Here is a 70,401-nt window from a genome sequence, read left to right on the forward strand (position 1 = left end):
TGAAGGGTTGAAGTAATGATATAATGTTCCTGCAGGAAAGACTGAAACTATTATTATTATTATTATTATTATTATTATTATTATTATTATTATTATTATTATTATTATTATTATTATTATTTAACTGTCAGAGTCAAGTTCAATGAGTGAACGATAACTTACAAACATCAGACGCTCAGAGGAGAACTGACAGAGAGGTTTGTGAGGCTAATTTTAAAGAGAGGAGACTCTCAAGAAACTCAAAGACAACAAAACAAAACAAAAACAACAACAACAACATCAGTGACCTATTCTGCCTCAGAGAGCCAAAAACTAAACCAAGATCAAACCAACATTAATCTGTGACCTCCAGAGTCATATCCTCCTCATGTCTCATCCACAGAGACGCACTCGTCTCTCTGATTCAGCCTGTTTTTATCACACTGTATATAAAGATGGCTGGTGTCTCCACCTCTTCTCACTGTACCAAGATGAAGCCAAGATGGCGGTGCAGGGACACTGTAATGAAACGTTCTCTGAGTTAGTGTTTCTTGTCAGCGGTCAGTTGTTATTCGATGTTTCAGCTTTAAATCAAAATTAAACCTTCAAAAAAACATTAGGACAGAAATCAGATCGACGCCGGGAAGAGACATTTATCAGAGTTTCATCCAACAATCTGACTCGCTCTCTTTGCAGCGTCCGTGAGGAAGAGTACACGGACAAGGAGCCGGCTGGAAACGGCGAGAGTCGCCGAGCTGACGGCCAAGAGGACCCCAAAGGTTACCCGGACTCCAGCGTGAGGAGCCAAGACGGCTATGAAGAACGGAGCGAGCGCAACTACGACAGCCGCAGGGATTACGATGACCGCCGCAGCGATTACGATGATGGCCGCAGCGACTATACAGACCGCCGTGACAGGAGCGGTGACCGCCATGAGCGCTATGATGATGATCGCCGCTATGATGATGAGCGCCGCTATGAGGATGAGCGCCACACCGACGACCGCCGCACCGACGACCGCAGAGATCGCCAATATGATGATGACAGAGACCGTCGCTATGATGATGATGAAAGAGACCGCCGGTATGATGACCGCTATGATGAGCCCCACGATGACAGACCACCGGTCCCGCCTAACAACAAACCGAGGAGGGACTACGATGACTAAGACCGACGACCCGTCTCTCCACTGATCTCACCTCCTCCCCGTCTCTTTGACCATGTCACACGGCGCTCTCTGAAATGCTGTTCTGATGTCACTCAGGTCAGGTTTCTAAAACAAACAAGATATCTGGAAACACGTTAGCTCCTTCCAGATAACAGCTGACACTTACATTCAGCCGCCGCGGCAAGGATTCCCTTTGCTGTCAGATTGTGTCACATCAGATACTCCATGTGTCCTAATCTTAGCGTTTAGCCTCTCACTAGCTAAAGGTGATCTTAGCTAAAATGCTGCTGGATGCTAACGTCAGCTGACGTTAAAGTGTTCCTTTCCGTCAAAGAGCGCTTCAATGGTTCATGTTTGATCCTCTACGTTCATGGGATTCATTATCAGCAGCTGTAACTTTAGTTCTACTTCCCACCCTCACAATTAAACATGGCCGCCGTGTGAACATGATCAGTCGTCCAATGACAGCCGTTTACCTGGAAACGAAAAGGTGTGACCTCAGCGGCTCATTTTCTGCTTCCTTGTTGTGACATAATTAGCTTAAAGTGAAACCTACAGAAACACGAGGAGAGAGAGACGAGGTCTCTGTGAGGGATCGGCCAAAGCAGGGCGGGGATCCTGAAATGTCCATCTGACCCTTTGAAAACATGACCGGGGAGGGCGGGGCGGGGGGCAGGGTCAACAGGTGAACAGGTTTAAACGCTGATCAATCGTTATGTGTAATTCACAAATGACAAAGATCAGGTCAGACCGACATTTCAAAATCCCCAGATTATGACTAACACCATGTTTTGAAGACGTGCGTGTGTGTGCGTGTGCGTGTGCGTGTGCGTGTGTGTGTGTGTGTGTGTGTGTGTGTGTGTGTTTCTGCTGTTGGGTTTTGATGGTGGTAGTTTGTGATGTTAGCTTCGTGCTAACGAAAGGAGCTTCTTCTTTACATTACGCTGCGTTATTGTTGTTTCTATGAGGACGGTCTACTTTATATTCTTTATAGAAACGTAGACTTTAATCTTCTCTTTGGGTTTTAATCTTGTGTCATATCGCGTGTATAATACGACTTCTCCCCCTGATAATCGGGAACATCTCCGTACATCTCAGGGTTCGTTTTTTGCCAAAAAAAAAAAACCCAAGTAGATTTTATTCTTTATTTTAACCTCTCTCAGTATATATTCTGTTACAGCTTCATATGTTTTTATAATGTTTGTTTTATACAGAAAATGCAGATATGTTATCCAAGCTGTTGTTGTGTTAACTATCATTCAGGTTTGTAAAAAATGTTTTAAAGAATCATCTTCAGACGTTCATTCTGTATGTAAAATAAAGCTGATTAAATTAAAACATTAAACTGTGTTCAATCTTATATTTACTGTTTTTTTCTTAAAGCTTTAATTTTAATTTATCTATAAATATATCTTTAAGAATGTCCCTCCCATGTTTCAGACCTCACCCTCCTCTCTCCCTCCTTACTCCCTCGTCTCTCCTTCCTCACTCCCTCCTCTCTCCCACCTCACTCCCTCCCTCTCCACCATCCATTGTTTCAGCGCCTTGGCGCCCCCATCCTGCTGCGTGAAGTTACTACAAACAAGAATCGGATGTGGGGGAGTTTGGGTTTCAAAATAAAATGATAAGTTCTTGTCAGGTTCTCACCCCAGCTTCATCTTCAGTCGAAACTAAAACCCTGAACGTGTAGTTTTTCGGTTTTTACCAGAAAGCGAGCAGAGCAGCTTGGTGTACTGACTCACATTATGATATAAGTTCTCCCTCACAAGGAAACTATTCAAAGCCGAATAGACTAAATCTAAAACAGTCAGCTTTCAGAAACATGATGTGGATTTCACGTGCTTTTCAACTTTTCATGTCAACCATGTTAGACACCAAGTCCGTCAACTCTGCAAGTCTACCAAAACTGAAAGAAGCTCCAAAAACTCCATCTTAAAAATTTTAAAAGCAGGAACTCAGTATTTAGAAAACCACAGCACCACATGAAGGCTGTCCCAGTCCGGGCATTAAAAGACCAGTTTTAATCGTTTTCATTCAACCCTTCAGACATCACCAGGTTGAGTATCTGGCTCCAGTCTGTAGTGCGTGCTGTGCACAGACTGTATAAATAATGGACAGCAGCCATATTGGAAATGCGGAACTCAACCAGGCATAGGCTGTTTCCGAAACTGCCTACTATACTAGCAGTACGTACTGATTTGGCCAGAATTCAGTATGTAGTAAGTAGTATTTGAACAAGAGCAAAATCTGCAGTATGCCAAAACTCCCTGGATGTCTACTGATTCGGGAAAATTTCACAGCATGCATCGGACCAGTCTCCCTCGTGTACTGTTTCCCACAATTCACAGCGCTCAGTCCGCTTTTTCTTTTTCCTTCTTTCTTTACGGGAGGAAATCCGTTATTGGGGGCTGTGGAAGTTATCAAATTATATATAAACCACTTCCTAACTTTTTAAATCATAAGTGGATGTTAAAGAAGCAGTTTCTGTATCGGCTTCGCCATTGTTTACTTCCGCTCTCCAAAACCGGAAATCCAGTGACATCTGACCCAGCATACTGCAACACAGATCGAACAGAACAGTCATACTACATACTAAATTCAAACGCAGTATGTAGTAGGCATTACCTACTGCCGACTACATTAGTAAGTAGTATGTAGCAGGCCGTTTCAGAAATAGCCATAGTGTGACGTAAAGAGGCGGGGTTCGATCCTCCTAGCCAACAGCTCTGTGTTTCCACCTGTCAGTCAAGTCAGTCATGTCCTTATTTGGGCAAAAACTCATAATCTTAATATCTTCTGAACCTTTGTGTTAGAAAAAAAATCACCCCAGTAGTACAGTGTGTGCCGATAGAGAAATTAGCAACGTAGAGCCAAGACATGTTTTGAGCCAGGCTGTAAACATGTTTATTAATGCTGCAAAGATCGTCTTTTTTGAATTGGTGTGTATGTGGTTTCGGTGTGTCTGCAGCCAGCCTCAAGCTGATTCTTGATGAATTGCAGTTTATAACACTTCCACACGGGCTTCATATTTTGAGACTGGAGGTTGCCGTTTGGCTGTGCACCTTGTCCTCATATATTACCAACCACTACCTTAATATTGAAATGTATGCAGTGTGTCAGAGTTTATACAGATTGTGTGTAACAGACTTTTCTCTTTTCAAACAGCCCGACCTCTCTTTGACTTCTTTGAGTCCAGTTTGTATTTACAATCACAGTAATAGTTAAAAGTTTAATTTAAAGCTTCACTCCAGAAAAAACGAATTAAATCGCTTCCTGTGTCTAAAGAACACTTTTTATTTTTATCATGGGGCTTTTATTTTGAAATCCTGTACCGGATACGCTCGTGTAGTCGCGCTTGACGCAGGTTCCTCGGTGCTGTGTCCCGTTATCTGAGTCCACAGGAAACCTCAAACTCCTCCAGAGATGAGACGAAGGAGAAAACAGGACGACGTTTCCCTCCCGGGTCTGAAGAAGTCCACTTTGAGGACTCTGAGGATGATGAAGGGCTGGATCTTTATCCTTTTCCTGACAGGTAAGAGAGGAAGAAAAGAGAAAGATGGATCCCTCCGTGAATAGAGAGAGAGAGAGAGAGAGCAGGTTGTTAAACTCTCAGCAGCTTCTGTTCAAAACAACTCTCAGCTAAAGTTTCCATCCTCTCCTCTTTCATGAAGAACAGTTTAAAGTTAAAATCCTCAGGATGTGTGTTTCAGGGATCCTCTCTAACTTATTCATGTTTCTGTATCATGTTGGTTTCACTGCTCTTCAGTCATGTGTGAATAATAATCTGAAGCTTTGTGGATTAATCAGATTAACAAGATTCCTCAGTTTATTACCTCAAACAGTTTATACTTAAAATACCTTCAACTGTTATTTTTATAAAGTTTATAAAGAGGTTATAAAAACACTCAGAGTACTTCTCAAACTGTTGATTACAGAATCAATAAGGTGTTCTCTCAACACTGACTCTGCAGCTCTTTGGATTTATTGGTTTATATATAAAAGTTCTTAAAAGAAAGTAGAACATCTAACTGGATCAAACATTTAACATTTAATATTTTACATTTAAAATGTAGTTAACCTTTAACATTTAACGTTTAACATTTATTTAACATTTAACATGTATTTCACCTTTAATATTTAACATTTAATATTTAACATTTAAAATGTAGTTAACCATTTAACATTTATTCAACATTTAACATGTATTTCACATTTTATATTAAACATTTATGTAACATTTAATATTTATTTAAAATTTAATAATTAACAATTAACGTTTATTTAACATTTATTATTTAATTATTTAATATTTAGTATTTAACATTTATTTGACATTTTTTATTTAACATTTATCTAACATTTATTTAACTTGTAACATGTATTTAACATCAAACATTTAACGTTTAACATTTAACATTTATTTAACGTTTATTATTTAACATTTATTATTTAACATTTAACATTTTTTTAAGATTCAATATTTTTTTAATATTTAACATTTATTTAACATTTAATAATTAACATCTAACATTTATTTAACATTTACTTGTTTCTATCCTTTCAACAAGACGTTTACATTTCTCCCCTCTGACCTTATACAACCTGATGAGTGATATATGAAGATTGATTGATTGATTGATTGATTGAATGGTTGGTTGGTTGGTTGGTTGGTTGGTTGGTTGATTGATTGATTGATTGATTGGTTGATTGTGAGTGATATTTTGAAGTGTTTTATTGACCATAAGAGATAAGAGATGTATCTTTGAGCTGTAGCCCTGTGCACGGTGGTATCCGGTGTGATGGGATCTTTGTGGATTTTATGCAGAGGATTTAACATTTGAAGCCAGTTCTTCTTCTTAAATGAAACCAGGAAGGCACACTGAAACAGGCTACAGTACTCCCTCTTCTCCTCTTTCTCCTGCTCTCCTCTTCTCCTCTTCCTCTGGAAACTAATAAAGCCTGGATCACCCACAGACTGAGACCCCAGAGAGACAGACCTCCAGGCTTCTTATTGTTGGTAGAAGTCAGAGTAAAGTTCCCTCTGAGGAGTCCATGTTAGTCAGCTCTGATCCTCCTGACTGTAAATAAACTGTAGAAGCTTTACTAGTTTAAGACCTCACACTGACACCTTTAATACAAACACTCAGAGTCCGGCCATCCAGAGGCAGTCATCCTGAAACTAGCAGTGAGCCAAGTCCAGCAGCAGACCATCAGCAGACCGGATCAATGAGGGAATAATAATCCTGGACTCAGAGTGCCTGAGTCTGTCTCAGTCTCTCAAACCATGGACGTGTTTAATGACATGTTTAAAGTCGAGTTTAATGACATGTTTAATGACGAGTTTAATGACGTGTTGTATTTACTTGAGCTACGTGAAGGGAATGTGGAAGCTGAGAGTTTACTCTCCAGAGATTCACACGATGTAGAAACATGCCAACATGTTTGATTCTGTAAATCTATAAAGTATGACTGATTTACAGAATGTAGAGAGAACTCTCTCATCAGGTCTGAATGAAGTGAAGCGCCCTCCTCCCAGTGCTCAGCCTGTGTATGTGTGTGTGTATGTGGGTGTGTGTTGACTTCTCAGTGTGTGTTGGACTGCTCGAGCTCCTGGTCATCATGTGAGTCCTGCAGCTTCAGAGGCCTCCTGAACATCTGCAGCTGAGCTCACAGTCCGGTCTCTGAGGGTGCGGCTTTGTTCTCGTGTGTTTAAAAACAGAGTCTCTCTTCATTCAGCTGAGAGGAACTTTATGATGAGATGATTTAAAGAGAGTAAACAGGAGTAGGTGACTCATTCAGCCTAATGCAGGTATCTGAGTCACTGTTTGTGTCTGCTGGAGTAATCCTTAGATCCTCTCACTGCACGTCCCTGTTATTACCCAGACCTGCTCAGGTCCACAGATCACCGAGGTCCAGGACTGCAGTTTCAGTTTAAAGGGTTGTATTGTGCTTTTAAGTTTAAATGTTAGATGTAAGTTCTAAAGGTGTGCAGAGTTTAAGTCTGAGGTAAAGGTTTGCAGAGTCTCAGTCTGAGGTAAAGGTGTGTAGAGTCTCAGTCTGAGGTAAAGGTGTGCAGAGTGTCAGACTGAGGTGAAGGTGTGCAGTGTCAGACTGAGGTGAAGGTGTGCAGAGTCTCAGTCTGAGGTGAAGGTGTGCAGAGTCTCAGTCTGAGGTGAAGGTGTGCAGAGTCTCAGTCTGAGGTGAAGGTGTGCAGAGTCTCAGTCTGAGGTAAAGGTGTGCAGAGTCTCAGTCTGAGGTAAAGGTGTGCAGAGTCCCAGAATGCTGTGTTCTGTAATGCAGGGGGGCCTGAAAGAGACAGAGACAGAGACTGAAAGGGATTCAGAGCCTTTTTCAGCTGCACCATGTAAAGCATGAAATTACTTAACGAGCTTAACGAGCTCTTTGAAAAGTGAGTCTTTCTGTGCAGTGCTGGTTCCTTCCTCTCCTGATGGATGGATTGTTTGATCTTTAAAAGGTGTAAACTGTGGATCATTGTTCCTCACTGGTTCCCTGCTGCTGCTCTGACTGTTGAACAGCCAAACTTCTGTTTCTACCTCCTGTTGTTTGAGAACAGCAGCACCTCCTGAGCTCCACTTCATCTCCTCGTCCGGTCTAGTTCTCCGGCTCAGACGCTGGTCTCCCTCCAGAGTAATCCCTCAGAAACCACCTGAAATGAACTCCCGTCTCTGACCGGCTCTGCAGAGTTTCCTGTTGGAAGTTGAAGTCATTCTGACTGTGTTGATGATTAACCCTTCTTCATTTCACTCTTCACCGCTCCTCCTTAATTATCTCCTCCCCCTCCTCCTCAGGTGTCCTCCCTCCGGCTTGTTCAGGCGTCCATGTGTTTGTGAGAGACGAGAAGAGGTACGCCGTGCTGTTCCAGTCCGTGGTTCTTCCCTGTCAGTACAACAGCGTGTCCACTCAGACCCCCGTGGTGCAGTGGGTCTACAAGTCGTACTGTCGAGACCGCACACGGGATTCGTTCAATTTCCCAGACAGCCTGGGCGGAGGTCTGGGAGGAGGCGGGCTGACGGGTGGAGCGGGTGGAGCTGTCAGCGGGTACGAGACGGCGATGACGGCGAGCTACCTGGACTGTGCTGACAGCAGCCGGACGGTCCGGACCGTGGCCTCGGTCTCTGGCTCCTCCATCACTCTGTCAGAGTACTACAAGAACCGAGACATCTCCATTATCAACAGTGAGTGTGTGTTCCCTCTGTGAGGCCTTCACTGGCTGCAGGAAGAAGCAGCTTAATTGATTCTCATGTTCATATTTCTCCCTCCCCTCACCGGGCAGGTCTCATGGTCTGAGCGTTGACCCGCCTCACAGAGTCCTGATGAAACTCTCAAAGTGATTCTGCACACGTGAAATTTAGAGGTTTTACTGAAAGTTTCAGAGCTCTCAGAACAATCCGGTTACAGAACTCCAGAGCGCTTCAGTCCGGCATGAGAAGAGAGGAGTGTGTTAAAGACAGAGAGAGGCGGACTCTGAGACTGAAGCCTGGTGTGAACAGAAACACACTCAGACCTCATTCAGTAATTAAACTGGGATATTAAACCATCAAATGCAGGGGGACACAAGTCCACTCTGTAGACGGTCTGTAGATAGAAACAGGTCCACTCTGTAGACGGTCTGTAGATAGAAGCAGGTCCACTCTGTAGACGGTCTGTAGATAGAAACAGGTCCACTCTGTAGACAGTCTGTGGATAGAAACAGGTCCACTCTGTAGACGGTCAGTGGATAGAAACAGGTCCACTCTGTAGACGGTCTGTGGATAGAAACAGGTCCACTCTGTAGACGGTCTGTGGATAGAAACAGGTCCACTCTGTAGTAGGTCTGTTGATAGAAACAGGTCCACTCTGTAGGCGGTCTATAGATAGAAACAGGTCCACTCTGTAGACAGTCTGTGGATAGAAACAGGTCCACGCTGTAGACGGTCTGTAGCCTCAGAGGCAGATCCACTCTGTAGACGGTCTGTACACCTGAGAACACATGAACTCAGCAGCGCTCTGTTCTTCAGTGAATCTTTAGAGATCTTGAGCTATGATATTTCTCCTTCATGAGGAAAGTTTGAGGAACGTTGTCCTCCGTTAGAGAGGAAGGCTGCAGAGAGACGTGTGGAGCATGTTGGGCTGAACCAGCTCCTCTGTTGTTCTGTTTTTAAACTCAGTTAAGGTAAGAGACCTGATGACAAGTCACCTCTGCTTCCAGAGGATTAACCCAAAGTCAGTGTTCCCCTTCAGGCTGCCCGTCCTGCTGAGAGGAAGCTCTATTACTTTACAATCTAATCCAGATATTCCAGCTGATGCCTTCCTACTGAGCTCAGCATCCTCTGTGAAACTGTATTTACCGTGGTGTCCTTTCAGATGATCTAAGGGACGCTACTGTGCAGGAATGTGTCGTCCTGTGTGAGGACAGAGAGGCGGCCTTGTTTGCAGGCCTCAGATTTATGGAGCTCTAACTCAGGCTGAAGAATCAAGCTTCTCTTCAGCAGCCAGGAGCACGGACAAAAGAAATGGTTTTCATGCTGTCCTCTCATTCAGTCTTTCCCTCTGAGGTTTGCTTTTATTTATGACCCTGCAGACCTCTCTCCGTCCCACCGTCCACACGTCTCTAAGAGAGTTTGATGCGTTCTCTTTCTCTCCTCTCGAACCGCTCGCTGCAGCAGAGGGACAAACAGAGAAAGCTTTAAGTATGTTGCCTGTAGAGATGCCCAGTCATCCATACTCATGTAATCCTATTCAGGGTCAGAGGGGGTCTGGAGTCTGTCCCAGCATGCAGTGGGCGGGGGGGTACTGTAAATCACATGGCTAACAGATTAAACCTCCTCCTTCATTTTAAAGTTGGCAGCAGAGTCGGGTTAAGGAAGCACAAATTTAAAAAAAAGGGAGCTTTAAAGAGAGCACGCTGCGTGACGGAGTCTCTCCTCCTCCTTCCTCCACCAACAGGAAAAGGAAGTGAATTAAACGACACATTTCCTGTCTCCTATATTTACATGTCTGAGCTGCAGTGGAATCAGCAGCTCAGCGTCTCTTCATGGAGTCTCTGGAGCTACATGAGAAAGAAAGCTTCATGGAAAGACGTCCAATCTTCTTTTTTACATAATTATCACGTTTTAAAAATCATCACAAACATTCAAATAATGAAGGAACTGTCAGTGCACTATTATCCACACACGTCTGCGTCCTCTCGGCTGCTTCAGGTTCTGCTCTTTTGTACTCAGCGTACGTTGACCTCTGACCTTAGCCCCGAATCCCTGCGTACGATCCCCCGGTTCTCCTGAAGTCTGAAGCAGCAGATAAATGCTCATGGTTAGCATGGTGGCATCAGGGTGGCTTCATGGTTTTAGCTCAGAGTTGATGCTTTGATTTTAGAATATGCATGTTTCTACCACCTTCATCCCTCAGGCATCTCTCGCTCTGATGCTGATAGGTGGACCAACATCATGTAAATATGAAGGAACTCCTTTCCAGGGATTGATTGGTCATGATGTGAACAATCAGGTTGTTCCTGGTGTCTTGATGTTCAGAGTTAAATACTACTGTCATGGGTTTGACCAATCAGAATGGAGTATGAAACACAGATATGACACTTAGATGAGCTTCGTTTCTCCTTTGACCCTTCATTTCTCCTTTGACCTTTGACCCTGTGTTTGTCCTGCAGAGGCAGACCTGCGTGTGGGAGAGGTGCAGTGGGGCGACAGTGGCGTGTACATCTGTAAAGTGGTGATATCTGACGACTTGGAGGGTCAGAACGAAGCGTCCGTGGAGCTGCTGGTTCTCGGTAAGTTGACAGGTCTATGAAAGGGCTCTGGATTCTGTATCTCACCGGGTCCACTCTGAGAATATAATAATATAATATTCAGTGTATCAAACAACACACACACTGCAGAGAAGAGAGGGCTTTTTGAGCCTCTGTGTGTGTGTGTGTGTGTGTGTGTGTGTGTGTGTGTGTGTGTGTGTTGGACCTTTACATTGTCGTTGTACTCGTCTCCTCCAGTCTCAGGTGTAACCATGGGAACAGCTGAGAGGCATCGTGGCGTCGCTGCTCTGAGGCTGAACTTTTGTTCGACTGGCACTCAGAGATTAATGTGTGTCCAAACACACAAGTACACACACACACACACACACACACACACACACACACACACACACACACACACACACACACACACACACACACACACACACACACAATCTGAAGTACACACACACACTTACAGGAAAGTGTTGGCAAAGCCCTGCAGTCTCTGGTTCAAGTTAAATATGATCTGTAGAGTTTATAAGATATTACTTTATTGATCCCCGGGGGGAATTCTGTTGTTGCAGCAACACAGACATAAGTACAATCAAGAATACTTTTCAATAACTATATTAAAATAAGTAAAAATAAAATAGATAAATAGAATAATACAAATTTAAGATATTTACAAATGTTACAAACTGTTTAAATACTGGTAATAATTACAGGCAGTATTAAAATGGTTCAGTAGTGACAGGTACACATGGTGAGATTATGGTTGGTTATGACAGATTAAGCAATATAAAAGATAAATATGGTTATATATTATGACTGTAAGTTGTTGTAAAAAATAATAATATAATATAACAACGATAATGATATAATATACTGTAATATACAGGAATAAATAATATAATAATAATGTATAAAATATAAATATAATGTAAAGATGAGGTCACATGATGTCTCCCGGTCGGGTGAAGCTCATGTTAGGCGCTTGTAGCGTTTCCATAACAACAGTTGGGGCCCCGCTGAATGAGGGTGGGGGTCTTTTGTCTTCTCACAGCGGAGGGCTTCACAGCAGAAGAGACAGGGATGATATAATGATGTGGAGGAGGGACAGCAGAGCGCTGTGACACAAAGGATGGAGGGGGACATCCATGAGACGCTCTGCTGACGTGGAGCTCAGAAGAAACTGACCTTTACTCTGAAGTGTTCAAACCCAGAATCCAGCCGCTCTCTGCACCTGGCGGGTGTCTTGAGAACTCAGTCTCTCAGCAGTGTGTGGTCTGATAAGAAGCATTATCAGTATTGATCCTCAGAGATCATTTCAGGGTTTAGTTTTAGTCAAATCTGATTGAGATATTTAACAGATTTTAAAATGAGCCATCAGCAAACACACGACTCAGCGTCTCTTGAAGTGTCCTGATGAGACCTGAAGCTTGAGTCTCTCTCAGTTTCAGATTCTAAATGCAGTCGATGCTGGAGTCCGGGTCCTGGACTCCTATTACTCTGGATAGCTGAACCTCTGTAGAGATTCAGTGAATGTGTGTTTGTGTTATTTTTGCTCGGAGCTGTAAAGAGTCTGAATGAATGGATCCTCTCCTGATGTTAAAGGAAACATGGTGAGGATCCTCCTGAAGGATTGTAATGACACACACTCGATAACAGTTCTTAGACTGCAGGGTGTTTGGGTCTGTTATAAAATAAGGTCCTGTAATGAAATCTTAAACCAGGACTAAAGTCAGGAGTTCACTGAACAACACGTTAAACTTTGTTTAGAGGATTTATGATAACTTAAAAACGTGTGTGAGTGTCTGAGCTCGATCAGCACGCCTCCTCCCTCCCTTTACATTCATCTGTGAAAAAGGAGACCTCAAACACCACCTCCTTAAAAACCTCACAGGGGACAACCAGCAAACCCGACATATATGAAGGGAAATCCTGGATCAGAGCCGCCTGCAGGCACACTCATACAGGCTGCTAACACTAACGCTACAGGAGAGAGCTGTCTCCATGTGCTGGCCTCGTGTGGAGCTCTCCCCCCTCAAATTAGAAATAAGAGGAGGCAGACAGGACAGCAGGAAGATAGCAGGGACACCACCAGACAGGTGTTTTTTAAGGATGGGTTATTTATTGGGATAATCATGTCTTCAACCTCCAACATGATGAGACTCCAAACCTCTCTGAATCAAAAACATCTCCTTTATAAACTACAGAGGGAATTTAAAGATGACCAGCCGTCTTTGTATCAATGAACGGGCCCCGCTACTCAAGAGGAAAGAGAAATATGAAGTCCAAATTAAAACACATTGTAGTACATCTAATTCTTAAGTCATTTATCTCTCCTTCACTCGTAAGCTTTAACTCAGAGCGAGGACAGATGATTCGTGTTCAGATAGTGTTCAGATCGTCTCTGAAGGTCACAGTTTGATTGATTCTCCACATGAACAGATTATTCTTATAAACCTGATGAAGTTAGAATATAAAGAGTCAGCAGGGTGAAGCACCTCATGACATTAATAAAGTAAAACATATTTGTCTTATTATTCTAATATTAAACAATATTTATAGAAGAGTTTTAAATCTAAACGTCTCTTTCAGCTTCCAGACACGAAGCCCTCCGTGCGTCTGTGTCTGATATCTGATTTATTTCACACCTCAGGAGTGTGATGAAACAACCCGCTGAGGAACAGAAGCTTCTTCTTCTTCTGTGACGAGTTAAAGACGTCTCATCAGAGAAACATCTCGTCTGAAGAACAAGAGAAATAGTTCAGAGAACAGAGAGTTCCTGCTCCGTCTGTTGGCTCTCCACGTGAGGAATGTCCTGAATTCTGATTCTAACATTACTCAGCGCTCCTGGTGTTATCCAGAAAGATTCACGATCCCGTCCATCTCCTCGCCAGGAAAACAAAACCTTTGTAATCCGGAGACCCTCTGGAACATGAGCACGCTGTTTCTGATGCATGCTGCTGATCTGTCTCTTTTCTCTGCTTCTCGCTCTTCTGTCCTCCTCCTCTCTTCATGCATGCTGCTGCAATCAATCATGTGTACCAACGCCATCCCCTCTCCTGTCCTCCTCTGCTCTGTCTCTCTCCAGGTTTTTCTTGGGTGCCTGAGGATCTCCTGCCAGACTTTGATTTGAAGATTATGCCAGGTAGGGGCATAATGTATTCTCCCCCTAACCTGGCTCCCCCCTTTCACACTAACCTGACTAACCGCTCCTAGCCTGGGTGGAGGAACCGCTTAGAGGGAGGTTAGTCTCTGCGGGGGGGTTGTTTTCTTAGTATGTAAGATATGTAAGAGAAGTCTGATAAGATTCAGTGTTTTAAAACGTGTTCTAACAGAAGGAGGCCGAACATTTAGACTTTAATCACTGTGTTTAAACGTAGGGGGAATCACAGGACGACTAATATATCAGAGATATTCTGAAGCAGCTCACATCTAATAGTTTATTTCCTTTATTTGTATCTTCTCACTTCACGTTAAGCGTTTTTGAGTACTTAAAAAGGAACTATATAAGTCCTATTGATTATTATTATATATATTCTCTTCTTATTATTATTATTATTAAAGAAGAACAGTCTAAAGGAATGACACCTCAGAAGAAAGTCAGATTTATTCATCACGTCTGAACGCCGGATTACAGAGTCTACAGGTCAACTGTGTTGAACTGGTTTGCTGAGTGAAGCTAACACTAGCAGAGCTAGCACCCCCAACCTCCAGTCCTCCCTGCAGGTTAGCGTCCTCATGCCTGTGCCTGTGGATATAAGTCAGTTTAATGAGGCTCTTATATTCTGCCGTTTAAGACTGTGAAGATCACACTGGGACACAGTGTCAGGATGTTCTGGGGGGTCATGTGTAAGACCAAAGGCGGAGTGATGGTGGGATTTGATTTGATGCTGCTGCAGAGTTTCGATGTGTGAGAGGCAGCAGCCTTCGTACCACTTTATCTCCACTCTTAACATACTGACAAACGGCACTGCACTTTGATACGCCATCTGTCATCTGTGCTGGTTTACATCCGGGTAGCAGAGCATCACAGCTTTACAGCTTTACAACAGTCACCATTTACTGGAGGTACTGACTGACAGGTGGTTTAACTTAGACACAACATACGACAGCATCGTGGGCCTACAATAATACAAATATCAATAATTCATCTAACCAGGGGGTTATTCTGAAGACTTTCTGTTAGTGGACTGAATGCTCACATCTCTCTACCATACACATGACAATAGAAACACAATGCAGCGATTCTGTTTTGATGAATTGAAAGATAATCATATCTGATATCTGATTTACTGAAGGATTAAAAATGGCTGCTTGAAGCTCAGGATCAGGATTCATGTTATCGTTGCTGCTGTGAGAAAAGATGTTTGTATAGAGAGCTTTATATTTCACACTAAAACACTCACATCATCACAACAATATATTTCCATACTGATCATTCACCCCTCCCCTCATGTTGAATGTGTGCTCCTGTGCTAACGGCTAACACTCATGCTGTCTAATGCTTCCTCCTGTCCTTTAAGTAAACACAAACAGCAGAGCTGATGATCCCCATCAGACAGAGATCCGGCCTCCGCTCTTACTGAGCTGACTCTCTGTGCTGAAACAACCATTATGGTCATTATAGTTATTTATGTCTGTGGTTAGCATGTCACCCAGCATTATTCAGAGGAGGACGGGGGGGGGGTGCTTATGGTCACATTCCTGTAATACTCGCTCACATAGTTTAATCAAGTTTGTGTGAAACTGAATGAACCAAGAATCAAAACCAGGGAGAGCCTGATCCAGATAGGAGAGTCTGATCCTGTCAAGAGAGCCTGAACCAGACAGGACAAAAGAGCCTGATCCAGTCAGGAGAGCCTGATCCAGACAGGAGAGCCTGATACAGTCAGGAGAGCCTGATCCAGACAGGAGAGCCTGATCCAGTCAGGAGAGCCTGATCCAGTCAGGAGAGCCTGATCCAGACAGGAGAGCCTGATCCAGTCAGGAGAGCCTGATCCAGACAGGAAAGCCTAATACAGTCTGTAGGGAGGATACTGATGGCTTCTCATGATGTTCACACACACAGCGCTCTGAACTGTCCAAACGTAGTGTTTTCTACTACAGTCCTAGTGTGTGTGTGTGTGTGTGTGTGTGTGTGTGTGTGTGTGTGTCGGGGTGATAACGGTTGTAAATGAGATCCCATTACAAGTTCATTTGTTGTCACAGCCAAACTTTCAGTACCGAGCAAAGTAAACTGTCCCTTTCCTTCCTGCAGCAAAATCAGATTTCCTGTGAGTGTGTGTGTGTGTATGTGTGTGTGTGTGTGTGTGTGTGTGTGTGTGTGTGTGTGTGTGTGTGTGTGTGTGTGTGTGTGTGTGTGTGTGTGTGTGTGTGTGTGTGTGTGTGTGTGTGTGTGTGTGTGTGTGTGTGTGTGTGTGTGTGTGTGTGTGTGTAGAGAAGATGTTGTTCCCGGTTTTACATTGTTACAGATTTCCTTATCTTCCCTCTCCGTCCTTTCCCTCTGCTTTGTCCCTGTTAGACTGATAGATGTAGTTTATCTGTCCTGCTCTCTGAATCACTCCCTCCCTGCGTCGCTCCTCCAAACTCTGAGTAAAGTCATCTCTCTCTCTCTGTAGCTTGTGTTCTCTTAAAGATTAAATGTATTCTGATTGGCTGTTTCCTGTCAGAGACACATGTTTTCGGACAATGCAGCCGTCTCCTGAGAAGTGCTGCTCAAGTATCAGAGCGCATGTGTCTGTGTGTAGAGCTGAAATTATCTATATCTGCCAATACAGAAATGAATCTTTTATCGTCTTGATGTGATGTCAGTGTTTCTGTGCATCTCTAGTTTTGTTGATCTTATGAAGGTTTATTCAGATTGCATCTCTCTGCAAATCTTTGTTGAAGGCTACATTAGCGGCTTCTGCAAAACACATCTGAAGCTCAGACCAGAGAGTCCGCTTCAGGATTTACTGAGGGGTCGGGTTTTCACATGCACTGATTTTGATTTCCCCCAAGTGTTCGGGTGTAAAGCAAAGACTAGCTCAAGACAAGTCTGAGTGTAGAGTGATCTGATCATTGTCAGAGTGCTCTTGTGTCACGTGTTGTCACTTCTTCACATGAAGGTTTGTGTGTGTGTTTGTGTGTGTGTGTGTGTGTGTGTGTGTGTGTGTGTGTGTGTGTGTGTGTGTGTGTGTTTGTGTGTGTGTGTGTGTGTGTGTGTGTGTGTGTGTGTGTGTGTGTGTGTGTGTGTGTGTGTATTTCCAGAATGGGTGTTTGTGTCCGCGGTGGCTCTGGGCAGCGTCTTGTTCCTGCTGTTGGTCGGGGTTTGTTGGTGTCAGTGCTGTCCTCACTCCTGCTGCTGCTACGTCAGCTGCTGGTGCTGCCCTGACACATGCTGCTGCCCTCGACACTGTGAGTGTTCCCACACACACAAACACACACACACACAAACACACACACACACTGACAGACACTTTAAATGGGATGTTTTGTTTTCTCAGTATATGAAGCAGGTAAAGGTATAAAGACGGGCAGCTCCACCCCTCAGTTGCCTGCCTACCCTCCATACTTCGTCACTGGTGTCCCGACCATGGTTCCCATCGCGCCCCCGTCACTGGTGGACAAGATGTCTACCGTCACTGCGTCTGATGGCAGCCTACTCACAGCAGGTGAGCTTATCCTCTCTCTTTTTCCCCCTGAAGCTAATTAAACTCCACCCGTGAGTTTATCCTGACCATGCTAACCTCCTCTGTATCTCTGCATTAGAGCGGCTCAGAGGAACCTTAGAGGTAAACGTAGTTCATTTAACTTTGTCCTGTCAGGAGTTCATGTGGAGCTTCGTGCTGTTTGTTGTGTGACTGTTTGTTTCACCTGTTATAGTTAGAAACAGCATTATACCAAAGAGTCCTGAGTCCACACACAACACATGAACACAGACTGAAGTTCAGCATGCTGATGAGTGAGCTGTGTGTCTGCAGTGCCAATGCATGCTGTAGGGGTTCCCTACCGCGTGCCCACCCCTCAGGAGCAGGACTCTCTCAGGGTGCTTCAGTATGTAGAGAAGCAGCTGGCTCACTTCCACCCTGCCCGGTCCATCAGCCACCAGTGTAAGCTCCAGAAACCTACGCCGTGGACTCTCTCTCAGCATGTGCATCAGTAGTCTGCATGATCAATGCTCTCTCTTCTGCCTCTTGATTTCCTTCATCTTTATCGTTCTCATCTTCTCTCGCCGTCTCGTGTTGAACTCCTGCGGTTGAGATTTGCTCAGTAGCAGGTGTGCATGCCTACTAACCTAAAATCATACTCTACTCTTAAACTTCCCCTCACTCTGTGATGATATCCTGCTGAGCTCCCTGTCCTGCAGCCCTGGACTCTGAGATCCCTGTCCTGCAGCCCTGGACTCTGAGCTCCCTTTCTTGCAGCCCTGGACTCTGAGATCCCTGTCCTGCAGCCCTGGACTCTGAGCTCCCTGTCCTGCAGCCCTGGACTCTGAGCTCCCTCCTGCAGCCCTGGACTCTGAGATCCCTCTCCTGCAGCCCTGGACTCTGAGATCCCTCTCCTGCAGCCCTGGACTCTGAGGTCCCTCTCCTGCAGCCCTGGACTCTGATCCCTCTCCTGCAGCCCTGGACTCTGATCCCTCTCCTGCAGCCCTGGACTCTGATCCCTCTCCTGCAGCCCTGGACTCTGAGCTCCCTCTCCTGCAGCCCTGGACTCTGAGCTTCCTCTCCTGCTGTGTCTTTGTAGTTTTGATTTCTCTTAAATTCCTCTCGTCTTTAAAGGGTAGTTACGTATTATTGCTCAGTAGCAGGTGTGCATGCCTACTAACCTAAAATCATACTCTACTCTTAAACTTCCCCTCACTCTGTGATGATATCCTGCTGAGCTCCCTGTCCTGCAGCCCTGGACTCTGAGATCCCTGTCCTGCAGCCCTGGACTCTGAGATCCCTTTCCTGCAGCCCTGGACTCTGAGATCCCTGTCCTGCAGCCCTGGACTCTGAGCTCCCTGTCCTGCAGCCCTGGACTCTGAGCTCCCTCCTGCAGCCCTGGACTCTGAGATCCCTCTCCTGCAGCCCTGGACTCTGAGATCCCTCTCCTGCAGCCCTGGACTCTGATCCCTCTCCTGCAGCCCTGGACTCTGATCCCTCTCCTGCAGCCCTGGACTCTGAGCTCCCTCTCCTGCAGCCCTGGACTCTGAGCTTCCTCTCCTGCTGTGTCTTTGTAGTTTTGATTGCTCTTAAATTCCTCTCGTCTTTAAAGGGTAGTTACGTATTTCATGGTTCAGGTCTTTGTTGTAACCTCTCTTCCTCTCTCACCTGTCCAGCCTGTAACCTGTCCGAGCTGAGCTCCCTCCATGAAGGAGAAACGGGCTTCCGTCAAACATATCGAAGCGTCCAGAAGAAAGCTCTGCCGGCCATTCCTGACCACGACCCGGAGCCTGAACCTCAGCGTTACCATGAAAGCCGAAGTCCAGAGCTGCAGCGTTACCGGGACAATCCTCCTTCACCTCGACGATACCGTGACGACCCGCCAGACCCTCGCCACGGCCAGGACGAGCCCCTTCCTCCACGACGGTACAGTGACGACCCTCCTTCCTCCTCACAGTCACACAGAGCTGCAAGAAATCCGAGGAAGACTCACAGCGACGATGAGAACCACAAGAGGTACAGAGACTCAGTGTGAGTGTGTGCATGAAACAAGGACAAGGAATACAGCAGAGACTGGGTCAGATCCGACCAGGTCAGATCAGACCAGGTCAGGTCAGACAAATTCAGATCCGACCGGTTCAGATCAAACTGGGTCAGATCAGACCTCTAGAGTCTCTCTGTTGGTCTGAGTTGTTGCTGGACTCTGTGCCTGATGACACCTCAGTAGAAACCCTTCTTGAATGAGGACTCTGCGTTTCAGTGATTGTTGTTGTTTTAATGTTTCCTGAATGACGCAGAAAGGAGACGACTCGTTATGACTTGTTTAATTTAGTGCTTTAAACTCAGAAACTTCCAAACACAGAGATCTTTATTTGTTCATCTCATCCCTCTCTCCTCTCTCCCTCTCTCCTCTGTTGTCTCTCTCTCTTCCTCGTGTGTCCTCTTGCAGGTGGAACCCTCGATCAGAACATCTGCACAGGAAGTCGTACCGTCCTGAAGGACGGACAGGCTCACTGGATGAGCTGGAGGAGTTTGCTGCGTCGTACAAACAAAGAGGAACCAGAGAGACAGAGCGGAGAGAGGAGGAGAGAGCGCGGTACGACGTGGAGCTTCTTGAGTTCAGTCAGTATCCTTCGTACCGGGACTGTCCAGCTCAGCATTATCACAGTGATGACAACGAGCTGGAGGACAACAGTGACCGTGAAGACCACACCCGACGCAACAAGAAGAACAGACACACCATAAGCCCGCTGTCCTCACCCAAAAGGAGGAGGGGGACCTGGGACAGCGATCGTCCAGCTCCACCTCCTCCCAGAGTCAGTCCTCCATCCAGCTCCTCTCAGGAGAAGGACTATGACAGCACCTTCCTGAACAAGCTGTTGGATCGCAAAGCAAAGCTGCGAGGGGTCATCCAGGGGAAGAAGGGGGCCCGCGGTGAGGAGGATTCAGACTCGCCTTCGAAGAGCAGCTCCAAAAAGAGCAGCGGGGAATCCAGCCGCTCGCCAAGTAACAGGCTGGAGCTGGAATCACTGCCTGCTTACTCAGAGACGGAGCGCAGCAGGACCGACAGGCCGTCTCCCCGGCCTGCACACGCTCACTCCTCACCAGCTCCTGCACACGCTCACTCCTCTCCGGCTCCTGCACACGCTCACTCCTCTCCGGCTCCTGCACACGCTCACTCCTCTCCGGCTCCCGCACACGCTCACTCCTCTCCGGCTCTTGCACACACGCTCGCCCACAGAGAGGAACCTCGGGACAAGAGCCGCAAAGTGGTGAGTTACACAAAGCCTATCGACTGTTGAAACCATGAAGCTGATGTTGTATTTCCAACTTTTCAGAGACGTTCTCACTGAAGGGCGTTTCCTTAAAACCTTTGAGGAACTCAGAAGCTGAACCTGCATTTTTAGTGTAGGGAGGAAATTTGGGTTCTGTATGATCGTCATGGGGGAGAAGTCCTGACACCAGTTCAAGGACTTTTTCCTTAAAGTGTTGTCCCAGCATGCAGGGTACATTACAGGCACGGCTCTCCAAAAGCAGAATGATCTGGGCGTCTCTGTGTCCTCAGTTACCGCCAGGATCAGATGTTTCTACGATGTGATCGAGCTGAAATGCATTTCTTCTTTCACGTCCATGGAAACAAAGATCATCAGGATCTTCTCTTGTGTTGAGTTTTGGAAACATTGCGTTTGGAGCTCTTCTTCATCGTTCGTTGTGATGCACACAAAGACAGCAGATGGGGCTGTTGGCTTCAGTTAGTTCCTGTTGGTTCCTGTTGGTTCCTGACTGTAGTTCATGTGGTTCTTAAACTATTTGGCCCAAACATGTAAGATCTCTACCCGTTGGGAGGGCTGTATGATCCTGGATTACACAGCCATAATCCTCTTGTCCAGCATGAAGGAATTTAATTTTCCTGAAGATGTTTTTTTCAAACAGAGCAGAACTAACAGCTCGGTAAGAAGTCACGATGCGTGCCCAAAAACATGAAGCAGCATGTGAGCATGTGCAGCAAGCATGTGTTGTTGTTGTTGTTTGCATCTCAGTACAGTTTCTCAAACCCCTCTGACCTCTGACCTCTGACCTCGTCTTCAGTGCCCAAACTTCCTTCACTCAGAGATTAAGGTTGTCATGTGGTTTGGATTACTTTGATGGAGGTCCAAACTGAAAAAACAGAAAGTGTGTTTAAAACCTGTGACTCTGCATGCTCTGAGGAGTGTGTGGGTTTAAGTGTTGTTTTTGTTGTTGTTGTTTTTGTTGTTGCAGTAAGTGTTGTTGTTGTTGTACCTTCGACAGGTCAGGTTCAGATGCTACCACAGTGAAAGCTAGGTAGACTCACTTCACTCCCCTCTGTAACTCCAATAACCGTTTTCTCCACCCTGACCAACCTGGGACACAAACATCCAACATGCAGGATCAGATCCATGTTTCAGAGCGGCTCCATCAGATCCATGTTTCAGAGCGGCTCCATCAGATCCATGTTTCAGAGCTGCTCCATCAGATCCATGTTTCGGAGCGGCTCCATCAGATCCTCACTTTGTTGAAAGGAGACGTTGCGATGCGTTCTGTCCCAGGTTCCTCCTCACAGTGCTAACCTTGTTTGTCTAATATTGATCTTTATTCTCTCACTCAACTAAACAACATGTGCTCACATCTTTAAACCTCCTCTACCTCTTTTTTTAATCTCTTCCTGTTTCTGTCCCCCTCAGAGCACCCTCCTGAGCCGGGACTCCCTCATCGTCTGATGATCTGATGATCTGATGGTCTGCAGGCCGCAGACCGAGTGCTGACAGCAAGCTCCATGTGACGGAAACATGATGGACGTGTTTGGACTGTAAAACTGTGTAAAGTAGGACTGACCCTGGAGGAGAGCTGCTGAAGAAACACTCTGTGGACGCTTTAACTCTGGAGACTGTTACCGGAGTTCCTGCCGTGACGTCGCTCAGTGATGATGTCATCACGGTCTCTGTCACCGGCAGCCTCGTATCTCTCAGCTGGACTAACACTGAACTAACGCTGGCCGTGTGTGTGACCTGGACTGTCCCTCCCTGCAGGACGCCGTCCCTCTCGTCCCTTTAGAGAACGCTCCAGAGCGACCAGACGCGCTTCCAGAACAACGGCTCCATTCAGTTCCTCCAATGAGACTCACTGTCTGCATTAAAACGCAGCAGTTGTTGAGAGGAAGGTGAATGACTGCACCATCATTGTTAAGGACATATTGTAGCTTCCATTGTTTGACAATACACACACACACACACACACACACACACACACACCCACACACTGTGTCATTCAGCAACATATTCAGGGACTAACTCTGTCTGCTTTTACAAACTGCAGCTGGATCTATTAATAATCACTAAACGTTGATGTTCACCTAGAGGACAGAAACTCTCTGAGTGTTTGAACAACGGCTGAAGAGACTTTGAGAGAAAAGAAGCTTTAGCAGTTTTTAGTGATACGCTGTTTAGTGTTTAGAAATATGTGGCAATGTGCTATGTTCAGATTTTAGACGAACACGCTCCCCTGCTCGCCCCTCCTGTCGGTGGAGCTTCAGTGACCTTCAAGAAGAAGAAGCTGCTCTGATGCATGATCACTCTGATCCTCCATTTGTCAATTTTCCATCAAAGATGTCTTTCAGTATCAGATATTTGCTTCTTTGTCTCCGTCTCCGTCTTTGTCTTTGTCAGCCGGGGCTTTTCTTGTGGCCCCTCACTGAATATATAAACATGCATGTTTCTACTTTGTCCGTTACATGCTGCCGTAGAAACATGGCGATGCAAGATGGCGGCCTCTGAGGAAGGAGAGCTGCTCCTTAGTTGATATTAAAGACTCATTCAAATCTTTTTAACATTAACATGAGTTTACATGAATTCAAACATACTGATGAATACTATATTCCATATCTAGCTATTAAATGAGGCTGATTATTGTCCACTGTACCGTTAAATCCTGTTCATGTTTAACCCAGCAGAGTCCTGGTTCTAGAGCTCCTCTGTTTCAAACAACGATTCATGTCTGATCCTGGAGCAGGATTATGATAATCCTGCTCCAGGATCAGACATGAGGACAAAACTTTATATGAAAAGAGAACTAAAGAAAATAACGCCCCCTGCTGGTCAGAAGCTTTCCACTCTTGATGAGAGCCATATGGACTCAAAGTCTGACATAAACACAGAAACTAACATTATAAAGCAATCATTAATAAGACGCTGATCATCTCATTTCACTGTGTAGATCATGAAGAGACATCAGCTAAAAACTCCTTACGGTGCCTTTAATCCAGATAATACAAGTATTAGTTTCCTTTCAGCTCAGCAACTTGTCTCTGTGAAGAAGAGTCCGTTAACCCTTTCAGCTCAGCAGATTGTCTCTGTGAAGAAGAGTCCGTTAACCCTTTCAGCTCAGCAGTAGCAGCTCAATCATCCACATGATGCTGAGGTAGATACTGTGAGTCAAATAGCACTCAATGTAGCCCCTCTGCCCTTGTTCAACCTGTTTCCAGCTCACAGTTTCTCAACCTTTCTCAAGTCCTGCACTCAGAGTTCATTACGTGAACTGGATTGTTATAGAAGTGGTTGTAGTGTTGTTCCCTCCTCAGCATCAATCAGATATGTTTAATACAAGGTGGTGATCATAGCGGAGCATGCAGCAGTGAAAGAGGATGAACTCAGCGTGTCAGAGTGAAGAGGAGGAGTTTACTTTAAAGGTTAATGTGATGTTTTAAATCATGAAGAAGAACAGAAACATCAAACTGAAGACCTCTGACCCAGTTATCTGTTCGTCTCAGCGTTCACAGCATCCGTTCAGTTACTGTGACGCTCTTTAAACTCTGAACTGAGTCTCCCCCCGGTGTTCAGTGTTTAATGAAGGTTTGAACTAACTCTCTCTGTCTGTTAGTAAACACTGATCAGCTGTTAAAGGTAGCAAGTTAAAGCTGCAGTCTGAAACATGCTGATCATGAGAACTGTTTGTGGGGTGAGTTATGTTGTTGTTGTCTGTAAATATGTTTCCTCAGATCCTCAGTGACGGTGTACATAAGATCAAGTTTTAAAGCTGGGTTCTGTATTCAGACCTTTCTTATCTCTGCTGAGATTAACCTTCACCAGTCATCATCAGTCACATGACCACGACCTCAAAACGCCACACCTGAGTGTTTAACCATCAGTCTAACGCCACAATCCACCTGACGACACTAACACCACGTCTGCAACCCTTCACATCAACTGTTTCTACTCTGTGTTCTCTTCTGTCTGGTACTGACAAGCGTGTGTCTGTGTGTGTGTGTGTGTGTGTGTGTGTGTGAGATGACTCTTTACTTTTCTGTAAAGGAGTGGATGTGTAACGCAGTATGAGTCACGTCTTTGTTCATTGTTGGAGTCACAGGCTGCTCGTCTTTGTCACACAGCAGCTCCTCCTGCTCAGACACACATGTTCCTGCTCCTCGTTGTTTTTTGTCCTCCTCATAAATAAAGTGTTTGTTTATTAAAGATGGACGCACTGATTTTTTAAGGAGCAGGAACACAAAGACCTGAAGATGAACTGTGGATCCTCTCAACCTGAAGCTTCAGCAGGATTAATAAAAAGGTGTGATATCAGACGTCGTCCAATAAGAACATTTATTTAACTCCTGATTATAAAACTGTATCTGCGCTCTCTCTGTCTTTAAACTACATTTAATTCAGTTTTTTCTGAAGTTAAAGTGAATCCTGACTTTACTGGTTTCACTCCAGCTCTAAGTCTAATGCTGCTTACCTCTAACAGCATGAGCAGTCAGAGTTATACCTACATATTTATAAATATAAAATATGAATAAAATATAGAATATGAATATAATATTTAAATATTAATATAATATAAAGATATAATACATAGATATAATAAATAAATATTATATATAGATATAATACATAATTATAATATGTAAACGTAATATTTAAATATGTATGATATATAGATATATTTAAATATGAACATAAAATACAAATATGAACATAATATATAAATATAATATTTAAATATGAATATAAGTATAATATATAGATAAAATATATAAATATAATATAAAGATATAAAATATAAATCTAATATTTCAATATGAATATAACATACAAATAAAATATTTTAATATGAATATAATATATACATATAATACATAGATAAAATATATAAATACACATAAATATAATACTTAAATATTAATATAATATATAGATATTATATATGAATATATAAATATAGGACTTCTGGTGTCAACACTTTCATCCCTGATAAAACTTCTTATGTATTTTAGCCGTCCTGGTTAATCGTCTCCTACTGAGGTTTTAAAAACAGTATAACTGTGTCTCAACGTCTTTCTTTAGGTTATAAATAATCTGTTAATCCTTTAGTTCTTCCTCCAGACCAACAAAGGGAGAGAAATGGACAACAACAACAACGCCAGAGGACTTTCAGTTTCTCTTGTTTTACAGACTCCCTCTTCAGACTCTGTGATGATGATTTTATGAAAAACAGGAAGGGGTGTTATAATAACGCTCAGGGTCTCAGTCTCTCAGTGTCTCAGTCTCTCAGGGTCTCATTCGCTCATGGTCTCAGTCTCTCAGGGACTCAGTGTCTCAGGGTCTCGGTCTCTCAGGGTCTCAGCATCTCAGGGTCTCGGTCTCTCAGGATCTCGGCCTCTCAGGGTCTCAGTCTCTCAGACTCTCAGGGTCTCCGTCTCTTAGGGTCTCAGGGTCTCAGACTCTCAGGGTCTCGGTCTCAGTCTCTCAGTCTCTCAGTGTCTCAGTCTCTCAGTGTCTCGGGGTCTCAGTGTCTCGGGGTCTCAGTGTCTCAGTCTCTCAGTCTCTCAGGGTCTCAGGGTCTCAGTCTCTCAGGCTGCAGAGAGAGAGGGAGGTTGTTTGTCTTCATGCTCATGTTTGTGATGGGAGGATCTGCTGAGACAGGGACCGCTCACAGCTCGTCAGTATGTCAGGAATGTTGTTGAGCTACTCCCTTCTGAGTCTAACTGAAGCCTGAAGACATGAGCTCACTCTGCAGAAGAGAGTCAAACAGGAGGTTTAAATTAGATCCTCTTCCTGGATCAATGTGGGCGGGGCTTAAAGTGATGACTTCTGTGAGCCAATCAGCATCTCAAGATCTGATGACAAGTTCAAATGGGAATAAAAAACCCTGAATGAAGTGATTTATTCACAGGTTTAATGCTGTTAAAAGAAGAACTCACAAAGCTCTTGATTTATCTGAAGTTTATTTTTCAGTGAGCTCTTATTGCTCCAGGCTGATGAGCATCCATTCAAAGGCCGAGTGTGAGAGTAAATCTAACTCTGAGTTCAAGTTTAAAATACATCTGATTTAGACATTTGAATTTGCTCCTTATAATCTACCCCCTGTGGAGTGTGACCATGTGAGCGTGCACGTTAAGGCCTCTGCAGACAGACAGGATGTCAGAGAGAAAGAGGAGGAAACTCAGAGACAGTTTTGGCAGAGTTTCCAGAGGAGGTGAAAGCTGTGAGGGCTGCAGGTGCTGAGCGGGTTTGGCTCACACACAAAACATTTGAAACAATGTGAAGGAGAAGAGCTCCTCAGCACAACACTGAGGTGTTCACATTCACATGCAGGAGGAAGGAGATTTTACAAAGCTTTCCATCCTTCAGACTCAACAGCCTGTTTTTAGAGTTCAGAGTCAGAGCATCAGACTGAATCAAACTAACAGAGCTCTGTGTCAAGCTGCAGGCTGACACCTAGTGGTTATATTCAGAATTACATCTTAATGTCAAATGATGACTCAGTCACATGTATGTTCAGAGCATGGGTGAGTTAGTATGAGTGTTGTTACTATCAGACTCATTCACAACATTATAATAATATAATAATAATATTTGTATAAAGGAAACCTCTGTGTGTGTGTGTGTGTGTGTGTGTGTGTGTGTGTGTGTGTGTGTGTGTGTGTGTGTGTGTGTGTGTGTGTGTGTGTGTGTGTGTTTCTAAAGCGTGTTCCCTTCAGGGTGTTACAACAAACACATTTAGTGAACTTTACAGACTTCAGTCAACAAGCTGATGGAGTCTCGTTTAATCCTGAACTCACTTCAACACGTCACTGAGAGAAACCAGAGAGCTCTAAACCTTCAGATCCCTGTCAGGGTCTCAAATGACTCCACCTTTACCTCTTTACATTTCATCACCACGCAGGCAGGATATCTTAGAGCAGGGGTTCCCAAACCTTTCAGCCCGCGACCCCCAAAATATAGGTGCCAGGGACTTGCAACCCCCACTGTCCCTCAAAGTGATTTAATGTGGCTTCATTTAGCTGGTCTGCAGAAAATTAGCCTACCTAAAGAGCATGTGACTGTGTTTCCTGTGCTGTTATGAATTAACCTGCTGCTACTGATGCTGTTGATAATTAACTGTTCACTAACCCTAAACTTAGGAGTCATGTGGCAAAAGGAAAGACAGAAAACTCATTACATTTTCTATTTTCAAGGTTTTATTTCAAGTTTAGCTACTATTTTTGTCGATATTTTTTACTATAATGGGTAAAATGTACTACTAAAATAAAAAAAACATTCTGGAAGACATCTCACGACCCCCCCATTTGTGTCTTGTGACTCCCAGGGGGTCCCGACCCACACTTTGGGAACCCCTGTCTTGGAGCACAAACTGAGAGCGTGGAGTTATATGGATCCAAACAAACATAAAAACAAGAGAATGAATGAACAGAGGAGGTTTATGGTGGGTATTTTGGGGAGAATTGATTAGTGCTGTAATGTAACATAAGTGTGTAAGGTAAGATGAGTTGGTGATTGGGTATAGTGGGTGCAGAAGAGTTAATTGTTTCTCAGAGTTGGTTAGTCCAGAGGGAGGGGCTTGGCTTTAAAAGCCTCTGTCCACCATAGCTCTCAATGAGTAAGGTTGGTTTAACGCTGGAATTTTGTGTTAATTATTTTTTTCTTTTGCTTGTTCCTGAAGTTTTGGTTTTCACTTGTTTTTGCAAATAAAAACACGTTCAATGATTTTGTGAGCCATCATGTTTTTGCTTGTTGAAGGACCTTTTTTATGACAGTCTGAAGAGATATTTCCTGCTAATGATTAAAAACCCCAAATAAAACAGGTCAGTTTTAAGAAATATGAAAACGAAATATGCAAAGATAAAGATAACAATTAAAATAATAAGACATAAAATTGTAACTCATGTAAACACATTTTAAAAACAAATTTTCTGTCTGATTCATTGAAAGATTTATGAAACTGTAAATTATGTTATTGTTTTAAAGTTATTGAAGAGTATCTCAGAGTCATGTCACTAATTTAAGAGAAGTTAGAGAAATAAGAACGTTTTGCTACTTTAAGTGTTTCTACATTATTATTTATTATATAACCCAGAACATTCAATAAAACCATGACCTCAGGATTCACTACACACACATATTTACTGTAAACAACCAGTCTGAACTAAACAATAGATTTAGCATTCCCCCTGCCACTCACTGCTGTGTGGGGGGGGATTTTTGTGCACGTGCCTACGTCATGATGAGTGCACCTGTTTCGGGGCGTGGCCAGAGATGACTGAAGCAGTCTCAGGTAGAAACCGTCCAGGCAAACACACAGGACGCAACCATGGTCGGCAGCATTCATGAGTAACAGGTAGATTCAGGTAGAATAAGGTAGAATAAGGTGGAATAAGGTGGAATAAGGTAGAATAAGGTTTGCTGGTTCGTGTTTTAAGAGCTTCTGTCTTCATTAGAGGATCTTTGTTCCACACTCAGGTGTGTTACTCCGTCATCATGCGGAGTCTACCTGCGGCCGTCCTCCTGCTCTCTCTGCTCAAAGGTAACTTCATGGTTTTTTTTTTATAAATACAAGTCTTTAAAGAACTGTTTCATTTTTTTTTTATTTAAAGTTTTAAAAGTTTGATTTGAGTCTGCTAAATCGGAGGTATCGATCACGTGATCAGTCTATCTGACTCTGGGAGTTGTTCCTGACTTCAGGTAAACACCTGACTGTGATCCTCTCAGGTTTATGAACACAGAAACACAAAAACAGGTTTTATTTATCCTCTTTAGTCTGTGAGGCCTGTTCACATTCAGGGACACTTCAACTCATCAGGTTTCATTCCAGCTTCTCTCTCTGTCTGTGTGTGGGTGTGTGTATGTGTGTGTGTGTGTGTGTGTGTGTGTGCTCGGGAGTTTCACAGTAAGCTGTTTCCTGTCTTTGTCTGTGACTCTGGTTTTTCTGGTTCTTCCACTTTGAGCTGAGAGAAACTCCGTCCCTCATTCTTTCACTTTAACCAAACTCTAGATCCTGAAGCGTCTGTTTATGAGTCGCCTCAGACTACATGAGCTCCGTGTCTTAGATCTTGAAGCGTCTGTATCTGAGTCGTCTCAGACTACATGAGCTCCGTGTCTTAGATCTTGAAGCGTCTGTTTCTGAGTCGTCTCAGACCACATGAGCTCCGTGTCTTAGATCTTGAAGCGTCTGTTTCTGAGTCGTCTCAGACTACATGAGCTCCGTGTCTTAGATCTTGAAGCGTCTGTTTATGAGTCGTCTCAGACCACATAAGCTCCATGTCTTAGATCTTGAAGCGTCTGTTTCTGAGTCGTCTCAGACTACACAAACTCCATGTCTTAGATCTTGAAGCGATTGTTTCTGAGTTGTCTCAGACCACATGAGCTCCGTGTCTTAGATCTTGAAGCGTCTGTTTCTGTGTCGTCTAAGAATACATGAGCTCTGTGTCTTAGATCTTGAAGCGTCTGTTTCTGAGTCGTCTCAGACTACACAAACTCCATGTCTTAGATCTTGAAGCGTCTGTTTCTGTGTCGTCTAAGAACACGTGAGCTCCATGTCTTAGATCTTGAACCGTCTGTTTCTGAGTCGTCTCAGACTACACAAACTCCATGTCTTAGATCTTTAAGCGATTGTTTCTGAGTCGTCTCAGACCACATGAGCTCCGTGTCTTAGATCTTGAAGCATCTGTTCATAAGTCGTCTCAGACCACATGAGCTCCATGTCTTAGATCTTGAAGCGTCTGTTTCTGAGTCGTCTCAGACTACCTGAGCTCCATGTCTGCGATCTTGAAGCGTTTGTTTCTGAGTCGTCTCAGACTACATGAAAACAGTGTCTTAAATCTTGAAGCGATTGTTTCTGAGTCGTCTCAGACTACATAAGCTCTGTGTCTTCAGCTCACACACACTAACGTTGTCCTCTCTCCACAGCGTCGGTGTGTATTCAGGTGAATGTCCCTCAGCTGGAGCGCAGCACAGCTTTGTTTGCCTCTGTGGTCCTCCGCTGTGACTACTCCACCTCTGCAAACCTCCAAGATGTCCTAGTTACCTGGAGGTTCAAGTCCTTCTGCAAAGACCCCGTCCTGGAGTATTACTCCACAGGTAAGGCCCGAGAGCAGGGAGTTTATTATTTAATGTGAGGAGATGAAGTTGATTTATTATTAAATTAAAAAGGTGTGTGTCACCTGTGAGCTGATCAGCTGATCGGGACAGCGTCTTTGTTTTCATGAGGCTGACCTCAGATATGCCTCCAGAAACCTCAGAGCTCTTTAGTCTGAGTCAGGATCTCAGACATGTGAACTTTGACCTCTGTGTATTCTGAAGCTGACACCTTGTCCTCTGTGAGACTTCCTAAGAAGGGATCTCTCTTCTTAGATATTATTTGAACTTTTAGTCTAAATGAAACTTTCCTCTGACTCTGCAGCGTACCAGTCTGCCCTCCAGCTGGGTCAGGACCCGTCCAATGACTGTCCGGATCGTCAGCGGACAGTTCGCACCGTGATCCAGAAGAGAGGAAGCAGCGAGCCGACACTGGGGTCAGAGTACCGCGAACGAAGGATCACCATTCAGAACAGTGAGTCCATGAGAACATGAGCCAGATATCGGTCTTAGGGTTAAAGCAGCTCTGAGGGTGAAGATGAAGAGGTCTTCAGACTTCACTTTAAAGCTGTTTCCTCTCCGTACGAGGACACGATGTTTAAAAAGTGACTCCGGCTGAAAGATTTAAACTGTGTCTGAACAGGTGCTGACCTGGTGATCAATGAGGTGATGTGGTGGGACAACGGGGTTTACTTCTGCTCTGTGGACGCTGCAGGAGACACGACTGGAGACTCTGACAAAGAAATCAAACTCATCGTTTACCGTAAGAACATGGAGACTAAAGAAAGTTCTCTTGCTGGTTGTTGAGAAGCTTCACAAAATTTCACAAACGTCCTCTGTCCATGTTCGTGATCTAAATGTGTCACAGCTCTGACCTGACGTCCTGTGTTTCCTCCTCTCCTCCCTCAGACTGGCTGACTGTGTTGTTCATCGTGATCGGAGCCCTCCTCCTGATCCTGCTCTTCTGTATCTGCTGCTGTCAGTGCTGCCCTCACGTGTGCTGCTGCTACGTCCGCTGTCCCTGCTGCCCTCAGCAGTGCTGCTGTCCCGAAAAAGGTAGATGGAGAGAGACTCTCATAAAACTCTGAGACATCAGACGTGAGGAAGGGTCCTGAAAACTAAAGAAGCTCTGAGAGCTCTGAACTGAATTGAACTGTCTTTAAACTGCTCCCTGCTCCTCCAGGCCACACGGCATCCACAAGTTCCCTCTGAAACATGAGCGAAAGGTCGACAAAGTCTGAGCTCTGATTCTGTAAACTTAGTTCAGAAGTTCAGATTACCACGTTGGCCTTCAGTGATCTCACTAAAGTTGCTCAGTGTTGATTTTCAGCTTTGTCGGCTTTGACCTGAAGAACAGTGTGAGCCTCACATCACACACTGAGCTTTAAAGAGCTCAGAGACAGAGTCCACTGCTGCCACCTCCACGGCTCCACACTGACGACTCTTTAAACAGTCACTGATCCACAGTGTGATCCAGTCGATCTCCTGATCCACAGTGTGATCCAGCTGATCTCCTGATCCACAGTGTGGTCCAGCTGATCTCCTGATCCACAGTTTGGTCCAGCTGATCTCCTGATCCACAGTGTGATCTAGCTGATCTCCGGACTTAATGATTTAAAGATGGATGTGGAGGACCTGTTTAACCTCCTCTCTCTGAGGTGTTGGGAGAAGTTTCTCTTCTTTAAAATTCAAAGACTTCAAAACACGTCAGATGCCGTCCAAAGAGGCTGACTGCTCACCTGAACAACACTGCACTGATTGATCAATGAGATAAATATTGATCAATATGATAAATATTGATCAATATGATAAATATTGATCAATATGATCATTAACGTGTGTCCTGATCTTTCAGCCGTCATGCAGCATCGGATGATGAAGGAGGCTCAGAGAGCCATGGCTCCCTGGGGTGCAGGCCAGCCGATCTATGGACCAATGAGCCATGCCTCCTCACAGATGAACCCACTGCTCTATGCAGGTACACACACACACACACACACACACACACACACACACACACACACACACACACACACACACACACACACACACACACACACACACAAACTCACACACACACTCACACTCACTCACTCACTCACTCACTCACTCACTCACTCACTCACTCACTCTCTCTCTCTCTCAGACTCACCTTCCCTTGTCTTTCTCTCTCTCTTCAGGATCTGCGTCGGGTAAGAGCTTCCCGATGAAGCCCATGCCTCTTCCTCCTCCTCAGTCGTCAGCTTACAGCATGCCTCCTCCCAGTGTCCATGGCAACCACACACCTGCCAGCACCAATCAGATGCTTGATTACCTGGAGGGCCAGGTGAGAGGGATGGACATGGCCACCCCCTTGCTGCAGGTGTGTAATGAGTAAAGAGATTGTTTATTTGATCTGTTTGTCAACAGAACGTCTGAAGCTTGTTGATGTTTCTGTGGGAACTTAATCATTGATCAAACTCTGTTTCCTTAATGTTCTATTCAGTGTTTTCCTTGTTTCTTCTTCGTTTGAACTCTGACCTTTGTGTTGGTGTCCTCTTCCTGCAGTCTCAGCCTCTTCCACCGCAGCACATGCAGCCAATGCAGCCTATGCAGCCCATGCATCACATGCAGCACATCCCTCAACCCCAACACCTTCAGCAGATGCCTCCTCCGCAGAACATCCGCAGCAACATCCCTTTCTCCCCTGGCCCTCCCAGTATGATCTCTGCCCTGGACGAAGGCCCAACAGAGCGCCGTGTCATCACACTCCCACCAATCAGAGAGCCGCAGTCAAGCAGAATGCCCCCTGCCCCTCCGAAGACCCGCCCCCCTAGCTCCAGTGAGAGCAGCCGCAGTGGGTTCGGACGCCCTGATCGAGGAGCGGCTGCCAGGCGTTACCCCTCGCCCCCCCGGTCCAGAGGGATCCCCAGGAGCTACAGCGAGGAGTCGCTGGATGGGCGGAGTCGCAACGGGGCGAGAGGAGGAATGGATCGACCCCGGTCCAGGTCTAGGGATGATCTGTTTGACAGCAGGTCCAGAGGAAAGTATTCTCCCCCAGCAAGCCATCGCTCTCGAGGAGGGTCCTGGAGCTCTGATGATGAGGCCAGCAGCAGGAGAGATGGAAGGAGAGGAGGTGGAGGAAGAGGAGGAGGCGGAGGAGGAGGCTGGATCGACAAACCTCCCAGCTACGCTGAGTTCGAACCTGGACAGAAACCAGGAGCACGGAGGAACGATCGCTACTCCGTAAGACGCACGCAGCTTTAGTTAATAACCACATACACTCATGCACTTACAGTCAGACACACACACACACAGACAAACACACACACTAACAGCGTTATCAGTGATCTAAAGTTAGTGTGTCTTTCTCAGGACAAGAGTTATCGCAGTGGCACCAGCGTCGTCATCTGAACCCGTCCTGCTTTGAAACGCCCTGTGACCTCTGTGTCAGAGAACAGACTCAAACCGTCTCCTCTGGTGTCTTAACGTGAGTCCTGAAGGAGATCCTGTGTCGCTGCTTGGATGAATGAAAGCAGACTGAAGGATCATAAAGTTTGAGATGATTATAAATGTGAAAGTGTTCCTGAGGAGCAGGTCTTAAAGGTTGATGTGAAAGAGGAGAATATCGGGTCTTGATTTTTGATGCTCTGATTGAATTGAACAGAGACTACTGAGCAGCTGTGTGGGTTAACATCGCCCCCTGCTGGTTCATAATGTAATGTCTATGTTCTGTGGACAGATGTGAAACCCCTCCTCCCTGTATGTCGTGTAAAATAGTTTCTTGTTTAGCAGAAAGTTTATCTAATATTTGTTTAAGCCATAAAAACCTGAACAAGAGTATCAGGAAGTAACGCTCAGGGCCAGAGAGTAGAAGATATTTTATAAAGTCTGAAAGAACGTAAACCACGTTCTGAAATGAGAAACGAGTCTTAGCTTTTTAAAAGTTGTGAATAAGTTGTGTTGATGTCTGAAGGAAATGTGTGTGTGTTCAGACAGATTTAGAGTTTAAACCTTTTGTACATAAGATGTAATATTTATCCCGGCTCATTGTAAACACTGTAAATAAATAACCTACAGCATGTAAACATCAGGAACAAGATGTCAACAAAGTTACAGGACCAAAGGTTTTATGTTAAACTCTGTGTTCAGCTGGAGGAGTCTGTCAGGTTTATTCAGTCAGCCCTTTGCTTCTTCAGTATTTTATGACAGTTACTCACAAAGCAAAGAAGTGAAGTCATTGAGCCTCTAACTGGTTTTAAGGATTGTGAATGTCTCGTGTTTTAAACTGTACAGTCAGTGTGTGTTTTTAATAAACGTGTTACCTTTTGGATCTAAAATGTGTCGTCCTCATTTCTGTTTGGAATCTCACAGAAGAGATCAACACAGACAGGTGAGACAGGTGAATGTTTGTGTGGAGGTATTCCAGGCGAGAAAGTCTTTATTATTTCATTAAACCAGGGAAGGAGTTATCTGTGAATGCAGATCACGTCTCCCTTTGACATGTGATGTAAAAGTGCTTTGAGTGGTCAGAAGATGAGAGACAGAGATATATACGGTGGCCCTGAAGGACAAAACAAATTTACAAAAGATGAAACACTTTTACAAAGTTGGAGACAAATTTTGATTTTGGAAAACATTTTTACATTTTATAAAACTAAATTACATCAGCAAAACACTTACTTTTAAGAAAACAGTTTTACAAACAACAGAACACTTTTACCATTTCTGAAACAAATTAACATTTCATTTTTATGGAAAGGGTATGTACCAAACACAGGAAGTGATCCGGAAGTGATGGAGTGAGGGGTCACTTAGTTGGTTTTGATGGAGAGAAACAAACAGAGATGGGCATGGTTTACATATCAGGACATCCTCGGGTAACAGAGAGAGGTTTCAGACCTCAGATGTTAAAGCATCATGTCTCCGGAAAAGCTCCGTCATATCTCCGCAAAACCTTCATCATGTGTCAGAATTCAGATGAAACGGCCTCAGACCACACAGCCTCAGGCTAAACGGAGTCAGGCTAAAAGGAGTCAGACTTAACGGTATAAGTGTCTCATCTTTTGTAAATTTGTTTTCTTCAATGTAAATTTGTTTTGGGCTTGGTAAAAGTGTTTTGCTGATGTAATTTTGTTTTATAAAATGTAAAAATGTTTTCCAAAACGTACATTTTTCTCTGACTTTGTGAAAGTGTTTCATCTTTTGTAGATTTGGTTTGTCCTTCAGGGCCCCCGTAGATATAAGCACAAGTCCATGAACATTATTTGATACCTCTGCAACATAAATGCTGCAAAGAAAGAAAACCTAAAAGTGGTGCCTCAGAGGGGACGTGTTGATAATCTATACTTCCACAAAATCCAGGTCAACACTGAAGCAGAAACACTCCCATCAGGAAGGCCCTGACTCAGATTGGAACCCTCAACCCTTCTCCTGTGAGGCAGCTGTGCTAACCTTTATTATAATACATGCAACCCTACAGAGTTTAGTTACACCTTAATAGTCAGAGTAAATATAAGTGACGGAGAGGGTAGATCAATGCTATTCATTAGTGTGCAATATGAAAGTTTGTGTCCTGTTTGGCCACCATCTCAGAGTCTGGCTGATTACCTCTCTATAAAATTTAAACTCATGTTTATCCTCCATAAAGATATTATTATCTTCGGCTTGATGTACCTTAAACCAATGGTTCTCAAAGTGGGGTCCTGGGACCCCTGGGGGTCCGTGTACCATAGCATGGGGGCCCGTGAAATAATTAGAATACATTTCTAATAAATTATAAAATTGTGCTGTGTCATTACAAACAGCATATGGGCCTGTAGCCTACCATTGTTAGGATACCATTCAGTGTCTCGAAGGGATATGTGAGTCTTGCTACAGTTAATTTTCTGAAAGCTTAAAATCAATTACTTGAAAAATATAAATGCTGTCATGTTGAGTCCACAAGGTATGAAATGGCCCTCTGTTTTGAAGTATACAAGTGGTATTTACATGATTCAAATTTAAGTGTTATCTGTTTATCACTATGGAACAGCAGGGTTCCCACTCTTTTCCAGAGATCATTTTCCAGGACATTTCCAGGACATTTTCAATGATGATCAAGCTGGTATGACAGTTTAAATGTAGTTCCTAATTTAGTTCCTAAATAGTCTAATATGTTCCTCTCAGTGGAAGTCTACATTGAAAGATGTGCAGTCTATGGCTATCCATGAAATCATCTCTTAGATGCTTAAAAATTATGGCAAATTGATTATAGAACAATGCAACCACAGATGTACGTACAGCACTTCACTTTATTAGTGCAACCAAGTAACAATGATGGCCAACTCTCATCTCAGCTTTCTCTTTTCTCAAAAAATATATAATTAGCTAAGTAAGAAACAAAAGAGCCTGCAAAGGAATCTGGAAGCTGCCTTACTGAAATAAAATAATAACAATATTAATAATAATAATCAGAGGATCAGTGCATTGATTGACCTAAATAGAACTGAATGACAAAAATGGCCACAAATGTTGAATGGGGATGTGTTTTTTTTAACCGTGTCAGGTCGCACGCAGTTGTGTTGGAATAATTTTCCAGGACATTTTACTTTTTCTCCCATTTTCCAGGTGTTTTCCAGTACTGGAAAACTGGTCAACTGTTTTCCAGGTTTTCCAGGACGAGTGGGAACTCTGAACAGGTCTGAATTTTTTAGATTGATAAGTTTTACAATACAAATAGTTCCAAGGGCATCTAGAGTGCAAATGGTAGGGTTCCCTGGCTCCAAAAAGTCTGAGAACCCCTGCCTTAAACCCAGTCTAGTGATTTTAATGTGTTGTTCCTAACACTGATAAAGTTTCAGACTGTTCGAAAATCTGCAGTTTCTTAGTGAAAAGATGAGAGTCACATTAGTTTCATATTTCCCTTGCTGAAGATGTTCTATTTAAATAATATGAGAGTGATTCATTTTATTTTACTCAAGTTGAACAGTAAAGCAGTCTATTTTGACTAAACTGCGCCTGCGCTGTGCGGGCTTGTTAATGTCGCGCTCTTATGACGTCGCGCTGAGAGGAGGTGCGGGTTTGCCACGTCGGTCTCTGTGCAGCGCATTCACACTGTTGCTCCTGAAGCCCAGGGCTAACTTTTGAAGCCGTTCTGTGTTTTTGTCCGGACTGAGAGTGACCCCCCAGACCCGTCTGTACCGTCGTGGACAGTCTCCGGTCCGGTGCCGCCGTGGATGTTGAAGCTGGAAGGCGGAGAAATGCTCGGTGCTGTCTGGACTCGTCAGGCTGGAAGCCACACAACTGACTGATGCATCCTCGTTCAGTTCACCCCCCGTATGTTGTCGATGTTGTGTGAGTAACACTGTCTTTATGAAGCTTCTTAAACTACCACGCTTTGATTGTGTAGGTCGGCAGCTAGCTGAGAGCTCACAGGTGTGTGTGTGTGGACACCTCTGTGAGGAGTTTCCTCGGTGTGTCTCTCTGCATGGTGTCATGATTCAGACTGCTCTGAGTGCAAGTCTTCACAAGTCTGCAGGAAAAAAAGTCCAACAATGTGTTTCTGAAAAAAGAGTCAACACACACACACACACACACACACATAAACAGAGAAATACACTCTCCACAACACTTTATCTGACTTTATTACACTTTAAAATAACAACATGTATAAACTCCACAAAGTGACACAATATATGAATCCTTCACTACCACACACACACACACACACACACACACACACACACACACACACACACACACACACACACACACACACACACACACTCAAACACTTCCTGTTTTCACTTTTCTGTCTGTGTAAGTGTGTGTGAGTGTGTGTGCATCCCTCTCTCTGTGTATCTGTGTGTAAGTGTGTGTGTATCTCTGTTTGTGTGTGACCGTCTGTTTCCTGTTGTAGCTTTAATATTGTAGAATATTGGAAATACACTGGATACAGAGCACGCTGCATTACCATCTCCATCCTGTTTCATAAGCCAGAATGAAACACACACACACACACACACACACACACACACACACACACACACAGGTTGGATGAAACATGGTTCTGGTTCTGGTTTTAGCAGGGCGGGTCTCTGACCCTCTGATGATAGTTTATTGATTTATTGATTTTATTCTGACGATGTTGATGAGTCGACGTTTTTACAGACTGTCAGATGGTTTTTAATAAAGTTTCATTAACAGACATACTGACTTAGTCTGGACTCTGTGACTCTGATACCTGTGTGTTAATAGCATCTGGACTGATGCAGCGTGCAGGTCTGACTCAGTCTGGACTCGGTGTGATATATGTTTGTTAATAACATCTGGACTAATGCAGCGTGCAGGTCTGACTCAGTCTGGACTCTGACTCTGATACCTGCGTGCTTATAACATCTGGACTGATGCAGCGTGCAGGTCTGACTCAGTCTGGACTCTGTGACACTGGGACATGTGTGTTAATAACATCTGGACTGATGCAGCGTGCAGGTCTGACTCAGTCTGGACTCTGTGACTCTGGTACATGTGTGTTAAGAACATCTGGACTGATGCAGCATGCAGGTCTGACTCAGTCTGGACTCTTTGACTCTGATACCTGTGTGTTAATGACATCTGGACTGATGCAGCGTGCAGGTCTGACTCAGTCTGGACTCTTTGACTCTGATACCTGTTTGTTAATAACATCTGGACTGATGCAGCATGCAGGTCTGACTCAGTCTGGACTCTGTGACTCTGTGACTGATACTTGTGTGTTAATAACATCTGGACTGATGCAGCGTGCAGGTCTGACTCAGTCTGGACTCTGTGACTCTGATACCTGTGTGTTAATAACATCTGGACTGATGCAGCGTGCAGGTCTGACTCAGTCTGGACTCTGTGACTCTGGTACATGTGTGTTAAGAACATCTGGACTGATGCAGCATGCAGGTCTGACTCAGTCTGGACTCTTTGACTCTGATACCTGTGTGTTAATGACATCTGGACTGATGCAGCGTGCAGGTCTGACTCAGTCTGGACTCTTTGACTCTGATACCTGTTTGTTAATAACATCTGGACTGATGCAGCATGCAGGTCTGACTCAGTCTGGACTCTGTGACTCTGTGACTGATACTTGTGTGTTAATAACATCTGGACTGATGCAGCGTGCAGGTCTGACTCAGTCTGGACTCTGTGACTCTGATACCTGTGTGTTAATAACATCTGGACTGATGCAGCGTGCAGGTCTGACTCAGTCTGGACTCTGTGACTCTGAAACCTGTGTGTTAATAACATCTGGACTGATGCAGCATGCAGGTCTGACTCAGTCTGGACTCTTTGACTCTGATACCTGTGTGTTAATAACATCTGGACTGATGCAGCATGCAGGTCAGACTTAGTCTGGACTCTTTGACTCTGATACCTGTGTGTTAATAACATCTGGACTGATGCAGCATGCAGGTCCGACTTAGTCTGGACTCTTTGACTCTGATACCTGTGTGTTAATAACATCTGGAATGATGCAGCGTGCAGGTCTGACTCAGTCTGGACTCTGACTCTGATACCTGCGTGCTTATAACATCTGGACTGATCCAGCGTGCAGGTCTGACTCAGTCTGTACTCTGTGACTCTCTGATACCTGTGTGTTAATAACATCTGGACTGATCCAGCATGCAGGTCTGACTCAGTCTGGACTCTGTGACTCTCAGGTACCTGTGTGTTAATAGCAGCTGGTTTGACGAGGTCCAGCTGAGACCTGCATCTGTAATTAACGTCTATATTTGGTTCAGGTGTGTCAGAAGAGTTCATGCTGCTCACGGGAGAATCCAAACACAGGAACAAGGAACACGGAGGACGCAGATCTCTGCTGGTTCTCCCTGGACCACATGAGGAGTAGAGAGGAGCGTTCTCATCATGAGTTATGGATCCGGAATTAAAGTAGACCTGATCCGTTTGAACTTCTAGAAGGAGGAAAGAGATTGAGGAGGTTTCCTCCCATGTTGAAGTTTTAGCTGAGTATCACCTTCAGTAACAGAGCAGCAGTCTTCTGTTTAAAGAGACTTCAGACTCAGAGTGAGTCCCTCAGATACATGAAGGCTGTGAACAAGACCTGCTCCTCCATCCTCTCATGAAGACACACGGGGATCCTGTCATCGCTTCGGAAACTACACCCGGTGAATGTTTCTCTGACGGAGGAGGAAGCAGCAGCTCTGTTTGCTTTGTTAAGTAATTATTTGATTGTGTCCCAGGAGGCTGTGGGACGCTCCTCCTCTGGTAGGTCTGTTTTAATGAAGGCCTCTGGGTGATCGCTCCTCTCCTGTTTATGGATGTTTGTCACTAAATAAAGAAGAGGCAGATAAAAGAAGAAGAGGAGGGGGTTATGATCCCAGACTGTGTGAGGGAGCAGGAGACTCCTCCTCCTCAGTCAGTGATCTCAGTTTGTTTTTTAATGTGAGTGAAAGGAGGTAAAGGTCTGTGACAGACGCAGTGCTGGACGTTTGGACTCCTACGTCTCTCTGTAAACTCTGTTGTTGGTCATCCTGAGTTTGTTTGAAACATTAGGTTTGAGTGATGGTTGGAGAGGCTGCAGGGTGACAGAGCTGAACTCAGTGATGATCAGCATGAAGGAAACCTGTCTGTGTGATATGTCTGTGATCTACAACTCAACTTTATTTAAACAGCACATTTCATACAGACGAGCAGGCAGACCAAAGTGCTTCATAGAGAACAGACAGAAAACAACAGATGTTATAAAATAATAAAAGACGTGATCATAAACATAAAATAAATAAGAGAAGAACACAAAATTCAAACTCAGTTTCAGTTAAAAAAGATCAGATAAATATTAAAAAATAAATAGATAAATAAGATAAATCAATGTTATTAAAACAAAGATTATAATAATCATTATTATGCATTAAATCCTGAAATTTAAGTTCAAGTGTGAAGCCGGTTAAACATTAACACAAAGAAACACAGAGAGCTGTTGGAGGCAGGGAAACCCCTGACGTGTGTGTGATAACATGATACATATTTAAATATTGAAATGAATCGTTGGAGCTCTCACCTCAAACTAAAGATCAACATCATGGAGGAGGACAAAGCTCTGTCACTGAGGAAGTGTTCAACGACTGTTTGCTCTCCATCACATTTTAACTCACTGATCATAAAACTGGGGGTCTCACAGGTCTCTCTACCTATCGTCCTCTCTGTCTCTCTGCCTCTCTGCCTCTCTGCCTCTCTGCCTCCAGTCCTCTCTGCCTCTAGTCCTCTCTGCCTCTCTGTCTCTCGTCCTCTCTGCCTCTCTGTCTCCAGTCCTCTCTGCCTCTCTGCCTCTCTGCCTCTAGTCCTCTCTGCCTCTCTGTCTCTCGTCCTCTCTGCCTCTCGTCCTCTCTGCCTCTCTGCCTCCAGTCCTCTCTGCCTCTCTGCCTCTCTGCCTCCAGTCCTCTCTGCCTTTAGTCCTCTCTGCCTGTCTGTCTCTCTTCCTCTCTGTCTCTTCCTCTCTGTGTCTCTGCCTCTCTGCTTCTCTGTCTTTTATCCTCTCTTCCTCTCTGTCTCTTCCTCTCTGTGTCTCTGCCTCTCTGCTTCTCTGTCTTTTATCCTCTCTGCCTCTCTGTCTTTTATCCTCTCTGCCTCTCTGTCTCTCTCCTCTCATCCTATCTTCCTCTCTTCCTCTCTGCCTTTTATCCTCTCTGCCTCTCTGTCTCTCTCCTCTCATCCTCTCTTCCTCTCTGTCTTTTATCCTCTCTGCCTCTCTGTCTCTCTCCTCTCATCCTCTCTTCCTCTCTGTCTCTAGTCCTCTCTGCCTCTCTGTCTCTCTCCACTCGTCCTCTCTGCCTCATGTCCTCTCTGTCTCTCTGCCTCATGTCCTCAAAGTTTATGTGATAAAATCTGAAGAGAGGAATAATGAGAGCTTCTGCAGTGTGCTCTGTAATCCTCTAAACATCCCTGTGTTGACTCGTGAGCTTGAAGTCAACACACGGGGACGTCTGAGCTGCCCTCGCTCTTTTTTAACCCTCCGGTTGTTGTCTTGTTGTTTACTTTGTTGTTTATGTTGTTGTCTTGTTGTTTACTTTGTTGTTTATGTTTTTGTCTTGTTGTTTACTTTGTTGTTTATGTTTTTGTCTCGTTGTTTACTTTGTTGTTTTTGTTGTCTTTATGTTTCCTTGTTTTTCATTTCAACGTGTTTAACCCGTCTCGCTCTGACCCGGTCTCGTCTCTCTGTGTTTCCCCCACAGAGGCCTGGTCGTACATGGTGGCTCACTGAGGAGGAAGGGGAGGAGTCCCGGTGGCTGTTGGTTGGTGGGCGGAGTCCGTGGTTTCCACGGTAACTGGCGACCATGCCAGGAGGCCGCAGGGGTCCCAGCAGACAGCAGCTAAGTCGCTCTGCTCTGCCGTCCCTGCAGACTCTGGTCGGAGGAAACCTGGGGAACGGTACAGGCCTCAGGAACAGGTGTGTGATTCAGTCATAATCACTCAGATCAGCATCATGACTTGAATGTTCGTGTACGGACTTTATAAAACCCTGACAGTCCCACCTCTCCTCAGCAGGTTTAGAACAGCTGAACATCCAATCACTGAGATCAGACTGAATGTTTCAGACTTCAGCTGCTCATGAAGTTAACTAAATCAAATGTAATCATCTCGTTTAAATCGTCTCTGTTTTCAGACGTTTAATGCAAATCCAGTGAAAAGGAAAACATGGAAACACATAGAGATCAGCTGTCTGTTCTCAAACGTCTTTATGGGAATGTTTATTTAAACTTGTTAACAGTCAGAGTTGGAAACCTCTCAGTCTGGGTCCAGCTCTCAGGCTGGATCCAGCTCTTAGTTTGAATGTTTTAATCTGATCACTCACTGATGGAGTCTCTGCGTTCTCCATGGAGCAGTGCCTCCGTGGGTCTGTCTCCTCCTCTCTCGGCCCTCATCACCCCCGAGCCGGTCCGTCACTCGAGGATCCCGGAGCTGCCGTTGGACAGCAGTCTGCTGTTTGAGTTCCTGCTCTTCCTCTACCTGCTGGTGGCTCTGTTTGTCCAGTACATCAACATCTACAGAACCGTGTGGTGGTACCCGTACAGCCACCCCGCTGCCTCCACCTCATTGGTAAGAACACAAACAGGTGTATTAAAATCTCTTCAGATATAAATATCTGTTTATGTTCAGCCCTAACTTCAGTTCATGATTTTAAAACATGTCGTGTTAAACTGATGTCATCTTCCTCCTCCTGGATCTGAAAACCCATCTTTGCTCCTGCAGAACTTCCACCTGATGGACTACCACCTGGCGATCTTCATCACGGTGATGTTGGCCCGGAGGCTGGTGTGGACCATCGTCTCAGAGGTGAGTGAGCAGTCGAGCTGTAGCAGGGATCCTTCCTCTGATGGTCTCTCTCCTCTAACCATCTCTGTGGTGGTCTCCTGCAGGTGTCTCAGAGCAGTGGGGGGTCCTTGCTCAGGTATGTGGTTCTGATCACAGCGCGGCTCTCCCTGCTCACCATGTGCGGCTGGGTGCTCTGCTGGACTCTGGTCAACCTCTGCAAGAACCACTCCGTGCTCAACCTGCTCTTCCTGGGATACCCGTGAGTCTTTGCTTCCTCTGCAGGGCTCTGAGACCAGGACCCGCTCACACTGTGACCCCCCTGGTCTCAAAGCTAGGTGTTTGATACTCTGAGACCGGGACCAGGTCACACTGTGACCCCCCTGGTCTCAAAGCTAGGTGTTTTATACTCTGAGACCGGGACCAGCTCACACTGTGACCCCCCCTGGTCTCAAAGCTAGGTGTTTGATACTCTGAAGATGAAGCTCAGAGACCTGACAGCTCTTTGTTCAGAGTAAACTCATGTTTTAACTCAAATGGGACCTCAGAGCTAAAGTCACGACTGACATCTGATGCTCACAGGAAGTTCACACGCAGGTGTTTTACTGCAAAGAAACAGAACCAGGTCTCAGAGACGCTCTGTGATCAGGTCTCATAACTCTCAAGTAACTCTCTCTCTCTCTCTCTCTCTCTCTGTCTCTCCATCCATGTCAGATTTGGCGTGTACGTCCCGCTCTGCTGTTTCCATCAGGAGGGAGGGAAAAGCCAGACGACGGCAACGGACTGCGACTATCCAGCGGAGCACCAGCAAACGGACCTATCAGAGACCCCGTTCTTTAGACCACGTGACTTCCTCTTCCTGTTACGGGAGAACCTCAGAGAGCAGTTTTCCAACACTCCGCTCATGCCCATACACACCTGCCCGCCGCACACACACTCACACACGCCGGACCTGATTCGAGCGGAGGTGGAGGAGCTGAAGAGCGACTTCAACCGGCGGATAAAGGAAGTGCTGTTCAACTCTCTGTTCAGCGCGTACTACGTGGCCTTCCTGCCGCTCTGCTTCGTGAAGGTCGGTGTCCCGTCACGTCGCTTTGATTTGACCCTCTGTGCGTTTGTCCTCCGTCTCACTCTGTCTGCTCCTCCCCCTCAGAGCACTCAGTACTACGACATGCGCTGGTCCTGTGAGCACCTGATCATGGTGTGGATCAACGCGTTCGTGATGTTGATGAGTCAGCTGCTGCCGCCCAGCTACTGCGACCTGCTGCACCGCTCGGCGGCTCACCTGGGCCGCTGGCAGAAACTGGAACACGGCTCGTACAGCAACGCCCCGCAGCATGTGTGAGTGTCTCTGCGCGCTCGTCTCCACACTTTAACATCTTGTCCATCGCTTTGTGTGACTGTATGTGATCTTTGTGTGATCTCTCCACAGCTGGTCAGAGAGCACCATCTGGCCTCAGGGTGTGTTGGTCCGACACAGCCGCAGTCTGTATAAGGCAGTGGGACCGTACAACGTGGCTCTGCCCTCTGATGTGTCCCACGCAAGGTTTTATGTGAGTATCTGTCCTCTTCTCACTGTGTTCAATCAATCTTTATTTGTATAGCGCCAAATAACAACAAATGTTATCTCAAGACGCTTTTACAAACAGAGCAGGTCTAGACCACTCTGTCAAATTATGAACAGAGACCCAACACCAAGACAGGGTAACACACAGTCTTACCCCACCTTAATCCACCATGAGCATTGCACCTTGCAGTATTTAGCTAGTTACATTGTAGAGGAAAAACTTCCTTTAACAGGCAGAAACCTCGGACAGAACCAGACTCATGTTAGACACCCATCTGCTAAGACCGAGTTGGGTCTGGAAAGAGGGATAGAGGAGAATAAGAGAAAGAGGGAGCGGAGATAGCGATGAGACAAGTAGTAGTAGCTGTTGCCGCTGGAGTCCAGGATGTCTGTATCAGTCTGGAACGTCCACAGCAGGAGGACGTCTAAGGCAGCTCAGAGGAACGTACGAGACAAGGGAGCTCAGGGACTCCAGAAAGGTCTATGGTTAGTAACTTTATCGAAAAGGAAAGTTTGAAGCCTAGTCTTAAAAGTAGAGAGGGTGTCTGCCTCCTGGGCCCTGACTGGTAGATGATTCCAAAGGAGAGGGGCCTGATGACCGAAGTTTCGACCTCCCATACTACTTTTAGAGACTTTAGGTACGACCAGCAGGCCTGCATGTTAGGAGCGTAATGTTCTAGAGGGTTGATAGAGCACAATGAGCTCTTTTAAGAAACGAAGGTGCCTGATCATAAGTTAATTTGTTGTGTTTATGTGTGGACACAACAAAGTAAAGATGATCACAGACAAACAAACACTGAATAATGAAGAAGAGGAACAAAACACCTGAACTTCAAACACACACAGACAGACAGACAGACAGACAGACAGACAGACAGACAGACAGACAGACAGACAGACAGACAGACAGACAGACAGACAGACAGACAGACAGAGAGTCTGATAGAAGCAGGTTATTCCCCACAAATTGAAAACTCTCCTAGTTTTCCTTTCTTTCTGTGCTGAGAACATGTTTGAATATTTCCTCTTCAGCGTGCTCTGTGAACTTCTTACAGACGACCTAAAGTCACCTCATGAATATTCACTGCAGCGCTGTGACGAGGAGACGTTCATCACATCAGACTCACACAGAATGATTCAACATTCAGCTGAAATAAAAGTCTACCATGAGTTTATATAAATCAACGTTATTTTTCACTTTATGTTGTGTCAGTGTGATCAGCATCAGAGTCTCTGAGGTCTCTGTTAAACATCCTGTCCTCTCTCAGTCTGAACTCAGTGATGCGGTTTAGTGTCGTCTCTGTTGTGAGTCCTTCAGGTGTTCAGGAGTCTGCTCCTGTGAGTCCTCTTCCCTCTGACCCTCTTCATACTGACACAACATGCTCCTCTGTCTTCTTTCAGTTTCTGTTCCACAAGCCTTTGCGGATCCTGAACCTGCTGATCTGGATCGAGTCCAGTGTGGTTTTGTACCAGTTGTACTCTCTGCTGCGCTCCGAGCGCTGGAACCACACTCTGTCTCTGGGCCTCATTCTCTGCTGCAACTACTATGTCCTGTTCAAGCTGCTGCGGGACCGCATCGTGCTGGGCAAGGCGTACTCCTTCCCCCTGTCCTCCAGCAGTCTGGGTCTGAAGTCTCAGTGAAGTCTCGATGAGGCCCCTCATGGCAAGGCCCCTCACGGCGGGGCCACTGACGGCGAGGCCCATGAACTCTGCTGGTGGAGGAGAGATGGGTGGAGGTGAAGAGGATTAAAGGGACAGACTGTGAACTCATGATCCTGTTTTGATACGGTTCTATTTTTAACGCGATGTTTATATAAACCTATTTAAAGAATATTTTTATTTTGTATACTGTTTGGAGTTCCGCCGGGCATTACCGCGCTGATGACATTAGCATGTTGTGTTATGTTGTTGCTAGGCGACAGAGAAGTCAGGGAGTGCCAGGTGACTTTCACCAAAGATATTTTAAGTGCAGGTGGCCAACCACGAGAGGACTCCTGAGGGCCAGCTGGACCGGGTCAGAGACCGAGCAAAGGACGGAGCACTGATTGGGCTGAGACGCGCTAAGATGCACCGAAAGTCCCAGAGTAGAACCAGAGAAGCTGTGGCACTTTAGCTCTGTAGCTAATTAGCCCTTAGCTATTTAGCTGTGTAGCTCTGTCGTTTAACTCTGTAGCTACTAAGTTCTTTAGCTATTTAGCTAAAGACAGCTGCGTAGTGCTTTGGCTATTTAGCTCTGTAGTGCTTTAGCTATTTAGATATGTAGCTAGGTAGCTCTGTAGCTATTTAGCTCTGTAGCTATTTAGCTCTGTATCTATTTAGCTATGTAGCTATTTAGCTCTTTAGCTCTGAAGCTATTTGGCTCTTTAGCTATGTAGCTATTTTTCTCTGTAGCGCTTTAGCTATGTAGCTATTTAGCTCTTTAGCTATGTAGCTATTTAGCTCTGTAGCTATTTAGCTCTTTAGCTTTGTTGCTCTTTTGCGTTGTAGCTCTTTAGCTTAGCATCAGGCTACTCTGAACAATTTCAGCTTGTTTCACAGATGTTTGAAAAGTTCAACATTTAGAGAAACACTTGTTTTCTTTCTGATGGAGAGCTAAAGGGGAAGGTGGAGATGCTAACAGTAGCTGTCATATTCCTGGGAGGTACTCGGACTCCGCCCAGTGGTACACAATCCACCAATCAGCTCCTGTTTAAACCCACTCATCAATAGACGATGTCTTTAAGTTTAACAGAGTCCAGCAGAGCGTCTGACTCTCTCTGAGTGTTTCAGAGTCCGGCCTTTAATCCACCAGTTAAATCTCACTCTGACTTTAGTGGATCGAACGTGTTGATCAGAGGAGGTGAGAGGAGCAGGCAGCTGTTGAATATTGATTGGCTGCCTGCTCTAGCTTCTGATTGGATGAGTAGATATTGGAGAGGTATCGATCCTCTGTATCGATCACAGGAAGTTAATAACCATGTGTTTACCTAAATGTTGAACTCTTCTCTTGTCTGAGTGTGGATCCTTCTTAAAGCGTTTGAACCCTTCAGTGCTCTGAACCTCTGCTCGGACTGATCGCTGCAGTCTGTCTCACCCTTACTTTCAGTGTCTGCTGTTTCACATCATCGTTACCTGGAGAGAGGGAGAGCTGCACAAACGCACCATCATGTCATGAGAGAGGGAAAGAAAGAAGACGCTCAAACCCAGAGAAGTCCAGAATCACTGAGACCCTGAAGAGAGTCAGAGAGTCTGAAGCTGACTTTAAGAGAGCAGGACAGATTTGAGTTTAGTCGTTCAGTCTCTGTTGTTTAGTGCCTCGATGCTTTAATGGGCCTCACAGATCTCTGGGCTCATCTCAGGATCTCTCCTCCCCTGCAAACATCCCATCGTCATCACTCTCTCATCAGGTGTGAGAGCAGGTGGTTTGAATAAAGACTAAATGAAAGGGTGTAGACAGTTACAGGTGAGGGACTTTGTCTCCTCTTCATCACTTCATGCTTCATCTCCATCCCTTCATGTTCCCTCTGTTACCAGGACGGTGTTACAGGTTGCCTCTGAGGTACACGTGGTCTGCAGGTTCCTCATGTTGAGCCTCCTCGTCTCTCTCCTGCAGTGAGTTCAGGCAGTATTAAGGATCAGGATCAGTATTCAGAGAAAGAGATCAGTGCTCCGTCAGTCTGTCAGCGGGTCAACTCTCCATCATCTCTTCTGCTGTGTTGAATTTGACCTCGACTGCTCGGGCTGGCTTTAGACGGAGCGTAAACGAGGAGGAGAAAATGTTTCTGAGTTTGAGCTGCTTCGCCTCGTGATCAAACATCACGCAGGTTTCATTACAGTCTGCAGACTGACCTGAGATCAGCTCCTCGTGCTGTTTGTGCTCGCTCTTCATTTGAATGTAGAAACGTAAACTGAATGTTTCTGTCGACGTGAGCGGCCATGTTTTTGTTTTTGGCAGAATGAGCCTTTAATTGAACCTCTGAATTTTAAGTTTTAGTCAGTGCTCCATCGACCTCCCCTCGTGTGAACACATTAACATTTAAAGATGAGCTTTAAATCTCGGTTATTACTTGAATGTTGAGTCTTTGCTCACAGCGCCCTCTCTGTCCTGGTTCAGGGTCTTTCACTCTGAGGGGACACACGGAGCAGTTTGACCCGCGGCTCTGCTTCCCCTCTGAAATGATTTTCTTTGGACTTCCTGTATTTGAGTAAAGTTAGTGGCGATGAGATGGACCTGAGGCCCCCTGGGTAATAAAAGGTTTAGATTCAGTTGCAGGTTTTGTCTGTCCCGGACTGCAGCTCAGAGTCCTGGTTGAACTCGTTGGATGTGTCGGTAATGAAGAAGTCAAAGGAGCTGGTCCTCATATTTCGGCTTTTGACAGTGTTCAGTTTCCCCGCAGCATTTCTGAAAGTGCTCTTTGACATCTGAAATAAAAGAAATGGTGTTTAAATGAAATGATTGTGTGTGTGATGATGTGTGTGTGTGTGGAGCCAGCAGACTGAAGAGATATAACACACTGATTTTAAAGCATATATCATTTAATTTTACAATCTCTGAACACAAACAATGAAACTACACAAAGTTAAAGAGGAAGTCAAAAAGTGCATCAGTCAGCGTTCAGTGCAGACGCCTGCAGTGCTTAATGTCTGCCACCAGAGGGAGCTCTGCATCAACACATGCTCCTGCAGCCTCACTCAGTCGCCTGCAAACCTTTAAACTCGCTCTGAAACGACAGAGCGTGCTGTGCTCCATGATCCTCTGAGGAGAGAAACTCAACAGTTTGGAGAGAATGTGAAACTTTGGTAGCTGACTCGTACATTCATCCACATAAACATCAGTAGAAAGCTTGAGGAGTCTCAACAGGTCAATCTTTAGTATAAACACAATAAAATATGATGCAGTCAAAGAGCGCCATCAGTCCAGCTCCTGTTAGACCGTCTCCAAACATCTCTACAGCGTCCTGCAGACCTGAAGGTCCTGAGAAGAACCAGGGATCCACATTAACGTCCAGAGAAGGTTCTGATCTGCAACACTAAATATTAACCCTTTGATTACCATGTTCCTCCATCATGGTGAGGAAACAAACGGAGAGAGCGCCCCCTGTGGTCATGTGTTAGTGCTGTAACTGGACTGCTCTGTATTCAGGGAGACAGACTCAGTTTGTTTGTTTGTTTGTTTGTTTGTTGGTGTTGACATCAGTGCTGTGAGTGAAGGGGAGGGGAGGGGGGGGAGTATGAGGAGTATGAGGACGTCGTAAGCCTCCAGGTCGATTTGGCGGTCTTGTCCTCCCCTCCAGGTCTCCTTCAGCCCTCCCGACAGTCTACAAAGTTCCCTTTGATCCAGTAGCAGATCTGAGCGTATTTGAGCGGCGTGATTCTCACCGCCACATTAAATTCCTGAGACGCCCCGTGTTTCTCCACCCACTGGTGCCCAGAAAACACGCCTATCACCTTCCGCTCCCATTGCCGGCGCCGTCCATCCCACATGCGGGCGTAGACCCCCGAGCCACTGGCGCCCGGCTGAGCATCACAGTGCTGGTAGAGCAGGTCGGGCGTCTCCTCGCCGGCCCGACAAAAGCGGTACACCAGCTGACCCGGACGGTCGTTATCGTATCCTGAGAAGTGGACACGGCGGCCGGGCAGCCTCAGAGCCGGCGGGCTGACCCCGAGCTTCATGTGGCGGCGTTTGTGGGGCTTTTTGAGCTCCAGCAGAGCGTAATCGTAATCCATCCCGATATCATTGGCGTTCCCTTTAATCCATCCTTTGGGGACGTGGGTGCGCTTGGCTCTGATCCACTGGAACTTCATCTTGTCGTTGGTGGGCGGGGCGTACGCTGCTCCTTCGATGTGATTGGTGAGGTTGGAAGGACCGTGAGAGGAAGACGGCGGCGCGTCTCGGTGCTTGGGTTTAAGAAACCCGACTCGGAGCTTCTGCGCTCCTTTCACGTAGTTCTTCCCGTCGTGAACGCAGTGAGCCGCCGTGAGAACGTGGCGGTCTCCCACCAGCGTCCCCGAGCACCCCGTGGACAGTTTGACCGACACTGAGAACGGGTACTTCAGGAGGAAGTCCTGCCCCGCTATGCTGAAACGCCCATCATGACCGAAGATCTGTCTCTTCCTCCTCACATGGGACTGCTGAGGCCCAGGAGACCCCGAGGAGTAGACTGGAGCGTTGTCAGAGCCGGGTTTGTATCCGTAGATCCCGATTGCAGTCTCTGTGAGTTCACCGTTAGACTCCAGCGTCTCATAAGACAGAAGCTGCCTTAAGTCCCAGTAGCTGGGCCGCGGGGCCTTCTTGTGGCATTCTGGGTCACAGGGGGAGCTGACCTCCAATCGGGCCGGGGACAGGAAGTGAGGGGCCGGCCGGACCTCGGTCTGCTGCGGGAGGACCACAGGGACACGCTGGAGGATCCACTGAGGGCGGGATGAGGAGTGAACAGGAGGAAGAGACAGGAAGGAGAGGAAGAGGAGGGACGTAAACCTGAGGAGGAGAAGAAGGAGAGATCAGATTAACTCTGTGACCCAACAAGTCTGACCAGGTCTCCGCTGAGGCTCCGAAGAACCAAACCGGATGTCTGACAAAGTCTCATTCCTAAAAGCTGTGCTCACTGATTTATAATAAAACCATGAGAGTCCCGAGAGAGCCGGTCCTCTCAGACGTCTCTATGCTGGAATCTGGCAGCGATGAACTTCCCGTGTTTTATACGACATGCAGGGCAGAGGTCAGGACGGAAAGTCCTTCATGAGGTCTTAGGGATCTGGTCCCAGACGGAGAGAAGCTTAGCAATGTCAACCACGTCAACGTATGTTTTCCATGCTAAAAGGCTGGAACACATTCAGGGTTTCTAAATTAAGGAACAATATAAATCTTTATCTGATAGATTTATATCTTCAACTCAGTCACACCTCTCTCTCTCTCTCTCTCTCTCTCTCTCTCTCTCTCTCTCTCTCTCTCTCTCTCTCTCTCACCTATGATGTAAGTCTGAACAGCTGAACACTTAGCAGTCCTCTCACTCTGAGTCTCAGATGCCTTTAAGAACAAACTTCTTTAATTTAATTTACACCCTTAAGTTTATATTTGTTTGTTTGTTTGTTTGTTTGTTTGTTGGTTGGTTGGTTGCTCAGAGGTCTGGACTGTTCTTCAGTTTGATTGAGATGAACATACTTTCCTTGATGGACTGACTCTCTGCAGCAGCCTCGTAGCTGCTCTGTGGTCTCATATAAATCAGATAAACTCATGATGAGAGTCCGGGTCCATAGAGACTCTACCAGCAGATTTTGAATTCACGTTACTTCATCTTACAAACCATTACATGTCCCTACAGTAAGATTAACCTTTAGCACAGAGCTGTCCTCTCAAAGCTAAGCTAACCCTGCTCTTCAGGTGTTTTACCTGCAGCCTCTTAAAAACGCGCTGAGACCGTCTGATGTGGATCAGTAAACGGGTCTTCAGATCCGCAGACTCAGTGAAAGTTTAAAGCTGTCCCTGCAGACTGACTCCTCTGTCCAGTCAAGTCGTTACGCACAGAAACCTGGCACAGGTGACTTACCGGGAGAGCGCAGCCCGCGAGCGCATGGTTGGTTCTCTGCAGGTGAGACGAGCTGCTGGTCTGAAGCAGGACCGGCTGTCTCTCTGCTGGTCTGAAGCAGGACTGGCTCTCTCTGCTGAACACCCCGCTGTTAAAATAGAAACCACGTCCTCTCAGGAGCTGCCAGGTCTCTGTAATCCGGGACGGTTCAGAAAGGTCCGTGAGCTGATGAGGGTCTGGATCATTGCGCGCTGCTGGAGGCGGAGCAGGTCTGCGTCTGTCTGAGCGCCTCCAACATCTGCAGACCACGACCCGGAGTCAGAGAGAGAGGGTCCGACCCCGACTCGGTCACGTGACCAGCTGACTGCTGCTGCTGGTTGATGAGTCACTGCTGCTGCTCGGGGAGAGGTCTGAAGGAGACTCACTGAGTCCTTTAGAGTTCAGCTGAGACTAAATTAGAGACAGGTCTGAAGTCTGAAGGAGACTCACTGAGTCCTTAGAGTTTAACTGAAACTAAACCAGAGACAGGTCTGAGGTCTGAAGGAGACTCACTGAGTCCTTTAGAGTTCAGCTAAGACTAAACCAGAGACAGAGACAGGTCTGAGGTCTTTAACATCAGTCTGAGCTTTATGGGGGCATTTCACCGACACTTATTTAACCTTTATATGAGTGTGACTATTAATAATATGATAATATGATCATATTATAATAATATTAATAATAATAATAATAATAATAATAATAATAATAATAATGATTTTATTTATAAAGTACTTTTTTTTAGAAACCATGTTACAAAGTGTTTTACATAAAATCACACAAAGCAAGATCAAGAAATAAACATGATTTTAAAGAGATAAAAATTCCCCTAAAATAACTAAAGGAATAAAATACTTTTTCAAATATATTTCTTAAAATGTTTAAACTCAGATCAAATCACTGACTGCATATTATTTAGTATAAAATTAATATTCTAAGTAGAGAACCTCAGAAATGATCCGATCATAATGGAGAAATAAGATATTCTTTCTTAAAGTCTGTCTTAGACAATGATCAGAGGTAAGTAACTGATTATTGATTAATGATTAATCTTCCATTGGTCACAGAGTGCCGTAGCAGATGCCTCTCTGCTGATATAAAGATCTCCCTCTGTTATTCTCTCCATCAGTATTCATGCAGAAATGATCTCAACCTGACAACACGCCGATTTTATTCACAGTAAGCATCAATAAAGAATAAATGTGATTTATTCACAGCAGCTCTTTCCTTTATTCTCTAACATCACATTTTGAAAGAGGTCGTGATGTTTGTGTATAAAGAGGTAAACATTGAGCTCATTATTTCAGCATGCTGGCCTCTAACTGAAGTATTCAGCAAGTCTCTGAGGAGCTGCTCAGACGTGATGAGGGGCTGAAACAGCTGGACACGCACATCTGTCCAGATGGAGATGCGAGTGTGCAGAGGTTGATGGAGAGGATACCAGTCTGTGTCTGTGTTTGCATATTAAAGAAAGATTGAGACGTTCTCATTCTGTGTTCTGCTCACCACACAAACACTGACCCACATTCAGTCTTTAGATCAGACCAGATCCCTCCCTCCCTCCATCCCTCCCTCATTATATCACTCTCTGCCTCACAGAAACACATCCGTGAATGCCATCAACCTACTCATTAAATAATTATGTCGCTTACATACATCAATGTTTTGTCCAAACACACGTTCACACTGTTTATTCGCTGGCTTCATCACCTCCTCGTGACTCCTGGCAGAGACAGCAGGAGCTCGGATTACAGAAAACTCTGCGTCCACTTTATTGAGCCGTGATCCTTCTTTCTGAAACATGACAAGAACTCACAAAGTGACCTCTCTGCTGCTGACGGGACGCTCCCATGTGAGGAATTATTTCAGTGGGCAGATTGTTGTTCTGATGCCAATGCTGGAAGTTTGGTTTCCACTTGACCCACCCAAGCGAACTGTGCTAGCTGCTGCAGGATATCATGCCATGTAATGATTTCATTAAGATAAACTGACACCAGAAAGGCAGGAGGAGGGGAGGAGAGGAGTGGAGGGTGGGAGCAGTATCATGCATGGATGAAAAGTTTACAGTAACCTCCACCCTTCTCTCCACCCTTCTCTCCCTGTCCTGTTTGATCCTAAAGAGACTCTGTAAGAAACCTTTAACTCTCTGAACTCTGACAGGCTGCAGGCAGAGTATCTGAGGCTCATGTGTTCATTAACCTCCAGCAGTATGTACGATGAGAGACAAACACTGCTCTGAAGCATGTGTGGAGAATTTACAGGAGCCAGAGGGCATGAAGACTCGAGAACGGCTCGGTGACAGAGTCCACTGTTGGTTTGCACTGATTTTAGTTCTACCTGCAGATGAAGCTCTATCATCTCTGTCTCCATCTGTTCTTGTTCTGGACACGTGAAACTGTGTTTCTGACAGAGCCCATCCTGCTTCCTTTAGCATCTTATTCTCTGTGAATCTTTGCTGTGTCAAATGTAAACAGTCTGTTTCTGAGCTGTTAGTAACTTCGCCTGATACCAGCCCTGCAGCAGTTACACACATTAAAGATGCTATATTAGCTAAGTAGCCTGAAGGTTAAAAAACACTTGGTTTGCAGAGTGTGGCTACCATTAGCAGAGCTAGCACCTCCTTCCTGGTTAGCATCCACACGTCTGCGCTGCTTACTCATTGCTTCAGCCGAGGGTTACTGTAGCGCTACGAGATGCCACCTGTTACCTGTGCTTGTTTACATGCAGGTAGTAGAGCATCATAGCATTGTAGCATTGCAGCACTGTAGCCTCTTCTGTTGTTAAGGCCAGCTTCTTCCAGCTGAGACTTAAAGCTAAGGTAAAAGCCTATCTCCCTCCCAAAGATTGAGAGAGTGGTACATGCCTTTATTACTTCTAGGCTTGATTATTGTAATTCCTTGTATGTGGGCTTAGACGTGTCGTCTATTCAGATTCGGCAGCTTGTTCAAAACGCTGCTGCTCACCTCCTGACTGGCCGGAAAAAGAGGGAGCACATCGCACCTGTGCTGCATGCTCTCCACTGGCTCCCAGTCCATCACAGGATTTAATTTAAAATTGCACTTTTAACTTACAAGGCCCTAAATGGATTGGCACCATCCTACTTGGCTGATATCCTTTATGTTCACAACCCAGCTTGAGTACTGAGATCAACAAACCAGCTGCTCCTGGATGTGCCTGAAACTCAGCTTGAATCCTGGGGCGACCGAGCCTTTGCAGCAGCGGCCCCCAAGCTCTGGAATGGCTTGCCACTCCCGTTAAGATCATCCCCCTCTGTTGAATGTTTTAAATCTTTGTTGAAGACACATCTCTTCTCTTTGGCCTTCTCCTCATGAGGAGGACCTGAATATCCCGATATGTTGCGTTGTTTATTGTTGTCGAATTAAAGAAGTGTAACCTAACAACAACTCAGCACAGGGACTTGATATTAATACTTGAACTTGAACTGAAGTGAGGTCTGTATTTTCACTTTCCAGTGAAGCTTTGGGAAGTATTTGAAGCTGGCCGAGGAACACTTCAGACAGAGACAGAGACAGAGACATTGACAGAGTAGTTAAAAGAACATTCTTCAGATTAGGATTAGTTGTGGTATCAGTAGGTTTGTCATGGTATCTAATCCCCTGCAGACCAGTATTTGTCTCTAAAGCAGATTTGATCAAATCTAAATGTTTGTTTGTGAGCTTTGAAGGTGATTTTGTCTCCTGTTGCGTACAGCTCAGCTAGCTGCTCTTTGTTATTATGCTAAGCTAGGCTAATTATCCGCTTGCTTTAACATCATGCTATGTGATATATAGTCGTCAGTCTGTTCCCTCGTTCTCTCTGCAGTGAAGCGAACTCTGTGCTGAAGTATAAAACTATAAAACTATAAAACTATAAAACAAATCTTCAAGGTCTCCTGCAACTGATTACCGATCAGCACCTCTGCCAGGACTGGGTGGACCTGCTGGCTCATCAAACACTGCTCTCAATAACCCGAAACCCCACCCATCCCACAGCACAGGAGTACAATTAATACACACACACACACACACACACACAAACACACACCTCTCTTTCAGTAGAATCTGGGGCAGGAGGGTCTGGCAGCACCTCTGTGGTGTAATGATGAGTGTTTGGAGGAGGAAGTCCATATTTGGGTGCAGATTAAACGTTGATTGGAAAAGTTAAAACACTGAGAGATAAAGATTTGGGTGAAGAGAGTTTGGTTCCTGTAGTTCAGCAGGAAGGATGTCCCCTCTTCTTGTGACGGCGCTGACAGGGAGACCTTGTGTTTGTTTTGACTCGTTATGAAAGGACCCGTTTGTTTAGCTATGCCCGCTGTCGTCAAGGGAACCCACATTCCCCGGAGTACTGTTCATGTTAATTGTTTTATTCCTCCCACTCTCCTCCTCCCTCTCTCTCTCTCTTTTTACGGCTTTCTGTCTGTCCCTCTCTTTCTCTCTCTTCCCTGTACTTCAATGTCTCTGTTCCTCTCTCTCTCTCTGTGTCTGTCTTACCCTCTCTTTCTCTCCCTATCTGTCTGTCCATCCCTCTCTTTCTGTCCGTCCCTCTTTCTCTCTCTCTCTTGTTCTGTCTGTCCATCCCGCTCTCTTTGTTTCTCTCTATCTGTCCATCCTCTCTTGTTGTCCGTCCTCTATGTCTCACTCTGTCTTTCTATCCATCCCTCTCTTTCTTCCCCTCTCTGTCTCTCTGTCCCTCTCTCTCTTTTTCTATCTTTCTGTCCATCCCTCTTTCTGTCCCTCTCTGTCTCTCTGTCTCTCTGTCTCTCTCTGTCTCTCTCTGTCTCTCTCTGTCTCTCTCTCTCTGTCTCTCTCTCTGTCTCTCTCTCTCTCTCTCTCTCTCTCTCTCTCCTCTCTCTCTCTCTCTCTCTCTCTCTCTCTTTCTCTCTCTCTCTCTCTCTCTCTCTTTCTGTCCCTCTCTCTCTGCTTCTGTCTTTCTGTCCCTCCCTCTCTTTCTGTCTGTCCCTCTCTTTCTGTCCATACCTCTCTTTCTGTCCATCCCTCTCTCTCTGTCCCTCTCTCTCTCTTTCTGTCTTTCTGTCCATCCTTCTCTTTCTGTCCCTCTCTCTCTTTCTGTTCTTCTGTCCATCCCTCACTCTCTCTGTCTCCCACTCCGTCCTCTGTGTTCTGTACTTCCCCGTCTCTGTGCTTCTCGCTCTTTCTGGTTGGACTCATGGCTCCAGTCCTGGACCTGGTCTCTCTCTGGTCTCCTGAGACTGTGAGCAGCTGTTTGGCAGAGGGAGATAAACCCGGAGTTGTTTGGAAGTTATTTGCTGTGAAATCTTTCAGGGAGAGGATCCAAGTTTAGAGCCGGAGTGAGAGAGGAAGATAAGAGAAAAGCACATTTGATGAACGGCGGGTACGTTCTCATGTGAGGATGGTAAACACGGCTCGCTGAGATGCAGTTAAAGAAGTTTCTACCCTGATTCTCAGCGCGTTCCTGAGATGTTTTATAAACTGCAGATATTCACTCCCCTCCTCTCTTAGAAGTATTTACCCAGAATGCCCTGCAGGATCCCACAGGGAAATTCACGACACGCAGAAACAGCTACAGAGAAATGTGATCCTTAAATTGTTTGCAGCCCGATGCTGAACAATAACCTCACAGAGTTCAGCATCCAAATACTGTAACTGTGTAAACTCACCATCCTAGTCCCTCACAGGACGCTCACAGGACTCTCTCAGTGAGCAAGAATCCGAGTTAAAGAGGTCTGAGCTGACGAGGGTTTAAAGATGAAACATAAACAATGATTTCAGTACACACCTTCAGCTCTTCTGCTGCTTCTGCTTTTCATCTGACCTTTATTTATCCAAGTTATTCAGAAACCTGAACCCAGGAGACCAGGTTCTGGACTTCAAAGTGGCATGTTGTCCCAGCCTTGTCTGATAAAGGATTTTAGCTGCTCAACAGTTCAGGGTTTCCTTTGTGGTATTTTCAGTGTTTTCAATAGGGGACGAGTCAGGACTGCAGGCACCTGGACTCTTCTACTACAGAGCCATGCTGTTGTAATACGTGCAGAATGTGGTTTGGCGTTGTGTTGCTGAAATATGTAAGGTCTTCCTGAAGATGTCATAGTCTGGATGGAGGCATACTGTATCTTGCTCCTAAACCTGTATATATTGTTCAGCATTTAAGGAGCCTTCACAGATGTGGAAGCTACCCATGCCATGGACTCTTATGATCCCCATACCATCAGGGACGCTGGCTTTGAACTGTGAGCTGATAACAAGCCCGGTGGTCCCTCTCCTCTTTAGAGCGGAGGACACAGCGTCCATGATTTCCAAAAAGAACGTCAGGTTTTGATCCATCAGACCACAGGACAGTTTTCCACTTCCCCTCAGTCCATCTTAAATGGGCTCAGGTCCAGAGAAGTCTCAGTGGTTCTGGATCAGGTTTATATATGGTTTCCTCTTTGCATGGATCAGTTTGAACCTGACTTTGTGTTTGCAGTGATGGACTGTGTTCACAGAGGATGGTTTTTGAAGTGCTGTTGAGCCCCTGCATAGTTAGAGCCGGTCTGGTTGACCTAAGGGGGGCGTGTTATAGTTGGCGATGGACTCTCCTCTCCGTCTTTGCTGGTTTGGAGATAATCCAGAAGGAGTCAGCATTTCGAACACTGTGACCACGATCTGTCTCATCACGCCTCTGCAGAATCCAAAGGGTGACGTCACTGAGACTACATCTGTGTTTTATACACTTTGTGTTCAGGCCACGCCCCTCAGTGACGCTGATCTAACCTGTAACATAGGTCAGAGGAGTGGACAGTGATCAGCCTCCTCAGTCTTTAGGTTATGATATATCAAACACCTCTCTGTATTGTGATTATTTCAGTGTAAACAGTTTCTCCTCCTGTCCTGCGTTTCTCTCCCTCTCTGCGTCCTCAGAGACGAAAGCTTTAATGAGTAATCCGGGCCGAGCAGTGCTGGCCTGCGGGGAAGGCGTTCTGCAGCGGGACTCTGGGTAAACCCCTCAGCTTGGCAGTGATTCTATGGCTCTGTGGAAAATGAGTCACATTGCTGTAAAATATTCGACTGAACACTTCATCCAGCAGGAGTCGAGTCTTCATGTTGTTGGTTATTGGGTTTAAACTTTAATGTAGTTTGATGTTTTAACAAATGTAATCTGGTTTCACTCAGAAGGTAACAATTATTTAAACTCTCCTCTCTGATGGTCTGAGCCTGTAATCAGATCTGAGTAACTCAATCAAACATTGAGATCAAAATAAAAAGCTCTGAGGTATTTCCCCCACAGGGACAGGAGTCTTGTCATGCAGGAGCTCCGCTGTTTAAAGCACTGAATCATGTTTTAGTAATGACCTTTCTTCTTCACCTCTGGCTCATGTTCGGTCTCCTCTCCGGAGACTTCTCTGATTGTCCTTCATCAGCTGAGGCGATCGCGGCGTCTCCCGGATCGTCCCTGACAGATTTGGCGAATGATCAGCGTGTGAGGTCAGTTCATCTAATAATCATGAAGTGGTTTGCTCTGCAGTTTGCTTTTCCCAACATCACAGATTGAATGTTTGGTTGCTTCATTCAGGTCCTGGCTCATGGGACTGAAGGCTGTTAGAGATCATTAGAGGACAGATGAAAGAGGAAGGAAGTGAGGAAACTGTTTCAGAGAAGCCGCTGAGTTCAGAATCAATAACTCTCATTAATCTAAACCAGAATAAGAAGTTTGAAGCCACTTAAGGCCTCCTCTCTATGTTGACCTACATCTTTAATGATAAACATTATTGATCCTTTTTAATGGATGAATTTAAATTATTGAAACATTTTGATCTGAAGACAGAACTGATCAGAGACATCTTCAGTGTTCACTACGGCTTGTCAGATTATCGTCCTCGGCCGTCTGTCTGAGCCGATATTCAAAACATTATCAGTCGACCTCTCGTGTTTACAGCTGATATTTCAGGGCCTGACTCGACTTAGCACAAAGAGTTAAAACAGGGTCTACAGAAAGCCAGGTCCTGAACAGAGAAAACAAATACCCCATCAGAATCTGACTCAGTGATGAACCAGGGATGATCTGATGTTTGAGCATCAGCTGATATTTGCTGGCAGACGTCCATCATCATAATGTGCCACTGCTCTGACAGTAGATGATGTTGAAGCGTTTGAGGGCTGATCCTGATAGAAGGGTCCTGATTGGACAGAAGAAGTCAGCTGTTGGAGGAGCTGAGTTGTTTTGGTGGTTAGTTCTGACAGAAGCATGAGTTTTACTCTGTGAGAGATCAGAGACGTGAAGTTTCAGTGACACCAAAACATACTCTGATTCGGTACCAGAATCCACTCTCTGCTGAGTTCTGTTAAATATCTGATCCCTGATTTCACAGTTCATCCCTTTTATTAAAACATCAGATCTCATTTTTTAAATCAGAATTAAAGTGTAAAGATCAGACTCGGTCTCCTCTCATGGCTTTAGGTTTGAAGCCTCACATTCAGGCTCTAACTCTCTGAAATCTTTGTCCCTGGAAACCTCTCTGAGATCTTATAAATGAAAAACATTCTTCAGGAACTATTTAGAGCTCGTAACTCTTCCTAAAATCCCTAATTGTTGTTTAAGCGTCTCTGTTTATGGGTCGTACAAATACTCTGTGTGTTTGTGTTCGAGGCTCTGGATTCACTCAGGCAGATTTCAGATCTTTGGAGGTCCATGCTGGCCATGTGTCCATACATGCAGCATGTTAAATTGATTTAACTTCATCCATAAATTACTCACTTAAACTTGAACATGGAATCAGACTTAATATGCTAATTTAAAGGCTTGTCCCACGTAGATATAGAGACTAACAGATTATAATCTGAGACAGTATCTGATGAATTATAGACACAATCTCAGATACACAAACAAATAATCACAGAGAGACTGTAGACTATATTTTATATAGAATATCAGACAGACAGCAGATCGATATAAAGAGAGAAAGCATGAAAAATAACAGAATACAGTCACAGGTTTATCATAAATGTACAGGTAAACATAGAAAACATTCAAATGAAGATTAGAACATGCATGAAATCACAGACTGCAGATAGATCCTTAATGAAACATGCATAAAGTGTATCAAGTTAAAAAGGTCCGGTTCCAGCTCTGCTTCGGTCTGTGTCGTCTTGGTGCTCTTCTGGAGCCAGGACAACTTTGCTGTTGTCTTCTCTTTACTCAGATTTCCCTCATTCGTCTCACGTTGCTAAGACCTTTGGCTCTGCATGGATATGACGTCACTCGCCGGCTAATACGGACAAGTTAGCATCACGTAACGGCTGCAGAAGGACGAGAGCATAACGTGAGCCTAGTGCACCATGGGTAATGCATTTTAGCTGCTAATGAACCGCCAAGAGAAACTCTACCATGGAGAGGATGTTAAGTAAGGGATAATGTATGGTTAGCAGCACTTGGATTGATTTGACATGGCGTGTGATCAGTTTGTCTCTGGTGTTGCTCATGTTAGTGAAAGTTAATAACTGTGGTGAAGGGGTTTTGACCAATCAGAATCAAGCATCTGACACAGCTGGAAGATCAGGAAGAGAGCCGGGTGATAAAAGCAGGTAAGAAGTCCCGGTATGCCCAAAGTTTATAAGACTATAGACAGAATCATTGATTGTGCAGACATAGAGTCACAGACTACAGATGCAACTTTGTTCTGGACTGAGATAGACCAGGACAGAATCAAGAACCATAGACAGAGGAACAAACAGACTGTAGATGTGATCACAGATGGACCTAAGTAGACCCACAGACAGTCACACTCTTTTCTTTCTTATAGGTCACATCACGTTTTATAAACCGTCCTCTTTTAATCCAGCTGCTCACGGCCTGATGTGACTCAGTGAAGTACCCTCTTTGTTTGTTTGCTTCGAGCCTCCAAGTTGAGTCACTGTGAGCATCCACCCATCCCTCAGAGAACAGCCACACACTGAGCAGAGCGACGGTCTGTCAGGCACACACAGACCCTAGCTACCAGGAATTCCTGAGAATCTAAACCATCTTTAAACCCTGAGAGTTTCAAAAGACTTCCAGGCTGTCATCCAGAGATTGTCTCATACTTGGAGCACAGATAATCACCCCGGAGTCTGCCTCGGTTATTTCTGATGGAGAGATCACTCTCACGCTGCTAACATATCTTGAGATGATACTTTGCCCCACAGCAATTTACAGCAGCAATCTGAGGTATGATTTCAGGAGGGCTATGAGCATCATCAGGAGACGTGGTATTAATATCTCTCACGTTGTTTCCAGAGCTGCAGGGACAGTGTGTGTTAGTCTCATTGAGCCCTGCGTGTGACTCAGATCACCCATCATCAGAACAATGACTGTTATTCAGCAGCAGCTTTCCTGTTATGCTCCCACATTTGATCGAGGGAACATCATCTCTTCTTATTTCCCTTTGTGCAGCTCTCTGTATTTCTGATGATATCACAGCTCAGAGGTCAGAGGTTAAACTCTTCCAGCCGGGTAGAGATGGCCTGACCACACGAAACCAGCGTGAATGGGGATTATTTCAGCATAGCAGAAAGATCACTTCTGACCATAACAAGCTCCCGGCTGACCGCAGTCCTCCCCTCCTCAGCTCTGATGATGAAATTATCTCCTCTGGGACAGACCAAAACCATCTCCACTGTGTGTGTGTCAAAGTGTGTGTGTGTGTCTGTGTCACTGTGTGTCTCTGTGTGTGTGTCTGTGTGGGCGGTGTTGGGAATGTGGGTGAGGGGGTCGAGGTTTTGGACTCATGAGTCATGGGTCAGGTTGGTGTGGATAAACTTTAGTTCTGATTGAATAAACACAAACCTCTCTGGTTCACTGAGTCCAGGTCCATGAGGCAGAGATTGCTGCCAACAGAGAGAGCAGAGCGGAGGGGAGGGGGGGCGGTCTCATAAAGTGTTGAATGACCAAAACCTTTAATCTGGTGCAGCCTTTGGAGCAATGCCACCACATGTGACATCTTCATTTAGGACAGAGAAAACTGCTGCTCTATGTGGTTATGACTCAGAGAGCAGTAAATGGACAGTGCAGCATTTAGAGACCCTGGTAATACTAAAATGCACATTTACAGATTTTGCTCAGTATTGTTACCATTCCAGTGTTTTTTTTTTTTGTTTTTTTTTACCTCACACTGATACTATGTGAAGTTTTGCAGATGTTCTGTAGTAGACCAGAGTACAGGACACAAAACCTGAGGAGCTCAGTTTCATCAGATTCTGTCCAAAAGGTGTCGAGATATTTCCGCCTGTCGAGAATTGATCCGACATGACAAGATAAAATATGATAAGATACGACCTGACACAACACGACACAACACTTTATGATACGGCATTAATCAATGCATTAGGACAAGATAAGACACAAAACTATGATACACATCATAATACGGCATGATAAAACACGAAACAATAATACACCACATGATACGACACGATAATACCCAACAAGATACGTTAATACACAATACGATAGGACACCATAAAACAGGACATGATAAAACACGACACGAGTTAATACACCATAAGATAGGAAACGATAAAACAGGACACGCTATGTTAATACACAACTAGACACAACACGATAATACCCAACAAGATACGATGAAATAATACACAACATGAAACACAACATGATACGTAAATACACGACATGATATGTAAATACACAACAAGATACAACACGATAATACACCACATGATACGACACGATAAAACACAACATGATACGTTAATACACGATAAAACACGACATGATACGTTAATACACGATAAGATAGGATGCGACGAAATAATACATGACATGATACGACACGATAATACACGACATGAAACACAACACGATATGTTAATACACAATAAGATACGACACGATAGGTTAATACACATCAAGATACAACACAATAATGCACGACATATGTTAATACACGATAAAACACGACACGATAATACACAACAAGATAAAACACGACATGATACGTTAATACAGGATAAGATAGGACACGATAAAACACGACACGATAATACACAACAAGATACGTTAATACACAATACGATAGGACACCATAAAACAGGACATGACAAAACACGACACGAGTTAATACACCATAAGATAGGAAACGATAAAACAGGACACGCTATGTTAATACACAACAAGACACAACACGATAATACCCAACAAGATACGACGAAATAATACACAACATGAAACACAACATGATACGTAAATACACGACAATACACGACATGATACGTAAATACACAACAAGATACAACACGATAATACACGACATGATACGACACGATAAAACACGACATGATACGTTAATACACGATAAGATAGGACACGATAAAACACGACCCGATAATACACAACAAGATACGTTAATACACGATAAAACACGACATGATACGTTAATACACGATAAGATAGGACACGATAAAAACACGACACGGATAATACACAACAAGATATCGTTAATACACGATAAAACCCGGACCTGATACGTTAATACACGCTAAGATAGGACACGATAAAACACGACACATAATACACTAACAAGATACGTTATAACCACGATAAAACACGACATGATACGTTAATACACGATAAGATAGGACACGATACAACACGACACGATAATACACAACAAGATACGTTAATACACGATAAAACACGACATGATACGTTAATACACGATAAGATAGGACACGATAAAACACGACACGATAATACACAACAAGATACGTTAATACACGATAAAACACGACATGATACGTTAATACACGATAAGATAGGACACGATAAAACACGACACGATAATACACAACAAGATACGTTAATACACGATAAAACACGACATGATACGTTAATACACGATATGATAGGACACGATAAAACACGACACGATAATACACAACAAGATGCGACGAAATAATACATGACATGATACGACACGATAATACACGACATGAAACACAACACGATAGGTTAATACACATCAAGATACAACACAATAATGCACGACATATGTTAATACACGATAAAACACGACATGATACGTAAATACACAACAAGATACAACACGATAAAACACGACATGATACGTTAATACACGATAAAACACGACACGTTAATACACAACAAGATACGACACATTAATACACTACAAGATACAGCACGATAGGTTAATACACATCAAGATATCACACGATAAAACACGACACGATACTATAAAAAAATATAACACGATAATACACAACACGATATGACACGACAAGATAAAACAAGACAAAGTAACACGACAAGATAAAACAGGAGAAAATACGACACGATAAAACACAACACGATAAACACGACATGATAGGAAACGACACAAATCGTATACCTTCATTTCCAATGGGGGATGTTTGTTGTAGACTGAAAACCGCACACTTGGTGTTCCATCCACAGTAACACTTTGAATTAAAACAAACTTAAAAACATTGGAAAGTATCTAAACAGTTTCTGAGTGTTGGATCTCTTTTGAATAATCATCATACATGGAGCTACGCAACTAATATCTGACTATAAACAAATATGGAAGGAGGTTTCATGACAGTTTGTCAGCCAATAAATTTCACAGAAATAATAATAATAAACATTGTTCAGTGTTATGTGGACATGACTACAGCTCAATAATGACTTCAGACCTCCATCTGAAGTATTTCAACCCTCCATCAGGCAGTGAGCCGGAGACTGTCTGAGAAGCTCTCTGCTAACCTCCACAGATAATGCTGTTTTCATTACGCTTTGTTTAATCTGCTTTGATAAGAAGCAGAAGTTCTTTAGTGCTTCCAGAAGTTACGTGTCCCTGGAAGGGGGGGGAGATGTTTTTCTCATGAATCATAACATTGTAATAGCTGCTTTCACAGTTATATACTCTATTAACTCAGCTGGTGTTTGGCAGGAGGGAAACCTGGAGGAGCTTACGGCTGGAACGTCTCAGTTTAAAGGAGGAGGAGAGAAACATTTCAGCCTTTTGTATGCCAACTGCAGCCCTGCCTCACATGTCAGGACTGAAAATATTGATCTGTTGTAAATATCTGTGAGTTAGAGTCCAGACATCAGCAGCATCACACTAACTCTGTGAAGCAGAAGACTTTCTGTCATGCCTTCCTGTTTTCTTTATTTCATATCTCTATCCTTTCTGTATTGGATTTATTGATTGGTCATCACCACAGCAGCAGTTCTTATTTTCTGTGATGACTGCTTTTCTTTATCTTAGTTTTTAATGATTCAGAGTTTATTTTTGAGTTGGAAACAGCAGTTGTGGCAATAGTTTCCCCAAGTCTTTCTCAATGTTCAGGTTTTTAAGCTCCTGTGAGGAGTTTTCAGCTGTTAATGAAACAGACTGAGGTTAATACCGACGCCTCTTTACGGTCTACAAACACAAACAGCACCATCAGGGAGGAAACTGAATATTGTTTGTAGTTATTTTAATACTTGTTAGCTCCGAATGTTAGATGAAGAGAGTTACAGCATGCCAGCCTTTGTTTATATTGTCCATGGTGAGGATTTGTGGGTGAGTGTTGCATGTTATTGTTGAGACACAGCAGGATCAGGGAGGCGGTTTAGCTCAGCGATTAAATAGCACACCCCGTTTACTCAGGCTGTACTCATCGAAGTGGGCGGCCCAGGTTCAAATCTAATCTGCGGCCCTCTGCTGTCACCTTGTGTCCCATCCTCTCAGTAAAGGCTTTAAAAACAATCATGAATAATCGTATTGTGCAGATCCGCAAGAAGTCGAAGTGTACCACGTTTCCACGAGGGGGCGCCAAAACTGATGCAAAGTGAAAGTTTCTCATAGGAGCTTTAACTTTAACAACACTGAGTTTACTTTGTGTCACATGTTAGCATGCTAACTTGATAAAATACACAAAATGCAGATGGGGGTCAGGAAGTGATTTGCAGCAGTTGGCGCAGAAACATAAACACAAGAAAAATGCCTATGCTTTGCGTTTTTTACGGTTTACCTAACCGATCAAACAGAGAGAAGTCGATAAGTTTTTATCATGTCCCAATGGTCGTGGTTCACAAGGGGGAAAAATGCAAAAAACTCTCTGAGAAACGATGGAAACACTGGATAGCAACGAGTCGGATTATGCCCGTGTGTGTGATGACCACTTTGTCCAGGGTAAGTTAAAGTAATATATGTATGCTGTATATATGTCTATGTTTAGGTAGCTAACTCCTTCCATACTTTGTAATGTTACTTTTTTCCCATCTTTGTTCTGCAGGAGTTTTTAACCATTAACGACAAACAATAGGTAGTAATTGGTAATGTTAGCCAGAGAGCTGATTTAAGTTATTTGTTTACTTGCTGCAAACTACGTAACTGGACTGTTTAGAGTGGTTAACCTGCGGTGAGTAAACTAACGTTAGTGTTGATAGCATTGTGGCTAGGAGGACAATTCATATGGAAGTTAATTAAAAAATACTCACCCTGGTGAAAACCCCACGACAATCGTTGTTGAGCACCTTGATACCCAGGTCGTGGACCCAACCACTCAAAAAGATCATGAGCCTCAAGGCTTTTAAATGCCTTAATTTGCTCGGTGGTGTAAAATGAAGTCTGGAGGACGAGGTAGTTAATGATGTCAACAGAAGACACATTCAGAAATAAACTTGGGTCAGTTAAAAAAATCAGAAGTCCTCATGAGATAAGGATCTTTTCCGACATAATCCAGAATTTTTGACTGTATCGCTGTATTATTAGTGTCTAGAGCAGCACAGGGGGGCGGCTGTGCTCAGTGGGTAGAGTCAGTCGTCTATCAATCGGAAGGTTGGTGGTTCGATCCCAGCTCACATGCCGAAGTGTCCTTGAGCAAGACACTGAAACCCCAAATTGCTCCCTCTGTTGTTCAGAGGTGTGTTAATGTGAACGAATGAGATTAGCTAACACTGATGGTCCCTCACTACATAGCAGCCTCTACCATCAGTGAGTGAATGGGTATGAATGGATGAATGTGACGAGTAGTGTAAAAGCGCTTTGAGTGGTCAGAAAGACTAGAAAAGCACTATATAAGAACAAGTCCATTTACCAAGTCCATTTACCACAGTACGGGCTTTCCTCGGTTGTGTCCATTCTGAAATTTACTTCCTGACCTCCATTTGAATTCCACACGTCACTGGCATCACGTAATTGCAAACAACCTATTGTCATTGTTAGCATGTTTCCATGCTAAAGACAGTATATCTCTTGATGCAGTCTTTAAGAACTCGTCTCAGAGGCAGAGAGAGAATGTTATAATATCTGTAAGTTTCCTGTCGGTCCATAAACATGAACGTTGATCAGAAACAGACCCGTGTGTTTGACTTTAAGGGCCCGCAGCGTTAACTCCTTGTTATAGTTCTTGGCCATGCAGTCGGGATCTGTGTCCAGCCCAGACCAGCGTATCTCGGTGGCCGTCTTCTGACCTCTCTCTTTGGACCCCTTGCTCCCACATAACAACTGTTGCTGTGGTAACGCCTTAACCAGGGCACAATCGCTGACCAGCAGGAAACGTGCAGGGCGTCGGGCTAATGAGAGCCTCTGTGAGAGACGGGGTGTGTTCCCAGCAGGTGGGAGACCTCTGCGTCACTCTGACAGAGGGGGTTTTCCGTGTTGTTGTTCCACAGTTCTTTGTCTGAAAGGTTTCCACCGTCTGTCTCATACCTCTGAAGTGTTTCCCTCGTTCCACAGCGAGTCCTCAGGGTGTACATCACTGATGGAGGAGCAGAAACATGCAGGAATGTGGAAACTTGATGGATCTGATTAATCACAACACATCATTGAGGAGTAATTGACCCTGATTGACCCGTCCTCTCTCTCTCCTTGAGTCTGGAGTGAAACAACACAAGTCTCTCATGAACTCTGAATATCTGAGCAGAGTTTCTGACTAAGACGGATGCTCAGATTACAGTTTGTCTCTTGGTGGAATTAAGTGTAATCCAACATTTCCTCCAAGGATCTCTGCCTGAATGTGTCTGAAGGAGGACTGATTGCTGCTCGTTGTGTTTTTCTGTGTAATCGATCACGCTGAGGCTGAAGTGTGGAAACACGGAGAGCGAGGAGGATCGAGCTGCGGCAGGAAATGGAGCGTTGCCAGTTTGGCCCCACTTCAAGTCAGAGAGTAATTATATTAGCCT

At 44.7% G+C, this 70,401-nt stretch overlaps 5 protein-coding genes across 11 annotated transcripts in view; 4 read left to right on the plus strand and 1 right to left on the minus strand.

Annotated features, from left to right (window-relative positions):
• The window catches only part of gpa33a (glycoprotein A33 (transmembrane), paralog a), a 5,676-nt gene extending 3,179 nt beyond the window's left edge, over nt 1–2,497 (plus strand). Inside the window, 1 exon segment of the mRNA XM_034680763.1 lies at nt 676–2,497. Coding sequence (XP_034536654.1) covers nt 676–1,147 — 472 coding nt within the window. The 3' untranslated portion in view covers nt 1,148–2,497.
• A 2,015-nt stretch (nt 2,498–4,512) lies between these two features.
• Nucleotides 4,513–25,119, plus strand: LOC117810351 (immunoglobulin-like domain-containing receptor 2). Of its 3 annotated transcripts, XM_034680146.1 has the most exons (10): nt 4,513–4,679; nt 7,957–8,343; nt 10,809–10,928; nt 13,987–14,043; nt 17,148–17,294; nt 17,384–17,551; nt 17,861–17,989; nt 19,204–19,543; nt 19,977–20,799; nt 22,231–25,119. In XM_034680146.1, the coding sequence occupies exons 1-10, from the start codon at nt 4,571–4,573 to the stop codon at nt 22,264–22,266; spliced, it is 2,316 nt and encodes a 771-aa protein (XP_034536037.1). In that variant the 5' UTR covers nt 4,513–4,570; the 3' UTR covers nt 22,267–25,119. The 3 variants fall into 3 exon arrangements, with proteins under 3 accessions (XP_034536037.1, XP_034536039.1, XP_034536038.1); XM_034680148.1 differs by lacking the exon at nt 17,861–17,989; XM_034680147.1 differs by lacking the exon at nt 13,987–14,043.
• Nucleotides 25,120–29,056: 3,937 nt separating this feature from the next.
• Nucleotides 29,057–35,203, plus strand: LOC117810352 (immunoglobulin-like domain-containing receptor 1). The gene is made up of 9 exons (XM_034680149.1): nt 29,057–29,344; nt 30,727–30,897; nt 31,220–31,369; nt 31,538–31,657; nt 31,804–31,950; nt 32,750–32,872; nt 33,075–33,256; nt 33,442–34,119; nt 34,249–35,203. The coding sequence occupies exons 1-9, from the start codon at nt 29,299–29,301 to the stop codon at nt 34,285–34,287; spliced, it is 1,656 nt and encodes a 551-aa protein (XP_034536040.1). The 5' UTR covers nt 29,057–29,298; the 3' UTR covers nt 34,288–35,203.
• Nucleotides 35,204–37,907: 2,704 nt separating this feature from the next.
• Nucleotides 37,908–50,147, plus strand: tmem39a (transmembrane protein 39A). 5 transcript variants are annotated; one of them, XM_034680150.1, is made up of 9 exons: nt 37,908–38,208; nt 43,071–43,285; nt 43,722–43,935; nt 44,089–44,172; nt 44,256–44,410; nt 44,863–45,220; nt 45,302–45,489; nt 45,581–45,701; nt 47,117–50,147. In XM_034680150.1, the coding sequence occupies exons 2-9, from the start codon at nt 43,173–43,175 to the stop codon at nt 47,354–47,356; spliced, it is 1,473 nt and encodes a 490-aa protein (XP_034536041.1). In that variant the 5' UTR covers nt 37,908–38,208; nt 43,071–43,172; the 3' UTR covers nt 47,357–50,147. The 5 variants fall into 5 exon arrangements, with proteins under 5 accessions (XP_034536041.1, XP_034536043.1, XP_034536044.1 ...); XM_034680152.1 differs by having other exon boundaries at nt 37,908–38,190; XM_034680153.1 differs by lacking the exon at nt 37,908–38,208 and adding an exon at nt 40,635–41,053.
• Nucleotides 50,148–50,209: 62 nt separating this feature from the next.
• LOC117810355 (serine protease 23-like) lies at nt 50,210–53,566 on the minus strand. The gene is made up of 2 exons (XM_034680155.1): nt 53,242–53,566; nt 50,210–52,172 (listed from the first exon to the last, which is right to left on the minus strand). The coding sequence occupies exons 1-2, from the start codon at nt 53,265–53,267 to the stop codon at nt 50,996–50,998; spliced, it is 1,203 nt and encodes a 400-aa protein (XP_034536046.1). The 5' UTR covers nt 53,268–53,566; the 3' UTR covers nt 50,210–50,995.
• Nucleotides 53,567–70,401: the final 16,835 nt, after the last annotated feature.

Source organism: Notolabrus celidotus, chromosome 3, assembly GCF_009762535.1.
Source record: "Notolabrus celidotus isolate fNotCel1 chromosome 3, fNotCel1.pri, whole genome shotgun sequence".
In the NCBI taxonomy this organism is placed as follows: Eukaryota; Metazoa; Chordata; class Actinopteri; order Labriformes; family Labridae; genus Notolabrus; species Notolabrus celidotus.

Coding starts and splice junctions, on each gene's coding strand:
- LOC117810351 (XM_034680146.1), top strand. CDS start 4,571: ATGAGACGAAGGAGAAAACAGGACGACGTTTCCCTCCCGGGTCTGAAG. Junction 10,929..13,986: donor CGTGGAGCTGCTGGTTCTCG/GTAAGTTGACAG, acceptor GTCTCTCTCCAG/GTTTTTCTTGGGTGCCTGAG. Junction 17,295..17,383: donor ATGCTGCTGCCCTCGACACT/GTGAGTGTTCCC, acceptor TTGTTTTCTCAG/TATATGAAGCAGGTAAAGGT.
- LOC117810352 (XM_034680149.1), top strand. CDS start 29,299: ATGCGGAGTCTACCTGCGGCCGTCCTCCTGCTCTCTCTGCTCAAAG. Junction 31,370..31,537: donor AAGGATCACCATTCAGAACA/GTGAGTCCATGA, acceptor GTGTCTGAACAG/GTGCTGACCTGGTGATCAAT. Junction 33,257..33,441: donor TGGCCACCCCCTTGCTGCAG/GTGTGTAATGAG, acceptor CTCTTCCTGCAG/TCTCAGCCTCTTCCACCGCA.
- tmem39a (XM_034680150.1), top strand. CDS start 43,173: ATGCCAGGAGGCCGCAGGGGTCCCAGCAGACAGCAGCTAAGTCGCTCT. Junction 43,286..43,721: donor GGTACAGGCCTCAGGAACAG/GTGTGTGATTCA, acceptor TCCATGGAGCAG/TGCCTCCGTGGGTCTGTCTC. Junction 45,221..45,301: donor TGCCGCTCTGCTTCGTGAAG/GTCGGTGTCCCG, acceptor CCTCCCCCTCAG/AGCACTCAGTACTACGACAT.
- LOC117810355 (XM_034680155.1), bottom strand. CDS start 53,267: ATGCGCTCGCGGGCTGCGCTCTCCCG. Junction 52,173..53,241: donor TCGCGGGCTGCGCTCTCCCG/GTAAGTCACCTG, acceptor TCTCCTCCTCAG/GTTTACGTCCCTCCTCTTCC.